Consider the following 60,948-nt stretch of genomic DNA (forward strand, 5'->3'; position numbering starts at 1 on the left):
ATGACATACAAATAGCAGGACTGTGACACCAGAATCCCCAGTTTGTGTCCAGACTTCTGTCTGTGGTAAAGTTTAGGCAACAAAAGCTTGTAAGTTCAGTTAAATGTTAATTTAAAAAAAAAAAAAAGGTAGTAAAAAAAAACAACGCTGTCGTCATTATGAGTGGAGAAAACACATGAAATACTTTGCTAGTGAACATTTTGCTGATATTTTCAGTATCAACATGTTTGCCTTTTGCCAGGTATGTTAATCATGGATGTATAAAGAGAACTGGATGCAGCATTGGAGGCAGGCCCCATTGATTCTGATGAAAGTTACCTAGTGGTGCAAGAAGCCAAGAAAGTTCTACTACCGTAAATAAATTACCCCGATGATTGGCACTGCTATGCTCCCATAGAGCAGGCATACTACAGACTTCCACCGGCCGTGATGCTAACTTCCAGTTTAGTGCTCTGCTAACTTAAACAGGGATAAAATTATTTAATCTTGCAGCTCTTCTAGACTTAAGACAAATTCTGATAGTGAAACAACTCCATCCATTGATTTACTGACATCTTGTTTTACAGTGCAAGTCTATGGGAAAAAGGCTTTTGGTCCAAATGACATCACGTGACCAACTCAGAAGTCATGGCCTCACCTTAAAAAGCAACATTTCTTCAACATCCTTCAAAATGTATTTGCTGTTAAATTAGTTGTATATATACATATTTTTTTTGGAAACAGGGCTGAATGACGGTTAAATAAATTATAAATAAAAAAGTAATCTGACTTACTGAAAGAGAGCCATACCAAGTTAGCTAGGCTAGGCTAGGCTAGGCTAGCTATTGGGCATTGCAGAGCTTCCGAGTTCAAACTAGCTGGTTAGCATGCAAAACATACAATATCGTCTGTATCAACTTTTTAAGCTACGAATGTCCCCTGTCTGACTTGACGCTAACGAATGGTTAATTAATTTAATTCTATATCATGAAGTTGATTTGGTGTTAGAGTCATTTTGGGGCAAATTCCATTGATAAATTGCTGAAATAAACAATTGGAAATGTTTGTTTTTGACTAACAAGTGGAATAAAATGCTGGACAAATAAAGGTACTTCATCACATTCAGTCATGCTCACAACTTAATACAGCCTTAATACAGCCACAGATGTTAAAGGGAAAACATTGTCAGTGGAAACAATATGGCAAAACCAATTTATACAGTCTCATGATACACAAATAATCGCATGACGTGAGTCTTGGACTGCTGTTGGTAAAGGCACAAAACAGAACAGCTAGAACAGTCCGGAAAGTTCAGAAAATGAAATCACTTTACTGTATTGCAGCCAAAACCAGGTAAAGACAACACTTACGATATCCACAATCTAAGACGATATCTGACACAATATCAATACATTGCCCAGCCGAATCATAAACCGTTGAAACAAGCAGATGGAAATGCCTGGTTTGATAACAGAGGTGAATTAAATACCTGAAAAAAATCAAAGTACTTCATCACATTCATACAGAATTCCACTGTTACCACTGGCGGTCATGCTCACAATTTACAACTTTGTCCAAAATGCCTTCACGAAGCCAAAGATTCAGAAGGGAAACTTATCTCAAATGGCAAAACTAACTTCAGCTGTCTCATGATGTATCAACATATTGCCCAAACCTGATTGATATGAGTCTTGGACTGCTGGTCTTGAGGGGCCCCAAAATATTTCACCAGTGGTTGGAATAAGTCGACCACATCGAGGACTTTAGTCACAAAGAACACACTGTGGCCGAGGGCTTTCAGCTCAACCGGTGGCATTATTACTGTGTTTGGAGAGGCTCTGGCTGCGAGAAGTGTTGGAAGTAAAAAAGCAATCTGCCACTCAGACTCACGCCTCTCTCGCTCCCTCACAGTCTGTCTCTCTCCAGCACTGCCACAACCTTTCAGCAATCAAATTAGCTGCACTCGCTTCCCCAGAATATGTGCCAAAGGAATCAGCAGTTGGGCTATAATTGCTACCAACTAATAATGTTAACCTTTCTATGGCATATAGGCCCTACTTTGTTATCACCACAGCACAGGGCAAGGAGATGAGTCTGGCGGTGTCGACAGGCTGCATCCTCTCACATCACTGTAATAAAATGGAAGATCTCCACCTCTGTTACCTTTTTAAACCAATATCTCGAACACAAGGATTACTATTAATAACAAGGCTGTTTAACAAAAGGTATGGCTCATGGCAGAGTGTGATTTCATTTTCATGCCAGCATACAGTACATCTTTCTGTTGGAATAAAAATAGTTTTTTCTTTTGTTCTTACACTGTGGTCTTTCTTGGTTTGGAGGATTCTCAGATCAGTAGTTTCAAGAACTGTTTTTAACCGTGTGCCTTTTTGCAATTGACAAAAACTTTATTCATTAGTCTATTTCAGGGAGGTTTCTAGACTCACTGACTAGTTTAAAAGTAAGAAAACACTCAGCAAACAGGCAAAATGAAGCACAATTCCATCTCTGAGGTTATAAATAAACCGTGTCCAAAAAAATGCATACATCGTTTGAGCCATTTTAAATCATTAATTGCATTTTCTTTTCATAAACAAAACATATTTTAAATGCCGCTGAAATGTGTGGCACTTTGCACTGTGCATTACAAACATTGCACATTGGTCTACGAAACATGACAACGACTCACTAAATGAAAGTTAACAAATAACATCTGCTTAAGATATTATTTAGGGAGCGTGTCTGATTTTTACAGCGCCATTTTCAGAGGGTGAACATAATCACACAAATTAATATTCTTAATAATAGGCTTAACCTGTGCTGACTAGTGAGGGTAGCAACATTTAATCAACTGGTCGACTAGTTACACACATCCCGAGTCTATTTTTGATCATTTAAAGACATTTTTCAAGCAAAAATGCCAGACTTTCCCTGGTTACGGCTTTTTAATTTTTAGGATGTGCTGCTACTTCTTCGTCCAGCCCAACTGCCAGAACAATGTTAGCACTGCACATTTCTGCAAACCAAGATTATGTTATATTTCTACATCATTTTGTGGTGTACACATTGAAACTTCTCAAACACGCTGTGGTGAATGTGTGGTTGGGTTTAGGCAAAAAAATTCTTGATTATGATTGCGAAAATGTTATGTTTTGGCGTTAAACACTCAGGTTAGGTGGCGCAAAAGCTGCTGGACAAGCAGGGAAGGGACTGTGAAAATGCCCCAGGTTCAATGGCCTAAACACTGCTGGGAAACGGCGTGATGTGTCCGTTAAAATCAACTGTTTACAGTTACAGTGATCTGCAGCTTGGCAGATTTCTTGCCTAGGTGTCGCAACACCCACCGTCCCCTCCACCTCCTGATGAGAGGGTCCGCTAATATACTCTCACTTTAGAAAGGTTGATATGAAATGTAAAAGTACAAATGTAACGTATTTGTGGTTTGCAGAAATGTAAATGCCAAAAACAAAATATCCCAAACTCATAAAATAGCCCAGTTTTAATTAAATCAGTGTCAAAACTAACTGCAACATTTGCACGCACTGGACTGTCAACGTTTCAAAGTTTCCCTTTAACGTCTCGCAGCACTTTTGGAAACAAATTCTCCAGCTGATCAGAAGACAAACGTATCTCATGATGTTCCAGTTTCTCACAGTTCCAGAGCCGATTAGCCTTCAAACAAATAAACGTGTCAGACTTCAATCTGAGCGCTGATAGCTGCTGCTGCGCTCGCCCCTAAAACTCGTCACGCATAGCAAACCAATGACTGTCAACAACCAGAAATGAAGAAATAAGCCAAACTAATACACGGCTTGTACACACACACACACACGCACACACTGAGCACCCCATATAAAGCTACAACAAGCTGTAACATCCAACTGTGAGTTCATTATTCTGCTTTGTGGTATTAGCATCCCCTGTGGTATCATTGTGATATAGATTCGAGGTGCACAATAGTGAGCTCACAGTATGTTTATCATGCTTGTGGTATCTCTATTGACTTTGGTATTATTATTATAGTATTTCCATAGGGATTTATAGTCTTACTCAGATATCTGAATAACATCCTTCCCGTGTTTATTACAGCCCTACATGCAGCTCTCTTTCATTACAGGGTAACTACGACCCTCCAAATGTTACACTTTTAAAAAGGGACCAACCCACCATCCTCTGCTGCTTTTAACTCCCACCCAGTGACCCACTAAATCATTAAAACTGCACTAATTAGACTATAAATGAAGGCAAAAGCAGGGCACAAAGCAGGCAGCGCCTTCACTATTAACATGTGAAGACTGAAAATAGGTTAAAGCTCACTTTTGTTGAGTAAAAACATATTTCCCGTGTAATAATCTCAATGAAAAATCCCACCCAAACTGATGTGAGACAAATAAAAAGGATGAAAAGCCTTTTGTTTACACTGCTGATTGTGATTTCTTTAGGCTTTATTCTGGAGGTCAGAGATTAACCAACCATTTAATTTAACACTACATCCCCTCATTAGAAGGTTTTCTTACTAAAAAGCCCCGCTAGCCTGCTCGGGATCAGGCCATGTGAGTTATTATGAAGCGGTCGGATGGGTAAGTAGGTGACAGGTCAACATCTGGACACAGAAGTGCATCCAAAAACAAGCGGAGCCGCAACACCCCGACTCTGCTGCTGCTGCTGCTGCTGCAGCGGAGGTGGTGGTGCTTTATACCGCCGATAAAAGCCAGATTACGAGCCGGGCGGAGAGCCGAGGAAACCCGGAGAGGTTAGGAGATCAGAGGCGAAGAGTGGATGATAATCTTGCCATAACACCGGGATAGGTCGATGTAACCGGATTAAACTGAGCTAATGAAATACACCAGAAATGGAGGATTGGTTGTGGCTGAGGAGGAGGAGGAAGAGGAGGAGGGGTTGGTGAGATGTATGGATGAAAAAAAAATCCAAAATAAAAACCGAGAAAAACTAATGACAAAAGCAGGGAGAGGTCAGCAATTGAATTTCCATCAAGTCTATATAAGAAGACAAAGACTGACACATGTCATGGCCGCTGCTGTTATCTGACCCCGCGTGTCTCAACTGTACTCTCATCATTTAAAATAATCATAAACATGTTTATGCAAACTGAGCCGGACAAATCTGCACCGCAGAGTTCCCCACCGCATCCAGGAGCGCCGTTTCAACAAGTACCAATCCCGGTTTCCATGCGAGCACAGAGGCGTTTCTTCCTGCCGACCCCCCGCCTTTACCTTCCCCCTAAAATACAAAATTATTTCCACTGACATTTCCCCCAATGCAGCAATGCGCGCTCCCAAAAGCTGATTTCCAGGGAAGTGGAGAGGAGGAGGAGGCGGAGAAGGGGGGGTGTCATGTTTGGAGACCGAGAGCGCGCACCGCCCTCCCTCCCCCCACCAAAAACTCAACCCGGGGCGCGCACGCGGACACGAGCCGGCCTATAGCGGGGAAGCCGATTGGCCGAAGCGCAGCTCCATCTGCACACGTGACTTGCCCTGCTCACAATAAATAAACAGCTATAAAATATTGTATAAAAATACCGCCGTGGCTCCAAAGCGCCAACACTTTGAATAAAACAACACTCAGCAGACACACAGGTGACACACACAAAGTGCGCAGGTGAGACACCTGTCAGCACGCGCGACACAAGCCCGAAAACTTAGGGCTGAATATTTTTGGATATGTCCGGTGAGAGGCAGGCGGCGCCAGGCAGCAGCCGTGCGGAACAAAAAATGACAGCTTCATGTAAAGCCTATAGGTTCTCCAGTGGACATTACAGCCGCGGCTCTTTCCACTACAGAAAAACAAACGCAAACACACAGTTACCGGCACCCACGGGCCACCCGGACCGCGCCACACACACTCACACACACAATGGAAAGCGAGCTTACCTACACAGTGAATGAGTTTGTGCCTCCAAGAGTCAAGTTCCTGCCGAAAGCCGCGCCTCTCTACCGTGCATTGCTGCCTTTTGCACAGACTCGCCATTTTCTATCGGCCCCTCCCGTGGGCGCGCACATACTGCTGGGTGCTTCCCTGCGCGCACGTCACCGGTGGTTTTTTATTCTAGGGCTGGGTGGAGTGAGATATGAGGGGGACGGGGCTGCAGCATCCCCCTTTCTATAGCGCTCATTTGTCCCACCCACCAAAAGCGCCCCCTCCTCCCCTCCACCCCTCCCAGCAGCATCTCTGCGCGAGGATGTGCTGTCATTGGTCGCTTAATGGGATGTCTGTCTGTTTTAATGTTGTGTAGGGTACAGCACATGGCGCCTGTGCTCCAAATTTGCCATGGCTTAAAGCTATGTGTGTCAAAGGGCGCGGGTGCGCCGAGGATTTAAAATGCGCATAAAGACACTGCATTGTTTAAATTAACAGACATGTTACAGAGCACCTCTCAGCGCGGTGGCAGTAAATAAACTGGAGCCTGGACTGTAAAGACTGTGTATACACAAAGAAGCTTTATTATCAAAAATCGCCTGAGTGTCCTTTTATTGACAAAACACCCTACAGCTCTTTGGTGTGACTGTAGTGACCCTGTCCAAAAATCCCCATAATGTCCCCGAGAGACTCACAGTGTGTGTACCAGCAAACACTCAATCCAACCAGTTAGGCTACATCACTAATATTCATACAGACTAATATTCCTATTAAGCCAATTAAAGGATTACTACAAGTTCTCTTTTTAAGGGATTATGTTGCATTTCCTGAGTAAATAATCAAATTAATAAACACTCAACTATTCAGCCATGTCCACCCATCCATTCCATCTTGAGTGTGTTTTCCATGGCTGGCGTCCACATAGAATTCACCATAACTGACATTTTTCATAACTCCACATCCAGGGCTGTACCCACAAATACTGAAATCAAGTTCCCACATCAGCCCAGCCCTGAAACTGAAAAGAAAATTGAAGTATTTGAGTTTCATTTCATTGTTAATTTCCTATGTCTTCTGCAAGATTATGGAGCGTTTCTTTCAAAGACATTTTAATTGAAACCAAGAACACCTGCTTATAAATACAACACCACTGTTTTACACCAGCCTTTAGCAGTAGCTAGGCTATGATTTGGAAATTACAGACCTTTACTGTCACTGTTTTGTTCCTCAATATTAAGATCTTAAAGGTTCTGTGGCAGAATATTATATCCTAAGTACATTTTCTTTAGTGTATAATCACCTGAAAATAAGAATTGTTGTGGTTTCCTTACCTTAGAATGAGCAGTTTACATCTACATGGGGAGTGCGTCCTTGTTTACGGAGATTGCCAATTCGCCGCCATGTTCCTACAGTGGACCAGAATGGACAAAGCAAACACTGGCTTCAGATAGGGCTTTTTGTATTTTTGTTTTTGAGTTTTTGCATCAGCCATTGTCGTTAGAAGCCAATCTTTGACAAGCTGCATTGGAAAAACACTGATTTGTAGCATGAAACTGCTTAATTCATCATTTTTACTGGTTTAAACCACCTGGTCCATTTGTTTTGGAGAGGAAGACACCTCTGCGGATAGTTCGGATCACAGCAATAACCTCCTAAACATCTGGATCTTAAGCTTAAGCTAAAAAAGGTGAGCACAAATTAGTAGGTGGTGGGCAAGCCGCCCGTCTACGATGTGCCAAACTGCGTCAGAAAAACCCTGATTTGTGATGTGAACCGTCTTTCTTCACTGTGTTAACCAGTTCAAATCATCTGGGGTCTCATTCATAAGCATTGCATGCACAAAACGAGGCCTGAACGAGACATACTCCACTTCACATGCAAAACAGACTTGAAGGGAGAAACTTTGACCCATGCTTATTAACATTTTGGAGACGAGAAATTGGGGATGCAGATGGTGAGGTGGAAGCCTGATAGTAGAAACTGTTGAGTAATTTTTTGCACATGCCATCTTTGGCTTTTGTCCGTACGTACATTTTTAGTATGGATCCCACACACTGTTTTATAAATGAGACACCTGGTCCATTTGTTTTGGAGAGGAGAAACCTTTGTGGATAATTCGGCTGCCAGTAAAAATCTCCTCAACAGTGAACAGTGTCCCCCTAAATCTTACTCCCTGTTCCTTTAATGCTTCTTCAACGTCTTCTCCATTCTGCTCGGAATAAAATTCTGGTGGGGGAACACTGAATCCCGGTGCAAACTGCTGGGTTTTTAAATTCTGGAATGAAAGAAAAATGAGTTTGTAAACTCCCATTTTGCTAAAACACATGATCTCACTATCCTCAGTTGAAGCATTGGCCCTGCCTATGTCCAAATGCGCAAACGCAGTCAAAATACACTTTTTATGTAATGTTTTTGTTTTTAAAAAGACATTAATATCATAGATCAATGAACTGACTACAGCATACTCATAACTAGCTTGCAATGGCTGTCAGGGATAAAACTTGTGATGGGAAACACATACAAAACAGCACAGAGCTCACACATAAACAATACCATAAAAATGTACTGGAAAGCACCCAAAGTGTTCCCACTGATTTGATATTAGCAAATTTAGTCCATCATAAAAACATAATTTTGTTTCTTAAGAACCATGTCACACCGCCCTTGCATGTATGAGTGATACTTTGTACCTCATCTGCTTTGTGATATTTTAATATTTCTTATGTCAGACTTTAAATGCCTGTCTCCACCTTGATAAAGGTTGGTGCACAGTGAAAAACACCTGGGATAACAAATGGGAATAAATCCAGGACTTAATTGTTTCTTCCTTTTTAAAGTTTAATAGCCTATGTTATATTTTATACATTGATTTGAATGTTTTAATAAACCAACCAGGGGATTCTGTGCATGTATGTGTGCCCTGATTTCATAACATCAGGGACCATGTTGGAAATTAGTGTTTACACCTCACACGGTGCCTCTTTGATTGTTTGTCTACACCAGTGGTTCCAAAATGGTGTGACACACATGCGTGCTGTGGGATTTTGTGATAACCACACATTATAATTGCAATGTTCAACTGGGCCTATACAAAATGTTATGAATGGTATTTTTATTGACTGTATCAAAATGTTGTGCACACCAATTCCCTAATAGAGGCAAACTCTGCCTAAAAAAATATGAACGTAACTAAAAAAAACCTTCACAGGGAACGTACGCACGGGAATTATAACTGTTTGTATATCACACTATTAAATCATTTTGTTAAATATTTCACGAGTAATAATTGGTAGTCAATTGTTATTTGATATTAATAAATAAAAACAAACATATGCGTTGTGATAAGAGTGACAACACACCCCACAGAGGCTGTTATGGCTGTGTATATCCTGTGCTGCTGTCCCTTTTCCCTCCATTGATCTGCCCAGGTGCGCAGCACACCTGGCTAGAGTAGGCGCTTAAAAGCTCCTGTGCCAGCAACAAAGGAGAGAGGTAACTGGCGTGGGGACTGCTGGTCCTGCTGCCTCTCAGCCTGGGATTTTTGTTGTCTTGTTTGCATAGTTACTGTTAATAAATCCCTGTGGATTTGAGTGTTTTAAAGATGTCTTATGTGGTTGTTTTGGGTCAGCAATGGAGTTTTGTCCACCCCTCCCAAGGTTGGGGTGTAACAGAGGTTATTGTGCACTGATATACAGGTGTGCCTTGGTCAGAAAAAGTTTAAAAACCACTGCTGTATAGAATCAATCGAGCAGTCAGTGAAAGAGGAGCAGTGAAATCTTACTGGCTCCCAAACCAACATAAGAATTGCACCATTATATATAATCATAAAAGGCTTGGCACTAATTGTGATAAGGTCTATAATGCCAAATGCATCAAATTTGATACAAACATTTCTGAGACCTATTGCATCCCCTTATGGTAAAAACTTCACTCAAAACCCTCTTGTATCCAATCTGATACTTGTCTTCCACCCCCTGGTGGATACCTTTATCATTACAACAATTCAGACACAGGATATGGGACAATCCAAGATGGCCGCCTTCAGATAGTTCCCAACTCACTGGATCAAGGTAAAGAAAATTGCGATTTTTACGATTTTCCAGTGACATTTTCTATGAAATTTTTAGTAATATTCTAACATGAGCACTTAATCTGTTGAAGCAAGTTAGAATTACTTGCTTTTTAGTATATAGTAAAATTGTGCATAAAATTTGTGTTCAAATTTGATACTACAGGTAAAAAGTGGAATTTGGTAGTAAATCCCTCAATTGTCATTATCTTTTTTTTCTTGGTGCAATATGCATTATATTGATCATCGTGTATCATAAAAATGTTTTGATCAAGCAATTACACAAATTACAGATTGAAATGTGATATTTACAACAAATAATTGCACTCTAAAATTGATAAACCTATATTTCTGTACTTTAGATGGCTAAAAGGTACAGTACTGAAGATGTCCTACGCTTCCTTGATGGCAATTCAAGTGACATAGAGGAGTTAATGTCTGCAGATGAAGTGTTGGATAAAGATTGGATCCCTAATGCAGACTATGATGAAGAGAACTCTAGTACTGGTAGTAGCAATGAGAAAACTCTTGATGATAGGTTTGAAGAGGAAGAGGAGGGTCTAACAACGTCACAGGCAACCAAGCAGCGTGGAAGAAGCAAAGTAAAAAGCAAAGAGAAGAGGAGAAAGGCACATACAGCTGCTGAGATTGATAAAAGTGATGACCAGATTAGCGCAGAAGAAGCAGCAGCAACAGTAACACAGGCCAAAAGAACAAATAAATCTGCAAAGAAAAAAGTGAAAACGAAGGAGTACAGGTGGAGAAAGGCAGAATTTGACCCTCCAGATGTTCCATTTATTGAGAGTGCTGATGAAGGCATCGAAGAAAGGTGTGAGTTTACACCTTACATGTATTTCAAACAGTTTGTCACTGAGGACATGATACAGCTGGTTGCAGATCAAACAAACCTTTTCAGTGTGCAGAAGGAAGGGAAATCAGTCAACACAAATGTCAAAGAAATCGAGCAGGTTCTTGGCATGTACATGTTCATGGGTTTGGTACAGATGCCCAATGTAAGGGCCTATTGGGAAATGGAAACAAAGTACCCCAAAGTTGCCGATGTGATGTCACGTGATCGATTTGAGAAATTGCTGACACTGCTGCACTTTCAAGACAACCTCAGTGTGTCTGAAGATGCAAAGAAGGATAAATTGTGGAAACTGAGGCCATGGCTCGAAAAGCTACGAGAACAATGCCTTCGTATCCCTCCTGAAGAACATCATGCAGTTGATGAGATAATGATTCCATTTCAGGGAAGATCTCATCTGAAAGTTTACATGCCAGCAAAACCCCACAAATGGGGATTCAAAATGTGAGGACGTGCAGGACAGAGTGGTTTCCTGTATGACTTTGATGTTTGTCAAGGGGCAGCAGATCCAGACAAGGAAAGGTCTGAGGTTGGTGTGAGTGGAGATGTTGTTCTCAAATTGACATCAACCCTTCCTGCAGGGAAGAACCACAAAGTGTTCGCAGACAACTATTTTACATCACTCCCACTGTTGGAACACCTGCGGCAGAGAGGTATATACTACCTTGGCACCATCAGGATGAACAGGGTACCCAACTGCAGCATGAAGGATGAAAAAGACCTGAGGAAACAGGGAAGAGGGTCCATGGATTACAGAGTTAACCAAAACAATGTGATAGTTGTAAGGTGGTGTGACAACAAACCCGTCAACCTGGTGTCCTCTTTTGTTGGCATCACTCCCCAAGACCACGTGAAACGCTGGGATCGGAAGACCAAAAAATATGTCATGGTTCCCAGACCATCCATCGTGGAAACCTATAACAGATTCATGGGGGGTGTGGATCTTACGGATATGCTGTCTGCCCTGTACAAATACAGCTTCAAAACCAGAAGATGGTACTTGTATATCTGGTGGCATAGTGTCACAGTGGCACTCATCAATGCTTGGTCCCTGTACCGAAGAGACCTGAAGGCACTGGACCTAGAGAAAAACACCATGCCCCTGAGAAGATTTCAGGCATCAGTTGGCTTTTCCCTGGTAAGCACAGGAAAAGCAAAAGTCAGGGTTGGCAGACCACTCTCCTCTCCACCACACTCCTCACCACCACACTCCTCACCAGCACAATCACCATCATCACCACCACCACAGAGGAGGTGGCGATCGACCAGTGTGCCTCCGGATGTGAGGAGAGATATGGTCAACCACTTCCCATCCCGGGAAAAGCGACAAAGGTGCAAGCACTGCACAGGACACTTTTCCCATGTGTGCTGTGGAAAATGCAACGTCCATCTCTGCCTCAACAAGGACAGGAACTGTTTCCATGATTACCACATGGCATAATAAAAGAAAAAGTCACTGGAAACAGTCAGTTTTAAAAAATGGATAGGCTGATGTTCTTGTTATCGCCGTAACTGCTGTTTTCATGATTACCACTTGTCACAATAAAAGAAAGTTACTGGAAAAGGTAGCAGTTTGAAAAAAATAAGAGGCCAATGTTCTTGTTGTATTGCCTGAACTGCTGTTTTCATGCTTACTACTGTTCATAATACAAGAAAAAGTTACTGGAAAAGGTAGCAGTTTGAAAAAATAAGAGGCCAATGTTCTTGTTGAATAGCCTGAACTGCTGTTTTCATGCTTACCACTGTTCATAATACAAGAGAAAAGAAGAAAGAGGCCTAAAGAGGCTGATGTTCTTGCTGTATCGCCAGAACTGCATGTAATGCCCAATGTATCATTTACGATACAAATGGAAAAACCTATATGCAAATAATTTTTTGTAATTTTTTTTTCAAATTTTGTGAAAGGGCTTAATAAAGGTTCCAGATTCAAGAAATCAGAATTTTCTGTCCATTATTTCTGGGGTCAGGCATTAATAAGCAGGGGGCAACACTGAACCTAATGTTAATCACTGTATATCAATAATAGCAGCTCCTACACTAATTATAAAATGCTTGATTAATAAGCTGTTTGATTAGTGTAGGAGCTGCTATTATTGATATACAATGATTAACGTTAGGTTCAATGTTGGCCCCTGCTTATTAACAGGTCTTATCAAAATTAGTGTGTTGCTTAATCCCCTGGTTTCCTCTTGAGAAACCAAATCAGGGCGGCAGAGTTTTGTTTCATTTGGGTCACCTTGATTCTTTTATTTCCTTCTTAGCTTTTTACTGAATTAAAACCTTATTGGCGTTGAATCCATATCACCTCATTGAACAAACCCTCACCACCTCATGCAGCTGTGTTAGCACATGTGGGAGAACGATAAATCAAGTTCCATAAAACTCGCCAAAACGCGGGTCTAATCACCAAATTGAAACATGAAATGACACCGTGTCATTAAGAGGAGCCTCGCTGCCGCTTTATAATCCTACAGAGACGGTGGGCAGCGCATAAAAGAGGCAAGGGCAAACGCTTTAACGGAGGAGCACTCCGGCTAATTAAGTCGTTGAACCCGTTGCCCTCGACAAAGATGTCTCCCGCGGAGGGCTGGCCAGTGGGGGACAGCAGCCAATGGGAGGACGCGTTGAGTCGAGGTGGAGGAATGGAAGCCAATCAGAGCGCGGCGCCTTGCGGAGACGCTGAGGCAGCTCTGCCAGGGAGCTAGCAGCTACACGGAAAAGGCGAAATAATCGCTGAGAGGAGCAGAAATCCTCCAACTGCCGCGTTGTTTTCAGTGATGTAGAGAGAAAGGACTGAGTTGCGCTTTAATAAAACAGGTAAAGCGTTTCTTTTACTTCTCCAGGCCAGCTCGGTGTGCGTGTGTGTGTGTTTCGGAGGCTGACAGCGTCATGCCGGCAGGATGAAAGAGATTAGGGCGCCGTTACTGTGGCAACATTAGATGGAGGGATACACACTCCTCCTCCCGTCTAATATGACAGCGTGCCTGATGGCATTTGAGCAATTATTCAGCCTAATAAACGGGCCTTAGATGTTTCCTCTCTCTTTGTGAGGAGCCTAAATGTTTCTCTGATGCTGCTGTCGGCGGCAGTTTGTCTGTAACGTCATTTTGAGACAATAGAGAGGAGAGGATAGCCCCCACAGGACCACAGTAAACAGAGCTGGCTGAGATGACAATGGATTTGAGTAAAACTGGAACAAAACAGCAACAATAGACAGGAGACAAATAAGAAGCCTCAGTGGATAAAAACATCTGTGCTGTGTCAGTGTGTTGCTGCCACACCACCACTGGATCCCCAATAGGTCATGCAGGGCACATGGCAAACAGGCGAGGGATCCCAGCACTTTTAAAAGCATATTTTCGTACTCCTTCTGTCCTATTACAGTACGTGCTACTCAGGGGCGTAAATATAGTCAGTGCGGGCTGTGTGGTCACACTGTGGCCCATGGGACAGGGGGCCCTTAGAGAGAGCAGGCCCAGAGAACAGGCTCTTGTAACTTATTCAGATTGCCACCTTAGAAATACACCCATGCTCAAAGAGGATTCATTAGTTTTCTGTAACTGCTTATCCTGTTGGGGGTCGCGGAGGGGATGGAGCCTATCCCAGCTGACACTGGGCGAGAGGTGGGGTATCGCATAGAGACAGACAACCATTCACACTCACATTCACACCTACGGACAATTTAGAGTCACCAGTTAACCTGCATGTCTTTGGACTGTGGGAGGAAGCTGGAGCACCTGGAGGAAACCCAGGAGAACATGCAAACTCCGCACAGAAGAGCTCCCCCACCCAGGGTTCGAATCTGGAACCCTCTTACTGTGAGGCAACAGTGCTAAATGCATTCATGTTTAATTAAAAAAGTGCTGTAGTAAAGGTAAACCCATCTCCATCATGGTTTCTTTTTTTGTTTTTGTAAATAGAGACTCAGTATGAATCTGTTCTACAATAAAATTATATTTTTACTTTACATAAACTATAAAAAATATTTGATTGAATAAGTACCTTCTAACTAGTACTATCTGTTACTCAGTTATTACTTTCTTAGGCAGCACAGTGGTGCAGTGGTTAGCATTGTCGCCTCAGCGCAAGAGAGTGGGGGAGAGTCCAGGTTCTCCCTGTGTCAGCGTGGGTTTCCTCCAGGTGCTCCAGCTTCCTCCCACAGTCCAAAGACATGCAGGTTAATTGGTGACTCTAAATTGTCCGTAGGTGTGAATGTGAGTGTGAATGGTTGTCTGTCTCTATGTGTCAGCCCTGTGATAGTCTGGTGACCTGTCCAGATCTCGCCTAGTGTCAGCTGGGACAGGCTCCAGCCCGATATGGTTATATGTATAAAAAAAAAAAAGGTAACATTATGAATGTTTAATGATAAATTTAAATACGAAATCTAAATCCAATTGTTAAATCTAAATGGGTCGCTGAATGTGAAGCTAAATACTTAGAAAATATTAGGGATAGACCGATATGGATTTTTTAGAGCCGATGCCGATACTGATTTTTTTCCATCACCCTTAGCCGATGACTGATTATGGACTGACGATTTTCTTGAGCCGATATTTGGGGCCGATACTGCTTTTGCTCCCTCAATTTACATCAAAAAAATGACACAATGATAACAAATATTACAGGTCTCAAGTTTAAAATAAGAAACATTTATTGAACAGTAAAAAATACTAAAACAAGATGGAAAGTTGAGGTGGAACAGGTAGAATATTATTATTATTATTATTATTATACATTCAAATGAAAAAAAGAGTTCAGTGCTCTTAAATCTTCCAGTAATGTCTTTATAAAATAAACAAATATTTAAGCTGAAGCATAAATAAAACAACAACTACTCTACACAGTAGGATTCGCTGTATGTGCGCTGCACGACCTTCCGGCAACACAGAGCTGCCCATGGATGCCTGTCTGTAAATCATGCCAGGGAAAAATAAATCTGCGAACCCACGCACGTAACGGCCGATGCCGATACAAGTAAAATACTCAAATATCGGCCCGATATATCAGCCGGCCGATGTATCGGTCTATCCTTAGAAAATATGTTAGTAGCAAAAGCCCAGTCTGCTCTGATTGGTCAGCGTTTCTGAATCTTACATATCTTGGCATTTCTGCACCGTTATTACAGATAAGAAATGTCTGTGATGGAGAATAGCCATAAAAAATGACCAATAAAAGTGATTTAAAAAATCAAACATGTTCCTGCAGGAATGTAATCCGAAATCTTGACAGAAACAAAATAAAACTCACCAAAACTGTCTCAGGGTGCTTTCAAACCTGCCCTGTTTGGTTTGGTTTAATCAAACTCAAGTTCGTTTACGCAGGTGTGAACACAGCAATCACACTCAGGTGCACACCAAAACAACCGGACTGAGACCTTCTTGTAGAGGTGGTCTTGGTCCGGTTACAAACAAACTCTGGTGTGGTTCGTTTGTGGTGAGAAGGTGTTCCGACCTGGATGTGAAGCAACAATATTTACTGTACAGACACAAGAGTGCTACTGATCTTATTCATCTAATACATTTATTTCCCAAAATATTGCACAATTTCCTAGGCTTAGGAAAAGATCATGGTATTGTATTGAAAAAGTCTTTGCTGTCTCGAAGCATAGGCTTTCACACCTGCTCTGTTTGGTTCGGTTCAGTCAAACTCAAGTGCGTTTGCCCCCTCAGTGCGGTTCGTTTGGGCAGGTGTGAACACAGCAATCACACTCAGGTGTGAACACACCAAAACAACCGTACTGAGGCCTTCTTCAAGAAGTGGTCTCAGTCCGGTTCCAAAGGAACTCTGGTGCGGTTGGTTTGTGGTGAGAAGGTGTCCCGACCTGGATGTGAACCACCTGCAGTCACATGACACATTGTTTGGGTTAAACATGAGCATGTTACAGTCCTGGAGGATTATTAATGTGCACCTCCTCCTGTACTGCCTTAATATGCACATTCAGCACATCCAATGCATCAAAACATTGTTTTCTAGTTGGAGCCGCGCCTCGTTTTCAAACTGTATGCTTTGACTAAAATGAACAATGACAGCAATATAGTCCACGATGAGCAGCGCTAAAATCAACCTGCGTAGTTGTCCCTCCATTGTGACATTAGAAAGTGTCACATTTATCTTGCAAGTGTACTCTTCTTCAACGTTTGCTTTACTTCTTAGATTTTTCCCACATGGAAATTCTGACCAATCAGGAGCAGCTTTCTCATACAAGACATTTGATCTGGTCCTCTTGTAAATGCTGCCATGAGAACACGAACCAACTCTAGACAATTATACAACTTTGGAACAAAATAAGTCTCCAAAGGAGACGACTCTAGATCTGAAAGCAGCCTTAGTCTTGTTAGTCACTGGTCCAACAACCACCAGCTCTGGTTTAGTCAAAATAAACCTTTAATTCACTGAGTTACATGTGAAAATATGCTGATGTGCATGCTGTGTATCCCTGTGGTCTTTGCCTGTCAGCTGTCGCTGAGCAGCGGCTCTCCCTTGAGGACAGAATCAAGCAAGTGGGTTCTTTGGACTAAGTGGAGCAGAGAGAGAGAACTGGACCTGGAGCCCATCTGTCTCAAAGGACACACAGCAGAGCTGGTCAGCGTCAGCCTGACTTCAACCCCATCCAACAGCTGATGAGTCGATTGGCAGAAAATTAAAGTCAACAATTTCATAATCGAAACAAAAATGCCAAAAGTTTGCTGCTTCCAGCTTCTCAAATCTGAGGGTTTTCTGATCTACTGTGTTTTAAATCAAAGTAACATTATCTTTTTGGTTTTTAGACTTTTGGTCAAACAAAAACATTTTCAATTTCAGCTTCAACATTTTCTCACTGTGACTGATTTCAACTGTGAGCCAAGCTCTTTTTTTTTTGCCCCATATCAGTGTTGGACCTCACTAATGCTCTTGTGCCTGCACACAAGAAAATCCCTGCAGCCGGGATCCAAAATCATGTGGCAAGCCTGAAACCAGAACAGTGGAGGCTGTCACAGCAGCACATTAATGCTCTTGTTTAGGAATGAGATGTTCTACACTCACACGTTTCTTAAAGTTGGGGTGTCCACACACTTGTAGCCATACAGTGTCTCATGACTTCCCTGGGAGTTAGTGCAGTGAAAAGTAGGGTTGTTGAGGCTTTTGTATGTAGTTTCCGTGACTGGCTGCATAATCTGGGCATGATTAATGCTGCAAACATACAGCCGTGTTCAAAACCTAGCAATTAACCCATGGTGGGCTGAAAGGTTGCCGCAGTATTAGATGAACTCTCGGCTCTGTGCGTGTGTGTCACAGTGTCAGAGCCACAGGTGATCAGCTCCAGGTCCTGATGATGGTTTTTGTGTGTTGTTATCGTGTGTGCCAGCAGGACCCATGACCCTGACACGAGGTTCCTTCAGCTACTCCAATGGCGAGGAGTATCACGGCGAATGGAAAGAAGGCAAGGCTGACCTGCTCGCTCTCATTCATCCATCCTCCATCACGGCCTACATTTGCATGCGCAGCACAAGTGTAGTTATTATGTGATTAACACAACAATGCATGTAAAGCAGCGCCTGTCTAAACACAATATTTGTATTTGCTTCATGTAATAATGCTCTTAAGGGAAGTACGCATAATCACAGTAACATATCTGGAGTGCTCAGAGTTTATTTGCATTAACAGACAACAGCTGGGACATGTATACAGCTTTAAGGGGACCTACAATTCATACTTGTATTTTGGGTTTCTACTACAATGTGTTTACATGGGTCAGTGTTCAAAAAGCACTTCATTTTCCTCATACTGTCAGTGCCAGAACAGCTCTGTCTGAAACACTCCGTTGTAGCGCTTGTCTCTTTAAACCCTCCTGCTACAAAAGCCAAGTCTGCTCTGATTGGTCAGTGTTTACTGGTTTTACATATCTTGGCATTTCTGAACTGTCATAGAGTGTGCCAGGGCTGACGTCAAAACCCGGAAGTTTAGCATCGCGCTGGTTCCCGGAAGAGAAAGTGAATGTGATTTTTGCATTGCGTTTTGGATTATGTCAGAAAATAAGCTCTGTGGCTAACACAAGTTTATGATACTTGCAGGTTTTGTTGAGCGAGATAATCTTCACATATGAACACCTTTCATACCGCATTTGAAGCTTAAATGCAATCGCCAGAAGTAAAAAGCTAATGTTAGGCTTTAACAGACTACATGACTACTCCACGGTTGCATGACTCTTGACGTCACCGCCACTAAGCTTTCAACTGATTTCAGCCGCTTTATTTTAAAAACATTGTATAATGGGGAAATCGGACTGTTTAAGCTAAATAAGAAGCTGTAATGGCGGACTGCCAGCACTCTCGCCTGTTCGGGGGTGATGACGTTTAATGTCCCCGACAGGGTTTGTAGTTGTATTGAGCAACTTGTTAGCAACCGCCTTTTTTACGACACGTAAAAGCTTCAAAATTCACAAGTAGGGTATTTACTGACGTGTTTTATGTCGTAGAACAAAACCTGAAACTCGCTAAAGCTTTTGTTAACCACAGACCTTATTTGAGGCATTTTACCAAAATCCCATTCAAAAAACGTATTGACTTTTAGACAAGAGAACCGGAAGTGCTAAAAGCGCTAACGGAGTTCCGGGTTTACTGGCACACTCTATTACAGATAGGAACTGTCTGTGACAGAGAATAGCAGCACTTTATACCATGAAAAATCACTAATAAAGGCTATTGGAAAAAATCAAACATGTTCCAGCAGGAATATGATCCAAAATCTGGGAGAAAAAATAACAACATCAGCACCGGAGATTACATGTTTCCCAAGCCCGGTCTCACTCCGAAGTCGTCGAAATCCGGCGCTTGGGCAGTGACTTGCGGCATCCTTTAACGTCAGTATGATATGCGGCTGGTTGCCGTTATAGTGTAACGGCGCTCGGAGGTATCGGGGGAAATATGGTGGGACGAGGACAAAAGTTAAGGCGGTGAAATTTCAGCTGGGGCAAGCAGGAGGGGTGGTGAATGGGTCCAACAGAAACGGACTTTCACCCTAGAGAGCAGTGTTCGTGTCCTGTAAAATTCTAAAGCTAAACCCTATTCTTCATTCCTAAACCCAAACACGTGTTTTTGTTGTTGAAGGAAGAAAAACATCAATTTGTGTTGTTGTCCTGACATAGTGTGTTTATTTTGAAAGAGACTGTATGTAAACTGTAAATTTCTTGCTAAATCTGAAGTGTGTTTTGAAAGAAGACAATGCACGTAACAGGCAGACGTTGACACCGTGTCCCAGAACGTCAACAGCCAACGCACCTGGGGTACCTTGCACGTCGTATGTGGACGTGGAAAGCCCATGACCAAACATCAATATATGACGAGGTTGGAGTCACAATGTGTTGGTTTCCCTGACGTTAGCATGTAGCTACATGTAGCAGTGTATGTCAAGTGAATACTTGCAGTAACGTGCCTTGAGCAGATGACCATATCAAATAAAATTCGCCATGCCGAGCTGACGTCAGCTTGTAATCAAAGTAGATAAACCATTAGAAGCAGAGTATTCAGAGCAGTCTGAAGCCTGACGTTTATGCTCACAGAGATTAACTACTTCTACAAACTTTGGTTTGGTTTGAAGTAAGGCTGGATGAGATAACGACTATACGATATACAGACATATTTTCAGGCAAGAATTAAACAATATCGTTTATATCGATATAGGGTCAAGTCGTCTTACATAACGCCTTTCACATCTCTCGCTCCTTCCTTTCCTCAGTATCTCTGGTGATGCTATATGCATAAATAAGATTAATAACCTAAATAAATAAAAATATTTAAATCATTTTCCAGCACTAGAATGATTTGAAACGCCATGGAAAACAACTCTGTAACTTCCCCTACAAAGATATTTAATTGTTTCAGATGACATGGATTTACGGTAGGCCCACTTAATACTTCCATACTCATGTTGTAGTTTTAAACCTCGGTAGTTCCAGCGCTTTGTGCAGAAAGTTAACGTACAGCCCTGCTATTTATTTTATATCATTTTCATTTACATGTTTTTCATTTGTATTTTATTTTGATCACAGTCTGTTTTTATGAAAGTGCATGTGACATCTTAAATGTGGCTTTGACTTGCAGCTGAAAACATGTAGCTCATTTCTTAGAAAATACCGAGGTATATATCATGTATTGCCATTCAGCCTGAAAATACAGAGATAAGAATTTTTGTCTGTATCGCCCAGCCCTATTTTGAAGCCATTTTTAATATTAACATCCGCCACTGTGACATTTTATGTAAGACAGACAATAAGGTCCTCTTTAATGGCATTTCATGATAAGAGGTTACTTTGACTATGTGCTTGGCGCTTTGTATGGATATCTTTCTGGGTTTAAATAAATGTTAGCACTGTCAAGGTGACCCTACCATTTCAACACATTTGGGTCTGTTGAATGATTAAAATAATACTCATGTAAATGGACTGAGTTTGGGCAGTTGTCATGTCATGCTGTTTTTCTATGTACACCTGCACAGTCACAAGTCCAACAAGGACTTATCAGAATCACATCAGTTATCAGTAACAGAGAGGCCAATTCATAGTCTCTGCGTGGTCAAAGGTCACAGCAATTAAGAGCCAGAGGATAAAAAGGGGTCCTTAGGTGCGTCTTAAAAGCATCAACAGACTCAGCCTGCCTAATGCCCTCTGGGAGGCTATTTTGTCAGATATGTAATGATGATTGTTGGGTAATATGTATGTTGATGATGTCCAATGTCAGGTCTCTATTAATGTGAAGACAATACATGCACAACAGTGTGCTCTAGGGCCTATCGTAACTTCCTTACACCACAGGAAGAGCTGCTGTAGAAAAGCCCCATCCCCGGTTTTGCACAAATGGGGCACAGCCAACATGCCACAGTGGGTGAATCCTAGTGATCTGGGTAGTGCTGTAAGGCTATAGGGGCAAGACCTTGGAACAATTCATAGACAATTAAAAGGATTTTTTAATGAACGTTAAAAAATAAGATCGGATATGATAAAGTGCTATGCTGCTAAGTGTGAGTTAATAGTGCATAGGTGCAAGAAAAGCTACATCCCGTGGATGGCAGGCCGACACAGCAGCATGGGTACAGACCCAGCCACTAGGCACCTGCCTGTGAGCTCCCCATAGAGGCTTGGATCCCAAATGGGGCCCTGGTCTACAATATCTAGGCGAGGTCATTCATTCCCAAAGATATCGGTCCACAGCTTTGAATCACTTTTAATCTGGCGCCTCACTGGGGACCAGTTTACCATATGAGGCCTATTTAAGTCTCTTTAGTCACATTAAGGGGTAGAAGTGAAGTCTGTATGGAAAAGGAGTAACAGTTGGTTCCCAAAGAGAAAATTAAGTCATAATCTTAAAACCTCCTTTGCACTTCCACTTAAATTGATATAAACATAACCTGTGGAGTTTTTTTCCGTAGCGCTATGGAGCAGTTTGTTTTATGAGTGGGTCATTGTTATGTTTGTCTAATGTATATGCACTTGGGTGATGTGGTACACAACCCTGCCACATTATTCCACTGATCTACAAGTGATGCTAAAGGAACTGTGTGTAAGATTTAGGAGGATTTAGAGGCGTCTAGTGGTGAAGATTGCAGATTGCAACCAGCTGAAACTTCAGAAGCTGAATTATCTACAGTGGTCTCTTCCTCTCCAAAACAAATAGAACAGGCGATTCAAACCGGTAAAAACGCAGAATAAAGCAGTTTCATGCTATGAATCTATCTTTCTCCAACACTGGCACATTGCAGATGGGCCGCTAGTAGTCTCTATATACAGACTCTACATTCAGTGAATGTAGAGTCTGTAGGCAAACCCCGGAGATCTTGCCTCCGGAAGAAGAGCGGAAGAGCCCTGGTTTCCGGTTGTAGGCTGTTTGTAGTCTGCGTGATATTGACCAATCACGTTTGAGCCGGCTGCAGTTGTTGCCAGGTTAAACGCTCCGTGCGGTGAACTAACAAGGCGGAACATAATTGGCGTCACTGCAAACTCTGAATCCATCGCAATGGTTCAGCATATTTACTTATATATAAACGGAAGTTGGAAACGGAAATTCGCCTCCTCCGCCCAAATCAAACCGGAATGCCAAAAAATCGGGGGTCTGCCCCCAGAGGCTGTATCGCCATCTGCCAGAAGTCAGACGCCGAATACAGCCGATGGGTTTCAAAAATGGGCCGCTAGCACCTGATAATGTAAGATCCAGATTTTATTGGGTAGGGATGCATAATATTGGATGTTTTTTTGCAGATGACCGATTATGCCAATATATAATAACTAATTCGGCCGAGAACCAACACCAATATATCCACTTTTTTCACTTTTTCTTAGTAATCATCAAGTATCTTCTGTCGTGGAATTAACATCATATTATGCATGCATGCTCTTATCGTGACGGCCCACCAGCAGATGCAGACATGAAATACAGCACTTTCCAATATAGGTAATATTCATTCATTGTGCAAAATAAGAAAAAGCACGTTGGGCGATTCTGATGGTTCTTTGTTCAGATTCAGATTCAGAATACTTTATTAATCCCCGGGGGGAAATTGTTTTTGTTCCAATGCTCCGTGCAAAGTAGAAATAGAAATACAGTATGAAAGGAAACAAGAGATAAAGATGAAGATATAAATAAGATACTAAAATAGCCAATGAAATAAATAAAATAAATATTAAAGTAGACATTAAAATAAAATAAAATAAAATAAAATAAAATATTAAAGTAGACATTAACATAAAATAAAATATTAAAGTAGACAATAAAGTGAAATAAATAATAAAAATAGTAAAGTAGACAATCTGAATATATACAATACACAATGAAAAGGTTGTAGCGTTATAAATGAAATAAGAATGAGTAATTATATTGTGTGTTTTGTTTTATAAATAGCCAAATGAGTCCGATAATCGTTGTAATAATAAAGCCACCTAGTAATTGATACTTTTAATAATTAATAATTGTAAAGCCGATATTGGGTGGTACCAGTGACAGACCGATATTATCAGCATGTTAGCTAATCTCGGCTGATACCGAGGACAAGCTGATATTATTGTGCATCCCTATTTTGGGATTTTAGTTATCGACAAAAGTCTCTTCAGAGCGCTCTTCCTCTCCAGAACAAACTGACCCAGTGATTTAAAGCAGTAAAATAACTAATACACTTAATAAAGCAGTTTCACATTTAAAAAAAAAAAAAAGTGTTTTTCCGATGCTGCTCATTGCGGAGGGGCTGCTAACTACGTTGGCCAACACAAAAAACATGAACGTCCCTATCTAGAGCCAGGGTTTGGTTTATCTGTTCTGGGCTACTGTAGAAACATGGGGGTGCAGCATGGCGATCTCTGTAGATGAGGACGTGCTTCCTATGTAGATATAAATCACAACGACTCTTATTTTCAGGTGATTATACTGTTCATTAAAGGAAACACATATTCCATTTCTGCCGATATATTCCTGGACCTTTAATGCACCTTTGACATGCAGCAGTGACATGGAAGAATAAGAATGCTAGTGAGGTAACATGGATGTAAACAATGCAGGATTCAAAATCAGCTTTGCACATGTTTTATCAGGCAGGCAGCACATCCATCATGCTTGCAGCAGTATATGTTCAGAGACTGTGTCTCCAGTCTACATTCCTGACGTTGTAGGATGTTATCAATATGATAACGATGGGACTAGTCTTAACACAGCTCCCTGCATAGTTTTGATGAAGGGCTGATTTTAGTTTTAGTCCCCCCTCACGGATAACCATCAAGATAAAATGGTGATGTCAGAAAATATGATAAAAAATGTTCTAAAAGAAAGTTATCTCCCACAGCTTTTGAGGAACGACCAGAGGGGTTTCATGTCAGAAGAAAAGTGGGTGTTCTGTAAGTGAGTCACAACAGCAAAACTAGGTGGCTTTAAATGAACCTGCACTCGCACAGCTTGCATCTAATAGGCAAAAAAAAAAGCAGAGAGGGGTGTCAAACTGAAGTCAGTAACTACAGGAAAATGTTCACATGCTTACACACACACACACACACACACACACACACACACACACACACACACACACACACACACACAGACCATCTGGTGCCAGTGTGCCTGCTGAGACAGGATATCACACTACCAAAACCAGTATTTGCAGTTTGACAAAAACACTCAGACAACCTTTAGGGCAAGGTTAAACAAAGAACAAAAGTTTGGCACCAGAGCGGGCGTGAGGCAGCGGGGAGAAACATATGGTCTCAGCATGGTTAGCAAAAAACTGTTAAACTGGTTTTGCTGTGATGCTGTGATAGGCTCAGGTTTTAGTGCACAGCAGTGGGGGTTTTTTTTAGCACAGTTGTTTCGAAGTCAAGAGAAATTAGTCCACTGGTGCAGCTCTGTAGTTGGCCTTATATCTTACATATTCAGTATAAAAATTTAAAAAATGCAGTCATTGCTCTGGAACTTGTGATCACATGAGCTTCATCATCATCAGATGGAGTTTGACCTGATGTTGCTGTAGATGTAGAATTGTAATTGTACATGTTTAAATTTTCTTTTCTTTGTGAGCTCTTTTGGGACTTTTCGTCCATACTGTCGTAAAAACTGAGGTTGAAATATTGACATCAGTGACACTGACATTGGAAAATTGTTGTTCTGGAGCTTTTGATCATTTCACATGATCTTCGTCAGAAGCTTCAATCCCACCTTGAAAAAAAAATGTCGCTCAAGTGCACACAGAGAAGCGTGAAATTTGCAATAGTTGCAACCATGTACCTGTACGCACATGTAACCATGCGTTTCCCCTTTAAGCCTATTTGCATGAACACACACCTGCACTTGACCTCCATGTGCTAAATTTCAGCTTGTAGTGCAAACACTGTGGCTGAAAAAATTATTAATGGACCTACCAACCAAGCGAGTTATAGAGCTGCTGATACAGTTCCATGGGAGGCTGTCAAACTTCATCTGCTGACAAAAATTTTGGGCCCTGTCTTATAACCGGCGCAGAGTGGCACACAGCGCAGTGCAGCTTTAATTGCTGGTTTCACACTGACACATCATGTTGTGTAAATAGCAAATGTACTTGCGCCCATCTGTGCACCCATGGGCGTGTAGGTCTTAAAATGAGGTTTGGTCAGGTGCATTGCTGATGGATTGCCATTCTGAGGCAGCAGAAAGCGACTGCATCATTGACTGATGAAAACCTGGTCTAAAGTCAGAATGGCGAAGTAGTTCCATTTATTTAAAGGATGCATTAAACACACAGGGACGCGTAGATTGGTTGCAGATGGGTGAAATAAAATGTGAATGTAGCAGAGCTGCTGCCCATCTCCCCATTAAGAGAGACGCTGTGCACATTTATGCACAATGAGCAGCGTGATTATTTCAGAAGATACAGGTTTAGTTCTGTTCCCTCTGTCAAGTTTATGACTACACGTTTTAGTTTTACTGCTTAAACACCCATGATATTTTCTGCAGGGACATTACGGCTCTTACTGCATTCCTCTCAGCAGAAAACCGCTTCTCGCCTCTACAATTTGCTGAATCCACTATGCAGATATTAGTCAGGTTCAAGTGCAGCTAACTTTAAAGGGAATGGATAATGATCATGTTACGGCCAAAACAAACTGATTCATAATTTAGGGACTAAATACAACCCCTTAGTACCCTGGAAATCCAGAGTGAGAGCACAATTTAAATTTGCTCAGTGAGTCACTCTGGCAATCAGTAATGATGCTCATTACCCATGCTGCTGGAGCCGAGCTGCACCAATCACATGGGTGTATCTGATATAGGCGGGCCAGAGGCGAGCTAAACAGATGACGACACCGCTGCGACGACGAAGTCCGGAATCAGTCAGTTAACATTGCAAGATGGCTGCGGATGAACACCAGTTGTTTGAAACGGCTTTGGCCGCTACAGTGAACGAGTTAGACTTGGCTTTTTCTCTGAAAGAGGAACAGAAGACGGCGCTCGAGTCTTTCCTTTGCAAGAAGGACGTTTTTGCTGTTTTGCCGACCGGATACAGCAAGAGTCTAATCTACCAGTTAGCTCCGCTGGTAGCTAAGCTCTGGATACGTCTCCCTGTGTATTGTTCTGATTGGTCGTAGTGTTATCCAATTGCGTGCAGTGATATTTTCAAATGCATGCTTGGTGCCGCCCCTCGAGTTGGGCCATTTGCATTACTCATAGCCAGACCCTAAATCTTTCTAGATTTGGGTCTGGATTTCCAGGCTAACCCCTTAGCCCCTTGTGCCTTACTTTGTGCCCAGATTATGCCCCGTATAATTAGCAGAAGTGGTCACACACGCCCTAAATGCACCTGCGACAGGTAAATAGGGCCATTACTGATATGAAATATCTGTGATAAAATGTCCTAAAGTCAAAGTCAGCTTACAAGTTTTTTCATCCCAAAGCTTTTGGCTCTATCTCTCTTCTTGAACTTCGAGATGTAGCTTCTGGATTGTTGAAATAGTGACTTTTTACCATGAGAATTATTAATTTGACCATATCTGGACATGAATTCCGTTTAGATGGCTGTTGTTAGTAACATTTTAATTAATCTTCTCTCCCCACCTTGTATAATTTCATGTGTAAACACCGCTAAAGCACTCCAGGGAATATCTGTTGCAGCACTTAACATACCTTTTCTTGATATTTTCTGGCATTTTCAAATATGTGTTCACACATTTTTGTCATTTTAACACTACAAGTTTAATTAAGACTGCTGACTCTGTAATATGTGTGTGTGTGTGTGTGTGTGTGTGTCTAGAGGTGTTGTCATGAACACAGATTGATGTGTGTGGTGCGTCGCGTCTCGGAGTCCATGCATGCAAAGTCACTGTTTGCACACAAACATGTAGTGGTGTGTTGGACAGAGGTCTACGGTGTCACATGAATAATTCAGCGGCACGCTGGTTGAAGACAGGCCCGGGGGCTATCAGGTTACAGGAAGCAGGTTGGGTACATCCACAACAGCCGAGGCACAGCCAGAAGCCATTTGCTACTGTACTTCGCCCATGCAGTCATTTAACATCTGTGCATTACCGCTATTGATTGACATAAAAGCTGGACAAATTCAGCTAAACCGTAATTAGCCAGAGACCCTGACCCGACACGAGATTGAGGGGAGGCGTTACAAAGGAGCTGAGTGACAGATTAGAGTCTGGTGAGATCAAATCCAAAGAGACGGAGAGGAAATTACTGTCCCTGAATGCAGCAGTCCACTGATAATCTGTCCCCTCAGTATAAAGTAAACTCTCTTAGTGGTCTGTAAAGCGCTTTCACTTTTGCCAATTGATTTCATTATATTCACTGAACACCATTCATACTTTAATGCTGCTCTAATGCTCGATGGAAGACAATGCGCTTGGCGCTTGTGGCCAGACGACCGTGGCCTCTCTGACACCCCACAGATTGTTATATTTCAGCGGGTAGTCCGTGAAATTTCTGCCTCGGGCTCTCAGTTGCTTGTCAGGGTTCCCGCAGACTCAAGACTTGGATTTAAGCCCCTGTTGGCCCTCTTCTATATATACTTAATCGAGTCCGGCTTGTGCACACACACACACACACACACACACACACACACACACACATCTGCACATATGGATGCAGGATTTTTCAGAGGAGGTTGGACTTGTGGAAAATGGAATGCAGAGCTCCAGATTTAGTTTCTGCCTTCTCCAAATCTCTTCTCCAAATCTCCCGTGAAAACCCTACTGAGATTAGGCAGAGAGCAGCACATTAAGCAGCCCTGACAGATGGACTGCCTAATTTACTTTGCCATTAGCTGGGAGCAAGGGACAACACTCACTAGGCTCACCCTTGCCTCACCCCCCGCCAAGCAGCCTGCCTCCCCTCCTGCAAATCCCAATCCGCTGCGACGGATCCCCCCCACCAGATCTTCTTCTCGTCTCTCCTCTCCACCAGTTTCATGCCACTTGGCAAGCTCACAGTAAATCCTATTCCTCGCTTACAGCTGCTACGAGGAACCCAGGACCTCCTCAGCCTGCGTCCAACTGTGCCTCACATCCAGTTATTCTCCTAAATCCCGCTGGGCCTGCTAATAGACATTGGCAAGGAGAAATGCTCACTTCTTTCCCTCCCTGTCTCCTCCGTATGCCTTCCCTCTTGGTCCTGGAAATAAGTCGTAGAATTAGAGGAGGAAAATTAGTTCTCACCTCAGTGGGAACATATTAAAGAGGCAAAAAATGAAAAAAAGCAGCTCACCTTTTTTCTCTTAGCACCAATTATAAATCTTGTGAAGTGCTAGCTCAAAATTTTGAGAATAATAATCATAATGCACCTGCCTTCTAACATGTTTTTTTCCTGCATTCCCAAGAACAACGCCACACATCCTCCAGTAGGGATCTGCAAATCTTTAATGTGGTATTCATGCTGAGATGAAACCTCCAGTTTGCCTGAACCTTACTGGATGTTTATCTTCACACTAACCAAGTGCATCACAAGCTGTAGAAAAACACGGACGTAGCATCTGTGATATCACCCACATATTTCCGAAGGGACTTTTTGAAGCCTGTTGTTTGGGTGTACTTTCATTTGTCTCAAGGGAGGAAGTTTGTACAACAGGGAGGGGCCGAACCAGCATTAACAGCCACAGCTGCCTGTGATAGGCTGAGAAACCTGTCAAACAAGCCAAGTTTTCCCGTTTAACCTCCTCTTAGCCTCCCACTGCAAAAAAATGACAAGTTCCGATACATTTGTGCTGTGAAGCATGTTATTCAGGAGAGATATCACGCCATGCTCCATCTGGGCCTGTCACGAGAACTACTTTTGTTGGACGATACGTTGTATGTAAATAACTTAAGACTTTATACAAAATTCAGCCAACAAAGATGAAACCAAGTGATGCCTCCTGGAACTAATAGACAAGCTCAGTGAAGCTCAGGGGTAACACGCAGTGACCTTCATAATCTGGCCGGCGTGTTGCAGTCGGCTCCTGGGATGGACGGCCTGGGAGCTGGGCTGTTTATTGGGCATAAAGTCAGGCATGTAGTCGCGCTGGTACTGGTAGCGCAGTCTCCAAAAATCGCCGCACTCAGGAGCTCTGAACATAGTTGATGGTATGATGTTAGTATGAGGCATTAACCTCAACAATTGTCATGTGTTCAAGGATAGAAGCAAGGATGCTTTGGAAATACTGATGGACTGTGACTTCTCACAAGATTGTTTTGGTTTTCAGTTTATTGTCTGTCCTGGTCCAAGTGCAGGACACAAAAATGTATGTGGGGGTTTTTTCTTCATGTCGGCATGTTAAGCTTGTATTTTCGGTCTCTGGAGACACTCCAATAAATATGCCTATATAGTATTGTACCAATTGGCCTTTGTTTTACTGTGTTTCATACACTGGACACCTTGGTTATCTTCTAGAAATGAGCTTGTAATTAATTATTTTCTTTATTTTCTGTGAAGTTAAACACACGACTAATGATAATTAAATGTCCGCTCGCTGTCCGTGGTGCTGAAATATGCGCCGAAATAGGTCCGATGTTTTCACTGCTCTCACCAAGTCGTGCATTACATGCAGACATGAGGTATTATGAATGTGAGAAACAGCTTCATGTCCTTTGAAACAGTTTTCAATAGCATAGTATGTACTCTGACAGGTCAAAGACCAAAGTGAAGTTTTATATAAGTTCATATTTTTGAAACTCTATCATCAGTAGCTCTGTGACGTCTTGTCATATTGCCATACCTTAGCTTTTGCTGAAACAGCCCCTGCTGTGGACCACAGAAGTGTTTGTTATACAGAGAGCAGTATATTTAATTTTCTAATTTATCATGTATCCTTGAGAGACTTGGTCTAAAGCGATGTCTGTAATAAGGAAACATATTTTCAAATACATCCATTCATGAACAAACTAGAGGATCTTAGAAGGCCAAATAGACTCGTGTATTATCAGAGTTCATGTTTCTGTTCAGTTATTTTTACTTGATAAGTGCTTAACCTTCTTCTGGAAGTTTCAACACACTACCTTCAACGCACATGGGTAAAATATGATAATTGAGATTAATGTTGTGTTGCTAATTAATAACCATACATAAACACATAAAATGAAAAAGCACAAAAACTACAATTGTATAAAAAACTAATATAAACTAATATGAAAACTAAAACTGGCGGAACGCATGTCAGTGATAGATTGACTAACATTATATTGACCAATATTCCTTCTTAAGTGTAATCACAGTTGCATTTTTGTCAAGAATCCCAAGGTTATTATTTTGCAGGATATTTTATAGTTAAATCTTAAACTTTATTATGAGAGCTGAGTTATGAACCTTAGTGGAAATGATGTTAAAGGGACATTGTGTAGCGTTTTCAGTTGTTTATTGGCAAAAATCGATGTCTGCATTCATAAATATGTCATCACTGGTGTACTATTACCTCCAACAATAATCCGACTTATTCTCGTAAAAGGAGAATTTCGGATTTGTTTGTATATTGTGCGGGTAAGTCGTCTGGGGGGTTCCATAACGTTCCGCCATCTTGAAAATACATCTGCCAGCAAGGGACATACGGCCCTGCCTTCAGCGTTTTCGTTGAAAGCTAATGCAGGATCATGCATATGCAGCATCAGACGGACAGAGACGGAATCCTCGTCGCCAAGAAAGCGCAAAAGGGAATCAAAAAGGCAACGTGACCGGCGAATTCAAAAATCGGTGTAGCCTTTCCCAGGTGGAGAGAGCTGCTGAAGGAGAAAGGGTTTAAAAAGGGACGCTGTGATGGGCCTGCTTGTTTTTTCCCAACAGGCAGGCCAGGCTAATGCAATCACAGGCCAGTTCCGCTGTCAGCAGCGCAGTGATGCGAGGAGAGGGATGAGGTGTGTGAGGTTGAGCCACTTGTCAGTTGTTAAAAGATAAGACGTGATTGGTTTGTTTCGATTTACACCCGCCCCAACAGTCCTACGTTTTAAACACAGCCAGCATAGATGACTTCAACGCAACGTCGCTCACTGCCGTAACAACGTCCACGCCCCCTTTTGGGTGAAAGTTTTCAACTCGACCCGGGAGAGACGCTAGTCGCGGCTAGGAGTTCATCATGCCGAAAAGTTGCTTCGTTGTTCCCTGCACAGCAAACAATAAAAGAAAAAACAGAATTGTGATCTTTGCTCCTGTATAGAGTGAAGAATGGGGGAAGAAGAAATATGTGGCTCACAGCCATCAAACGGCAGGGTAAAGATGGAAAGCTGTGGGATCACTACACCTAACATTACGTCTGTGGCAGGCACTTCATCACGGGTTAGTTGGCTAACGTTAGCTAGCTAGCTAAAGTCAGTTGATCTCAACAATAACACGAGATGTTCAAAGCCAAGAAGTTAATTCTAATGAATGTTAATTAATGAATCAGCAGGACATGAATTGAATGAATAAATCGACAGGGTCTTTCGTCCACACAGAGGCTGGCAGCTGAAAAGGGCACACACCTCCTATCATTTCCACTTTCCCGTCATACCGAAGTAAACTCTCTCCGTAGCATGTAGCCTGACTGGCCATTTCATCCGAAGGGGAAAGATTGATTTGTTTTTTATTTACACTTTGTGTTTGATGAGCTCTGCCGCCAATCAAAATCCCATGTTTCTATCACCTATGACATCACCGGCGCGCGACCTGTTGTAGTTCGTTGTAGTCCAGTTGAAGTCATGTATGGTGAGGAGGGGGTTTGTGTACTCGTGTCGCGTGTGTCTGTGTAGGAGCCTGAATGAATACTCCATGTAGTATCGGATGACATGGTTTCATCAGTGTTATCATAGCTTTTTGGTACACACCAGCTACCGTTGTTGCAATACGCGTTTGAAACAGTGAGGCGCTAGAGTGCACCATCTGTTTGAATGCAATATATGATTTCAACGTTAGATGGGAGAAATTCCTACACACTGTGGCTTTAAGAATAAATAAAACATGTAAACAAGAAAACTTGATTTAAGGTAAGGGACAGATAACCATATTAATGAAACCAAGAAAACATGAATCTACTGTAAACTGTCTCCCGTGTGCACACAATATAAAGCCATACTCTGTAGTATTGCAACATTTGCAGTCATTTGAATACAGGTGGATGTTTTTTGCAGAACTTTGTGTCATACTTTGTGGTTTACAAACATTCTCAGTTAAACATAATAGTTCTGTATTTCTCTGTGATTTAAAATATTTGCTCTTAATGTGACAAATTTACTTTACAATGTCAAAACAAAACATTTACCTTAAGTCTAATGACAGTGTTCTCACACAAGACAACCGCTCACTCTTTATTTTTGTATTTCTTCCTGACATTATTTTAATTCAAATCGTCATCAGCAGCTCCTGTTTCATTTTTTTTGCCGGTTGTTTTTGTTTTGGAATTTCAGACTGCTTCTCAGCAAGTTTGTGTTTCTTTTTGCTTTTATCTCTCTGGCACTGTTAAGAAGATTTTACGAGTCCCATGGGGTTTCCATATCACACTGATGGAGTTTAAATCCAAGCAGAGGAAGCTGATTTCAAGAACCTAACTCAGATGTGTGTGTTTTGCCGCTGCAGGTCTGCGTCATGGCCTGGGTCAGCTGACCTTCAGCGATGGGACGTGCTACACCGGACAGTTTGAGAACGGCCTCTTCAATGGCTGCGGGGTGCTGGTCTTCCCCGACGGCTCCAGGTCTGTACTTCGCTTCCTGATAACCTGACCTTTGACCTTTAGAATCAAATCAAGTTTTAAATGATCAGAGAACTTGAGCTTTTGTTACAGTATACCTCCTCTGCTTTAAAAGAAAACAAAGAACCTCAGTAACCAAAGTAAGGACAAAAACATTAAGTACCTCTGACTCCATCTTAACCGCAACATGGTTGACCGCCATATGGATTTGTACTAAACTTGGTAGATATGTAGAACAGGACGCCTCAAGGTGACTGGAGAAATTTAACTCTAATTGGCAACTGGGTGGCGCTATAACAACAGAAAAATGCTTAAAAATGGCTAAAATGCGACCGATCGCTGTGGCTCCCCCTGTGGACCAATGTTGGTGTTGTTTCTAATGTTTGGTATGACTAAGTCATGGTATGGTATGCTGTACATAATCACGGAAACTGTCAGTGTGTCATTCTGTCAGTCAATCATTCTGTCTGTGCCTACTCACTGACGTGGTCAATCTATGTGAAACTGCACATAGGCATTGAGGATTGGCATAGGTAGAAGGTGACAAAGCTTGGCTGTGGACTAGTAATGAATGAATTAATGAACTGTCTGCAGAGGTCCCATCGCCAAAACAAACGGACCCAGTGATTTAAATCTGGAAAAAAAAAAAACACTGAATAAAGCATTTTCATGATTTAAAAAAATAGTGTTTTCCAACGCTGCTCATCACAGAGGGGCTGTGAACAGGGGCTGACATGAAAACATAAAAATGTGGTTCTCTCCAGAGCCAGTGTTTGGTTCGTCTGCCCTGGTCACCTTGGACAAGAACTGGCTCCCTATGTAGATATAATGAGCTCACTCTAACATCATGAAAACACAACAATTCTTATTTTCAGGTGATTATACATGAAAAAGAAATATACATATTATATTCCATTTCTGCCAGTTTATCCCCCTAAATCCTACACACTGCACCTTCAACAGCTCCAGAAAAGTTACAAGTATTAAGACAGAGATGGCGAGGGAAAGAAACTTACCACGATCTTTGACCCTTGATCCTACAGTGTGTATCTCAAGAAAGCGTCTCTAACTTCTGAATTGTTTGAAAGCTTTAATTACCTGAACATTCTGAATGTATTTTTGAAGTAGTTCTCGTTTGCTGTGTTATTGGCTGTGGATCATTCCAGAGCAGACTGAAACATCTGCTACTTTTCTTCATTTAATTATGAAAAAAAAAACAAGTCATTAAAGGATGTGGCACCGTGACCCCAACAGATACAGAACACATTCCTCCCCAATTCAGGTTCTGTTACTTTAGAGTTTTTCATTCTTTGTTTAGCAGAGGTGCACTGTGCAGCTGAGGACATTTCAGTGTAGCCTGTTCAGGGCCATCTGTTGTGTTATTATGTGGGGAAAATTCTTCTAGGGCTTTGGAAACACTAAAACATGTTTTTTAAAAAGGTGTTAAATGAATATTCAGCAGAAAACCTGTCCTTTGAATATCAAATAGGTTACTGTCCTTAGGCTTGAAAGAGGGCTCTGAAAGAGGACAGCAGCAACAATGGATTCGGGTTAAGACTCATTTGAGAAAGGAGAGACTCTCTTGTTGAACTGTTGGTGTTTTGGGCACGAAATCAAAATTCCTTTATATCTAGGGAAAGGAGGTCAGAAGCAGGTGGTGGTTTTGCTATATGCCTTACCCAAACCTATCAAGTAATTCATTATTATTATGAAGCAGAAACATTCTGCTGATGTTTGAACTGTTTCACTGCTCTCTGGCAATTCACACTTTTGTCACGTTGAGGCTGTTTGACATTGAAGTAATTGAATCTTGTATTCCTGCTGTGTGTATTTAAAAAAAGGCAGATTTCTCACAGTTCTTCCTCGGGTGTCTGTTAAACTGTGAAACTGAACGTTCTTTTTGTCAGCCTTGTTGCCAGAAGAAAATGTTGGCTCTGGACATTTTTGCAAACCACAGATACTTTACATTTTTTACATTTTATATGTATCATATCAACATTTCTAAAGTGACACAGAACATGAGTTGACTTTAGCTCCTTTTGAAAAGGCAGTGTCTATTCAAGGCGAGAATTTCACGCCTCACTGTTTAGTATAAAACTTACAGTTGTGGAATGGAGGCACAGAGTTGTCTCACCTCTGAGCTGGAAAGAGAGGTAGTAACAGCGCCAAAATGGAGTCTGTTAAACAGGACAGCAAGCAAGACGGGATCATGGGCGGCAAGGGTGTGATGTTCTGACAACGTGCCAGGGCTTGCACAGTTTTTTGCGCCCTCAAATTCATTGTTTAATGTAGACGTGTGACAGGTGCGTTCAAACGTCAGAGTGATGCCATAGCAGCACGCACAGGTTCCCGAGAGCCTAATTTTCAGGCCTTAATGGCTGTGCCCTGAGATAAATCTTTCCCCTCATCTGCAAATATCAGTCTGTGGTAAATATGGAGAAGAAGTTGATCGTTTTAGTGCAGGGCTGCCAGAGCTTTACATCAGTCCCACGGACAATAGGCCTACACACAAACACCACCTGGAAGAAGATCAGCTCTGCACCTCAGATATCAGGTAAATAGGCTATGGAATGGTGCTTGTTACGGTTGTGTAGCAACCTCAGACGCAACCTGCCGCCGCACTCTTGAAAGCTGCTTCTGTGATGCCTGGATGCTGTCTAACATCAGACACTGGAATGGATTGATGCCGCCGTCATTTTGTAAAATTGTGTAAAAATGCAAAGGCAGTGTGAAGAATGGACTTCGTAGTGGCTCTACAGCGCCATGTCTGTGTAAAAGGGCTTTTGTCATCGGGAGGTGGAGGGGACGGTGGACCACTGTTTGAGACTTACATCAAACCAGTTGTATTTTAGCGAGTCATACCTGTGTTTGCAGCCAATTTTTAGCCACCTAACATGGGTGTTTTTTACCGACACCTTGCTGTTTTTCCACCGGGCATAGAGCTGCAAAAAGCAGTTCTTTTTCACCAAGCTGTGCCACCAAAATCATGTTTTTCAAGCCCAAACATGATCTTTTTCCAACTATAACCAAGTGGGTTTTGTGCCTAAATCTAACCATTTTAATCAGAGTTGTTGAAACATAGTAGGGCTGCTCGATTATGGAAAAAATAATAATCACAATTATTTTGGTCAAAATTTAAATCACGATTATGCAAACGATTATGCGGCGCACGTGATGACTTATATTGTTTACATGATGGCATGTCATTTCTGTCTCTACATGCGCGTTTAAAATTCTCCTCTGCTCTCTGTATCGCGCACGGTGGAGTTCGGCCCCGATGCGTGCTACAGAGAGCAGAGGAGAATTTTAAACGCGCATGTAGAGACAGAATTGACATGCCATCGTATAACACACACACACACACACACACACACACAGACCAGCCTCTCTCACTCTCCCTCTGCCATTTTCCGCACGCTGTTTTTGAAATCTTCTGTGATCACCTGCCCCTAGCATTACTCGTAGTTCACCTACATGACTGGCTCGTGGCGTGAAAAGAGGAGAGGAGGGGAGGGGGAGGTATTTCGCATGCGCTGCTTCCGGGTGCAATTGATTTGCAACACAAGACAACGAGAGTAAACTGACAAGAAGCGCATAATAGTTTTATGTCGATTATATTGTTTTCATAATCGTTGAAAGTCCAAAACGTAACCTAGATTAAAATTCAATTAATCCAGCAGCCTTAAAACATATCTGCTACATCCTGGGTCTTACTACACAACATTAAGTTTACCAATAAATCCCTGTAAATTTGTGTTAGCTAGCTAGCTCTAAATCAAAGTAGTTAGATAACATTTACATACTATTGAAACAAATCGGAAACTAAGCTGTGTTGTTATTCCAAGTGTTCGGACATTCTTGCGAGCCACAATGAATTGCTTCGTAACGTTTTCGAGCAAGAGACTCTGACACACTGTCAGAAACCTCTGTCGAAAAGGAAGCTAAAGCACCTAGCCATGCTACAACTGCTGCTGACTTAGCAGCTATAGGCAATTACAAACAAAAGAAGATATGAAAATTTTCTGAGAATTATCTTATGTGCAATTCACTTTTGTAAAGCATATGTAGAAGGGGGTCCCTGCTGCATCTCTTCTCCTCAAACGTTGAAGAATTCTGTACTACATAATAATGTACAGATGTAACGTGGTTTGCAGAAACAACAATGCCAACATTTCTTCTGTCAGTTAGCAGGAGAATATTGTTATGTCACAAACATGCACGGTGTTGTGCTGCATCACATACATTATTGCCTGTGTTGTGATGTTGTTATCACTGTATTGTGTCTTGAGTTAGTTGCACTTTAATTTCACATCCACCTCCCTTTCTTTCTCTCAACTACAATTTACAGTTTCTAAACTTTATGCACGTGGTTCCGATGATGCACTATAAGAAACTAAAAGAACAAACAAACAAACAAAAAACAAACAAGAAGTCTTTTTTTTTAGATTTCAGTTTTGTTTCCCATCTCTCTGCTGCTGTTCCCAGTTTTAATGATTTGAGGAAAGCTTTGAAACCTCGGTGCACTTTAAACAACAGTCACAAATAGTTTTTGTCATCTTCCAATGTCATACCTCAAATTCCAAACATTCAAAGCCAATAGTGCTACAGTGAAGCTGTCAAACCTCCATTATTAATGTCAGTGTAAAAGCATTCCTGTTGCTTTTGAAAAATGTCACTCCTCGTCCCCCTCTCAGCTCTTTACTTTCATTCTTAAATTTCTGAAAATAACTGTAAGTATGCTCTATTGTAGCAATCCTAGGAATTTAAGATTTTTATTCCTCGTATAAATGTGTTATTATGTGAATGTTTTTTAGGTATGAAGGTGAATTTGTGCAGGGCAAATTTCAAGGCGCCGGCGTGTTTACTCGCTTTGATGGGATGAGATTCGAGGGCGAGTTTAAAAGCGGATGTGTGGACGGCTACGGTAAGACTTCACTACTCAACTCAGTCTTCTCAGAGGAGTCATTTTAAAGATACTCTGCACTGTTTTAATAGCTGTGTTGGAACATAACCTTGTCTTCTACCTAATTTTGAGGCACTTGTACTTTACTTGAGCATTTCCTTTTTCTGTCACTATGTCTACTTCACATTTCAGAAGCAAATATTGTACTTTTTACTCCACTGACCATCCATCTGACCATATTAGGTTACTTTAGAGAGTAGGATTATTAATACAATATAATCATGAAATAAATTATGATGTGTTATTATGGATCAAGATAAAACTTTATTGATCCTCAGGGAAATTCACAAGATACCCAACAGCATATAAAAGGTGGGGCTTATTTTAATTAAAGTACATGAATGGGCCCTTCAGCATCATGAGCTCTTTTACTTTACTTTTTTTTTACTTTATTAGGTGTCTGAACTAGGTGTTGAGACTCAATTAATCGAATATTAATCACAGTCACGATTTTTGGCTCCCATCGATAAATGAACATAATGCAGTGTTGATGTTTAAAATGCGTGCTGTGCTCATAGAAAACTCTCAAGCACTTCTTAATCTAACAGCAGCCTGTTAAAAAAAGCTGCCATGCTGTCACACACACACCCTGCAGCGGCAGCCTGTGAAGAACTTTCCTGATGGCTGTGACTGCAGACAAGCAAACTGAAAACCAGCTATTATCAACCATCCTCATCTGTTGTTTGGAAGTATTTCAGATTTTGAAGAGAACAAATTATCTGCAAAGAGTGCATGAGACTTGTGTCTGAACCGCAAAGCAACACAACTAACTTTTAAACCACCAAAAAAAACAACAACCCCAAACTCCAGTACGATGAATTCATAAAGGCTGAGAATAACGTCACTAACTTCACCTCTGAATGCTGCAACGCTGCAGGGCATCACCGTGACTGCTGTAAGAAACAATAATCAAATAAATAAATAAAAAATACAGCGGTGTATCTGTAGGAGATGCCTGGAATTTAGGTAAAGAAGAACCCTATTTTAAGTCCTGTTTTGATGCAAAGATTAGTGGTGACATTAGCAGGAATGTAGCACAACATGGAAGTAAAAGCAGTGCTCTGTTAATGTAAATGTGAAAGTGCAATAAAAATATTTTATCCCCTAAAACAATGAATAATTGAGATCGAAATACTGATCGAAATAATCGAGACTACCTTTGGGGTTATAATCTTGCAGCCCTACTCGGCCATCAACATTCCCTACCACCTGTGAATGACAGAGTCAACTTAAAAGCTACATCATTTTAGAAACATTTATCCACCTTATTCCTGTGAGAAAGCAGAAGTAGCAGTAAGCTAGTTCGTCCCACAGACTGTCTGCGGTGAGTCCCAGTGGCTACTCTTGGTGGTTAACCGTCAATGCTGGTTCTTATCGAAAGTATTTTGCCTTCAGTTTAGCAAACACTGATTTATTTTTTGACAAATATTTAACTAACGTTGACTCAGCATTTTCTAAAATGTCTTTGCGGAGTTCTGGTACCTGTTGCACTGTCTGTGTCTGTAACGACTTACAACCAGTCTAAGCTAAATTTTTGTCTTCAGCAACTGTGTGTTGAACATGTGACCAGAACAAAATGGGATTGCTCCTGTTGCCAAAGGTACCGTTGATATGAGAAATAAAACCACAAGAGTTTCACGAGACATAGAGGAAAAGTATTCATCAGAATTTGCAGAAGAGAATGACACGTGGACTGACAGGTCTGTCACTCAATGTCAGTACATGATGTCCCTGTCTTTCCCCGTCTGACTTCATTCTCAACCTACATTAGAAAATAAACACAGTAACATACCGTGAAATAATTATTTAGACATTAGGGCTGTGAATGTGTTACTGATTTACCGTACTTCCTTTATATCATACAAAAAAAAACCTACTTTGACTTTATATTACAGTTACTGAAGTCTGCTGCTAAATTCAGCATCACGTTTCGCTCAGAACAGTTTGAATAAATCAGAGGTTAAAAAAACGTGAACTGCGTCATTAACACAGGTGAGCGGAGGATTAGCAGGGAAACATCACATTTATTCACTTTACATGGAGCTACAGTTAATACTGAATTATGTGTCAGTATCTCTCAATAAGTCATCAGAAATCATAAATTATCTTTAGTAGGAGCAGATGTTTACCTTAAGCTAGCTCGGGCCATGTTAAAGTTAACAATACTTTACCAGAGAAAGGCAAGCTAATTGCTAGCGTGCTAGGTTGAAATGGAAAAAAGAAAACAATGCTTTGAGATGGCTGTCAGAGATGGCAGAGGTATGATCACATAATGCTGTCTGAGCTATAACAGGTGGTGTGTTCCACATTTTATTTCCCAATTGCTCTTGGAAAGAAGAAAAGAGAACTGTAAACAAACTGTTACCATTGGAAATTAGTTACGGCTAGCGCCGGAAGTTGCACCCATACTTCACGCAAGGTATCATGGGGGCTAGGAATAAGGTGGATATAATGCGTATTAAACATGCAAATGTAATGTACGCATGGTTTGCAGAAACGTACAGTGCCAACATTTTCTTCCGGCAACTGTGCTGATCTTCCACCATTATATTATAGTCAATTTTGAGTGCAGTAATGCAGGTAATTATCCAATCATGTACAGTAAAAATGTTTAAGTTATAAACGGCTTGTAGCAGAAAGATGATGCGGATTGAGGGTTATTTCTGTATCTTAATTTGGCACCTTTGATTTAGTAACTTGCTTTAATTTAATGTTTTGTTCAGTTTTATGCTTCTTTTAACTGCTTCAAGTTTGCTACTTCTCACAAATGAAGGGAATACTTCATATCTGAGTTTTGAGACAGAGTTTTCAGTCTCACATCTTTACAGCATCTCTCACTCTCTTTGTTCTGATTCCAAATGTTTTAAATACTTTTTAATTATATTGAACAGTGAAACGTGTTAATTGTCTGAACTGGAGCCCCCCCGCCCCGTGTGCGTCTAGGCTCTGAGTCTCGGGAGGTAATCAACACATCTTTATTTGTGTCACCGTGGCAACTGGTTCATTTTTGTGCTTGTAGAAATAGAGATGGAACATATAGATTCCTTCGGGTTCCTGAGATCTAACAACCTGAAATCAGAGCCAGGCCAAGTGGTTGTTTTTAAAGGAAGGGCTCCATTCCTAAATGTTTTTTTATGCAGTTTTTAGTTGAACATTAACAAAAGTTCAGCCAACAGTTAACCCTTACCCATTATATGAAGGAAGCAATAAGTCAAACAGAAGACAGAAGATTAAGGTGATGAAACACAAACGAGAGTCTGAGTTTGAGTCTCAGCTTAGTTAATAATACAATATATTTTCAAACAAGGGAATTAACAAAGGATGGGGAGAGAGTTCACACAGCGGTGAGTGTTTACAGCATCAAGAAGGATTAATACATTACACCAAAACCTCTCTGAAGTTTGTAGAAATGATTCCTCTCTGCACAAATAAATATATATTAATAAAATCTTACTGCACACTTGATTGCCACAACTTAGTCTTTATATTTTCATTACTGAGGAAGATGGATGCAAAACATTCTGTTTACACCAAGAAAATATTTTCAATCATGAGCACAATTCTGTGTTACTGTTGTGAATGTTTCTAAATCTGACCTGACCTGTCACCTGGGTCACTTTTTTAATCTGCAGAATGTTCACTGTCAACATATGTAATGCGTTTTCTTTTATAGTATATATAGTTTTATAGTTATGTTAAGGTAACTCAAAGAACTTGTGTAAAGTAAGGAAACAATCATGGTCTTTGTTCAGTGTGGAAAAAGTTTTTGTATCCTGTCTTAGGCTGCTTTCAGACCTCGAGTTGTGTTGCTTTGGTCTGAATCAGGGACTCATGTTGTTCCAAAGTCGTATAATTGTCTAGAGTTGGTTCGTGTTCTCACGGCAGCATTTACAAGAGGACCAGATCAAATGCCTTGTGTGAGAAAGCTGCTCTTGATTGGTCAGAATTTCCATGTGGGAAAAATCCAGGAAGTAAAGCAAACGTTGAAGAAGAGTACACTTGCAAGATAAATGTGACACTTTCTAATGTCACAATGGAGGGACAACTACGCAGGTTGATTTCAGCGCTGCTCATCGTGGACTATATTGCTGTCATTGTTCATTTTAGTCAAACCATACAGTTTGAAAACGAGGCGTGGCTCCAACTAGAAAACAATGTGTTGATGCATTGGATGTGCTGAATGTGCATATTAAGGCAGTACAGGAGGAGGTGCACATTAATAATCCTCCAGGACTGTAACATGCTCATGTTTAACCCAAACAATGTGTCATGTGACCGCAGTTGCTTCACATCCAGGTCGGAACACCTTTTCACCACAAACCAACCGCACCAGTGTTCCTTTGGAACCGGACTGACACCACCTCTTCAAGAAGGTCTTGGTCTGGTTGTTTTGGTGTGTTCACACCTGCCCAAACGAACCGCACTGAGGGTGCAAACACACTTGTGTTTGACTGAACCAAACCAAACAGAGCAGGTGTGAAAGCCTATGCTTCGAGATAGCAAAGACTTTTTCAATACAATACCATGATCTTTTCCTAAGCCTAGGAAATTGTGCAATATTTTGGGAAATAAATGTATTAGATGAATAAGATCAGTAGCACTCTTGTGTCTGTACAGTAAATATTACATAAAAAATAGTTGACACTGAGAGCAACTGACGCAGCATACAAAACAAGAAAGTCTGCACAGGGTGGGAGGAAGGGTTTAAAAAAACTAGACTTATCCAGTTGGTGTCACACATGTAACCAACAGACACCGCTGTTTTAAAGTAATGTTACGTAACTGACCTATGGTTGTCACACTGACATGACTTATGTGACGTATTTATGTTACGAAACAAATGTTCTTTTTACCCCAAATCATTATCTTGGTAGTTTTGTTACCTAAATGAACCACAATGTGTTTCAGCTGTGCGTCACATAGATTCGCTAAATGGTGCCCTGTGTGTTGATATCAGATGCAGAGGGGCGCAACAAAGCATCAGTATTTGACAACCTGGGAATGAGAAGGGGTTGGCACAGGGCTGTTACTTACACAGCCTTTAGAGTTTGTCTTATGTCCTGTGTGCTCTGATGAAATAAGTCACAAGGGGTCTGTCTGGTCCAGGAGTGCTGACGTTTTCGGACGGAGGCCCCGGTGGCGGCGGTGGCAGCCATGAGGGTCTGTTTGAGACCAGCCAGTTGATGAGGAGGGAGAACAGCCAGGGAGCCGTGCAGAGAGCGCAGGCAGCAGCCGCCAAGGCCCGAGCTCTGGCCATGTGACCTGGACTACATCACCCACAGTGCCCCACTACCAAGATAATCTTCCCCATCATCATCCTCTTGGTTTGAATAGCTGATAATGTTATTTATTAAGAGATTTCATTCTTTTCTACAGTTTTTTCTCATTCACTTTATTTGACTGCTGTAATTTAGCATGCAGTGGATTATTTTTTAAGATTTTGTATATTTTATTTTTCATTTCTGAAACGTGCAGTATTCCCTGGAGCAACATGAGTGACTCCAGTCAGCTGATATGTGTTCACTGGAGATAATTCTCTTTTATTGCGTCCCATTTGAAAGCCACTGATTTAGGATCAGCTAAGCCAAACACAGATCAACTGCTCAATCAACACACTGGTGCTAAATCTGCTTCAGGCTCAGCTAACCTGACAAAACACAACTCTGGATTCAAAAATGCATACAGACGTTTTCCAGTAAACACTGATTTGGTGATTTAAAAAAATCTGGGTTTAAACCTGAATACATGTGGTTAATTTAAGTTTAAAGCAGTTTAGGGGTTTGATTGCATTTTTACATCACCAGTTTGTATCTCTGTATTTTTAAATCTGTTCATCAGATCTGAATCCTTTCATATCCCCGACTGAATCCCTTATTGATTCTAATTAGGTTCAGCTTTTAACATGTTCAAGTAATTAAAGGTAAAAATAACTAAAACTCAAACAATCATTCAAGATCTGTAATTATCTTTTGTTACGTGAGAAGGAAGTTGGTTTTTTTCTAGCAGTCTTATTAATGTTTACAACCTATAGATACAACCTGAAAATGAGATGAGCTGCAGAAAATGTTGATTAAAGGTGTCTGAAATAACAGCTGTAGCTTACCCTTTTAGTGCGCCTTATTAACAAGCTCCATGCAGCAACTTGTGTAGGTCCCAAAGTTAATAATCTTAACATATTGATATGACACACAAAAGAAGTAAAAACAAATATGACTACTTAAATTGGAGTGACAATATGCGTGAGATTTAATTTAATTTAATTTGTAGTGAATTTTGGACTCTTTCTGTCTGTGAGGGACAAATAGACTCAGCTAAATTTACTTTCACTTCTAATCAAAACATATTTTAAAGGATCAGTGTGAAGGATTTAGTGGCGTCTAGTGGTGAGGATTGCAGACTGCAGCCAGCTGAAACTTCAGCCATGTGCCAAGTTTGAACTCAAGATTAGCGTTCATTGTTCAGGAGGTTTTACTGGGACCTGAATTATCCGCAGAGGTCTCTTCCTCTCCAAAACAAACAGACCTGGTGATGTAAACTGGTAAAAACACTAAAGCCCCGTCTACATGTACACAGATATTTGTAAAAAATTTATATTTTCCTCTACATTTTGGCCTCTTGTCCACACGCAAACAAAGTTTAGGTGTGTATCTGTATGGACATGTAAAACAGAGCATTAAGGACACAATTATGTCATTATTTTAATTCGTATTTGGTCCACCTCAGCATCTGCGTTTAATTTATACTCCCTTTACGTACGAAAATAGATACGTCCGTTTCAAATGCTGTAAACATCATTGCCCTGAAACTTCCATATGTCCTTTATGATGCCATAGATACAGCCAATAGGTGGCACTAGAGGGCAGAGTCAAAAGTTTCAGACAACAGCAAATGCGGAGACAGTGGAAGAGGTCGTAATGTTGTACCTTTAAACAGAGGCAGTGTTGTAGATGGCAGAGGTTTGTGCAGCCATGTGACGTTACATCCCGACATGTGGACGGAGAATTCTTTCAGAACGAAATGAAGAAAGAGTACGGAAAGAAGACTTCGTATGTCTCTGTCTCCATATCTAATGCTGAGCATGTATGAGCCCTTAAAGAAACAACAGTTTTGGGATAGGATCAGTCGGAGCAGATGGTGGGACACTAGAGTGGGATTATTGTTGATAAGGAGTGGAAGGAAAACTTTTGCATGTCCAGAGCATCACACGTATCTTTTGAGTAAACGGTAATGAGATCTCCAGTTTTGAAAAAGGCAACGTTAGCCTGTTTAGTGTCAGGATACACTGCTGAAGACAGCTAACGCCAGCGAGTGTTTGGAGTCGTTTTTGCGTTGTAGTATGGACAGAGATAATTTGTAAAGAAGTCTGTGTGGACAGAATTATTTTTTCAAGCGTGTGGGGGAAATATCAGTTTTAAAAATATAGAAATACATGCCTACAGGCCTAGATAAGGCAGTTTTATGTTAAAAATCAGAGTTTTCCCAACACTGTTCAGCTTGTCGCGCAGGGGCTGCTAACTACAGTGGCCTATCCAGAGCCAGTTTCAGTTTTGTCCACTCTGGGCTACTGTAGAAACATGGTGGTGCAATATGGCAGATTCCGCGAACAAGGACCCGCTCCCTATGTAGAAACGAATAGCTCATTTTTAGGGAACAAAAGATGGTTGTTATTTTCAGGTGATTATACACACCACCTCTGTCAATATATTCCCCTAAATCCCACACACTTGACCTTTAACCTTCGAATTGCCAAATCAGTGTTTACTGGGTTTCCTGCCTTCCTCTTTAAAAAAAGCATGTGTTCTGACATCTGACCTTATTGGTGCTCTACTGCAGAATTAAATACAAACTGTTTAACATAAGTTTGTGGAATGTCAGAGGGGTGTAGATCTTGGCTAAAGTAAATGTGAGCAGTGTCTTTTGTTGTTTTCTTTCACTCAGTGCCGTTACAGCTCAGTCTGATCACAGATCAGCGGGAACATCCCCCTCAGTGCCAACCACACAGTGCCAACAGGCCGCAGCTGGTCCAGAATCAGTGGCTCGTCATAAGCTGAACAGCGGAGGGTAATGGGAAGCGTGACAGGCTGCAGTAATGTGTGCAATTTCTGTTCTGGAGGTGCAATTTGATAATAACGTGCAATTTGAGGCTGAAAGCAAGATTCCCCCTTCCAGCGGGTTTTACATTCAGAGATGAGAAGCCGGCTGCTTTGTCTGCAGGAAAGGCTTTGTGGGTCAGAGAGAGGCATGTCTGATGTGACAAATGACTCTCTGAACTGGAAGGGTTTCATTCCAAAAATTCATGCATTATTCTCCACATGAAATGTGATATTTTGCAAAAACACTTCCGTCTTGTAGGCAAAAGTATAAACGTCATTTGTAATTGATATCAGGAATATATGATGTGCTTTACCTAAATGTCAGGATTTACCAAAACAAGACTTAATGATTATTTTGGATGGTTTTGTGTGTGTGTGTGTGTGTGTGTGTGTGTGTGTGTTTGAAATGAAACTCTCGCCTGCTTTATGCAGCTTTTTTTTTTTTTTTTTTTAAATGTATTTTCACATCTTTGAGTAATGATGTCACTTTGGGTGTCAAGTGTTTGTGTTTGTGTATAAATCACCAAAAATCCCCCCACCGTCCTCAGAGGAGGAAAAAAAGAAGATGTGGAAGCTTCACTGTTGTGAACTTCACGAAGCTTGTGATAAGCTCTAACTAACACATATTTCATGCGTGTGCCATGCCTGCTGGGGATCAATGTCTGTCGGTGTAATAAGACTGGTGTGTAGACGTGCCATATGTGTGTGTGAGTGTGTGTCGTCGTACTGTGGGTTGGTGGGTGGGTGGGATATTAAATGGGAAATGGAGTTAATTGTCGGCTATGTGATTATCTCCGAGTGCGATTAATTTAGGATGTGGTTTGGGGGGCTGATGTCTTCCCCGCTGACTGATTTGACAGCGACATTGAAAACTGAACTGATGGAGGCATCTCACACCTTTTAATTGGCTCTGGGACCCGAACAGAGACACTGTTAAATGGAGCTGACTGTTGCCTTTAGCTGAGGTGGCTTTCAGACTGGGGGGGTGGGGAGGTTGGGGTGCAACACGCACTTCAGTAATCTGTCAGTCTTGGACACTGTGTCAGTACCAGGAAAAAACCTTGTGACTTTGTTTCATGTGATTGTTTTTTATAATATTGTTCTTTATTGAACAGAATGATCCCATGTTCCTTCACAGTTAAGGGATCATAAAACCCTTTAAACACACACCTTAAAATCTCAACTTGAAAAGTTGCCGTTTGATATTAACATAAAAGGTTTTCACTCAACAGCAGCCGTCGTCATGAGTAACACTGTTTGATTTCATGTTTCACTGTGATGTGAGGAGGGTGCAGTCGAAATCCACACTAAAACAGAATTCACTCATTTCCTTCCACCTCAGTCAGTTCATCAAAACACTTAATCAATCAGCAACCCCAGGAGACAACCATCAAAAAGCCTCAAATTTAAATTTATACTAAAAGTGTCTTAGCAATGTTACACAACAGACCTGGGCTGTCTTCACACAAGTGTCCACTGTTGGCCAAATCATCAAAGATAATTGGAATAACTTATGAAATATCCTCAACTCGACCAATGTGAGCTTAAAGGAACAGTTACAGATTTTGGGCAACACGTTTAGAGTTACCACGCTCATGAATACACAGGAAATGTGAAGCTGCAGCCAGCAGGCGATGAGCTCAGCTTAGCATGAAGACTGACAACACGGGGAATCAAGTAGCCTAGCTCTTCATGCTAAGCTAAGCTGACGTCATCATCTACAGGCCTGAGTGACATTGATCTTCTAATCTAGCTCTTAGCAAATGAGCAAATGAGTGTATTTCCCCAAATGTTGAACTACCCCTTAAGGCATTGGTTCCCAACGGGTCCAGCCACAGTGTCCAGATTTCTCCTTAGTCATGAGTTCAAGGTCCACAAAGCCTAATATATTAAGCGTCATACTTGCGTTTGGCCATGTCGTCGAGCTAGTTTGTGGTCTCTGTTAAGTAGCTGTCTGTTTTCACTCACTCTACAACAGGAAACGACACTTCACAAAAAAAAGTTTGGGCTGGAAATTCACTGTACTTCAAAAATAAAATGTGTTGGGTTTTTTTTTTACAAACTTAACACATTCTTGAGTCACTTGCGGTCCGTGCAGAATGGACCCATGACCCACTTTTGGACCGCAACCCACCAGTTGGGAACCACTGCTTTAAGGGAACAGTCTTGTTGTCTTGCCCCACGTCAGATCAAAAGACGGATCAGTTTTATTTTGGTGGAAAGCTGAACTTTAAAAAAAAAAAAAAAAAAAAAAAAAAACCAGTTACACTAGCAGTTTCCTCCTGTTTCCAGGTTTTGTGGTAAGCTAACGCTGGCCTTACACCAAGAAACTTTTCAAGCGATTTCACTGTCACGGACAAACTTCCAGTGACACTACATTGCAAGAGCACCGTCACTGCATCCTTGGCTCAGTGCTGCCTGTAGCAGAAAGATAATCAGTGATCCAAGACTATTCTCGAGCGCTGACATAGCGCCTTGGAGATAGCTCTTGCTACGCAAGTCTAGCTGTAAGGTGGTCATAAGGCTCTGTCCAAGCTGTCTTAACTCAGTCTGTTTCTCGTTGAACGTTTGATCAAATCAATCATCTTTATTAAAATCTGAAGTTCTTAGTCTTGGCTCATGCAAATACTGAAGTTCAAAGATGTGAACATTGTCAACAACCAACAGCTGCGCTCTCTCCAGCACCAAACAGGAAACCAGGTAGACAGTAAACATGGAGAGCCTGGGAGGTGTGAGAACGTTAAAAAAGGGCCTGTCCCAATACCCCCCCCTAGCCCTACCCCTTGGCCCTACACCTAGATTTGCATCTTCCCACAAAGGGTAGGGGTGTCCCAATTCCTTTTTGCGTGTAGGGGTAGGGGGCATAACGAGGGGTAGTGGGTATGAAACTAGCCCTTCGGAGCGAGGGATTTCAGATGCTGACTTGACGGCAAGGGGTAGACGTCACCATGGCTACCACCGAGAAAGAGACTGGGAAAAAAGTTCATACATAGTTAATTTTACCGTCGTCAGGTTGCTTGTTAGCTAGCTAGCACGCACTATCTGGCATTTGTAATCTGTCCTGTTCTGCAAAATTGTTGAATTTTCACATTACAATAACACGCCAGCTAGTATAACTACGCTGCCTCGTAATGTTAGCTGGTTAGCTAGCTAGCAGAAGTCGTCTGTCGTTCATCAAACGAAGCATGATGAATATAGCAAACGCAATCGGTAGGACTAACTCAACCAAAGACTCCACTGTAGATACTGGTTGGAAATGTAGATGGCTCACGGCTTCCTGTTAAAAATAGTTACGCATGCGTGAATGTGACCGACGAAGTGACGTAGTGACTGGTGTCCCAATTCCTTGAGAAAGATTTCAACCCCTACTCCACGTTGCTTCATTTCAAGGGCCAAGGGGTAGTGGGCCAAGTGCTATGGGGTAGTTGGCCATTGGGAGTATTGGGAGTATTGGGAGTGGGCCAAAGTCTCGGTTCTCTTGGACCGGTGGCGTTGTGGAGTGAACAAGAGTCGGTTTTTAATTCTGTGTGTATCTGATCCACCACCAACCCTTTGAAATCGGTCGTCTCCCATTCCAACAGTCTCCTCCCACTAGAATAGCATAGCTAACCAACACAAGCTAGTAGCTAGTTGAGGTGACAAGTTTGTACACCAGTACAGTTTATTTTTATGGATTTTATTGATGCCAAATTGACAAGAATACTGTCGACATACTGTATGACACCTTTAATTTTGTATTTCTAGAGTTTGTGTTTCCAAGACACAAAAGGAATTTTTAATATGTCTTATGTCTTAAAGGGAGTTTGGTGTAAAATTTTCCACCAGGAGCAGGATGGGACATAATCTCAAAAGGAATCTTGTTGTAGTCTTGCAAATAGTGACACTGCAAGGTCCCCAGTCTTTGCAAAATCTTATAGTGTGACTAAAAACTCCCTTTGTCTTTAGATTTGAGAAGGTGTCAGTCTTTCAAAGCCTTCAAATGTATGGTAGACATAAGCTAGGCACCTCTTGGACCTATAAAATTGGTGTCAATCTTTGTATCTGACTCAGGGTAAAACAACAGTAAAGACTGTTCCTTTGAGTTTAAACAAATGTACATAACTGTACAGAAAGCATGGTACATACGGACAGTATTTGGCTCCTATTTGGATCACCCAACATAAATATTTTAAAAAAGATAAAATTCAGGAGGTAATTATTTGCTTAAAAAAATTTAAAACTCTTTTCGTGAATATTCTGTTTTAGAGGTGATTTCAAACAATCCGAGGAGACTTGATGCCTTTTAAATGGGATATTTTAACAAAACAAATCCTGATTTTTCTTCTTCGTTGAGGCTATGACTGTTTATTCTGCACCCGAACTCTGTTGTTGTTGATGTTGTTGTTTTTCTCTAACAGTCTTAATCTTTTGAATGTAAAATTAGATTTTTTTCCCTCCGTGTTTTTCAAGAGGCAAAGAGAAAATGTTTACTTGTGTCACTTATTCTACACATGTGAGGACTGCAGATGTAATCAGTGTCGTTATTTCCATTCGTTCCGCAGTGTTCACCTCTCACACACTCTTTCACACACAAACACACACACACACACACACACACACACTCGAGCCTGTACCAGCCTGATGTTTGGCACAAACAAAACCAAACCCATTACTATAATCACCACTATAATGAGAAAATAAGGAAAGAGCATTCCATGTCTCTGTAATTGTTGTTCAACAAGTGAGAGAATCGAGACTGGAAATGGAAAAAAAAAAAAAAAAAATGAACGACACAGAGGTAGTTTAACAAGTGCCTGAACAAAAACCTTCTTCTACTGTGCTTTGAATACATTGAATACTGTTTTATTGACTTTTTCTTGAGTGTCACAGTTTTTTGTTTTTTTTTTTAAGCTGTTGTGTTTTCTCTGCTTGATGAAGTCTGAGAGGCAGTGTGGGGGCGGAGGCCAGCGGTTGATCAGTGTACGTATCCCACTCAGATTGAGATTATAGCCTGATGACTAATGACACGACCGACTCACTGCCTTCGTCTGCTTTGGGTTCAGTTTTTGGCAGAAAAGCTGAATGCAAATATCTGGAACACGGAAAGTAAAACACTAGATGTAACAACATTTACATTGAAGCTTTTAAGACATTAAAATTATTCAGGAAATATAGAAGGATAAGAAATGGTTCAGGTCCCACATTATCCGGCTGTTGCAGTTTTATTTTAAATGCACCGTGACTCCCAAATTAAAAGAAAACAAAAAGTGAGACAGCGTAGAGCCTTTGGAGGCCTGTGCTACAAACTGTGAATATAGGGTTTGGACCAGGCAGGGAGGGTCTACTGAATGACACTATTGCATTATGGGAACTGTAGGATCCTAACATGGAGGCTAACTCGTGCTACAGACTAAAAGTCAGGATATTCTGCTGTATTAATTTTGACCATAAGTTTTAAATCTGTCTCTTGGCCTGTCCTCCATCTGTACAGAAGTGCAAACCTGAATTAAAAGGGTTTAAACCGGTTTAAAAGGGATAGTGGTGAAGCCATTAAAAGACTGATTAAGTGCCGCACAGTACTGAACTCTGATTGGCTGACAGAAGCAGCTCTGCAAGCTCAACTGAGGCAAACCCAACATGTCCTTTAACCCGTACGACCACAGAAGATGTTTGTTCCTACTCCTCCTAACGTCAGAGCACTAGGAGCGCTGTGAGCCCCCTGCTGCATCACCGCATGTCGCCATATCTTAACCAAAAAGTTAAACACAAACACACCAAACTGACAGCAAACAAGCGTGTATGTTCCGTGCCTGCGTGAGAGGACATACCCCTCTATACCAGCAGATGGCAGTAGTCTGTGACCATCATTCACAAAGGGAAACTGTAATGGTACGTTCGTTTTGTACTTGGAGGTCGGAAATTCCCAGTTCCCAGTCGGAAGTTTAAACTCGAATGTACCCTGAGATTGGATTTCCAACTCGGAAAGTCAGAGCAACCACATCAACCCCGACTTACGAATTCAAGATGGCTGCCGGTCACATACATAGTGAGTAAACGCTCTGCTAAAGTACTGTTTATAGCAATTTTATCTTATTTGTTTTACAGTAGGTCAGCCTCATCTGCGACGTTCATCAGTTGGAGTGCATGATGGTTTTGAAGCTGTCTATACTCCGAAAGTGCACGGGCAACAAAGGCTTTCTTGCGGGCGTCCATGTTTTTTTCTGACTTGTCCACTGTTGTCAACTAGAATGCAAAAACGGTTGTCAGCTCAGAGGTGACGTCATTCCCACTTCTGACTTCCGACCTCCGAGTACAAAACGCACCATAAGGCCATCTTAATGCTAGTTAGCCCGTTAGCACATTAACAACACTAATCAATGTTGAGAGAACAGAACATATTTACCGTGCGGCAGCGCAAATACAGCGCAATGCGTTGCCATCAGCTGGTTTTGCTAACGATGGCTAACCTGGCTAGAAGTGGTATTGGGAACAACTGACTTGTTGTACTGGAATGCGGTCAACTCAGGTGTGCAGCCATTCACAGCTCCAACCTCTGACTTCAGAGGTAATTGGAATGAAGAATAAAAATTTGGGATCGTTTTTTGGAGGACAGTCTCAGCAAATCTGGTGTGTGAAGTTTTTCTGGTTTAGCTAAATGGGTATATCAGTAATTGTTGGTTGAAGGGACCCAAACAGGACCAAAGCTACTGATGCTACCTTAACCTGAGCTACTGGGAACAAGGGATTCATTCTTGAAATTCAAATTTTTAAATCTAAATTGGTTAGAAGAAAGTTAAGCGCTAACACTTACTCCTGCCCTCGGACCTGAGACAGAGTTTGCTCAGTTGAAACAGACATTAAGCTTTTTTTAAAATCTTATTTAACATCAACTAAAATAATTTCCTAACACAGAGCACCTTCAATTGTGACTTTAAGTTCACAATATGATAAAGACAATCTAAGATCAAAGGTCCACTTATGAGTTTTCAAACACATCTCACAGTCTTCACTCAGCGAATGGATCTGGCTCAGGTGTCATTAATGATCTACACGCAGACATTTCAAAGCTCTTATCAGAGTAAAGGCCATAGTCAAGTTCCAAAACTTGAAACTGGCTTGAAACAGTCATATTAACACAAGTGATTGTTCACCTTCTGTTGAAGATGTAGAGAAAGTCTACAGCTGATCCTACTTACACCAGAACTTATCCTGTAAAATATTCTGGTAAATAAAATCTAGATAATGTGGGACCTTATGAACGAACCGTCTGACACACGTGCTGTATGTTTCACACGAGGCTTTGTCCCTGTTTCTGCACCTTTAAACACTGAAACGCATCTGAACACTGAAACCTGAGGCCTGTTGTTGTCACAAAGCCATAATGTCACTTTTGTCGTTTCTGATGAATTTGTTGCAAGATGATGATGTCATGAAAAAAAAAAAAAAAAAAAAGCATTTGGGCTTTTAAATGGGAATGAATCCACAGAGGAACAATAAAGAAAAAATGCATGAAATTCAACTGGATTACGAGCTTCTTTTTTTGTGTTTTTACTGAGCAAAGGTGTGTGAGAGGCCGCAGGGAGACGTGAAACACTGAAAACGGCAGAACAATAAAAAGGTACACACTCACATGTCAGCACACACACACACGGAGGGATTTTGAACTCTGATCACACATCTTGGCAGGTCTAGCGATTATTTGTGGAGCTCGGCTGTCAGAAACCCCCCTCCCCCCGCGCCGTCCTCCCCTCCCCCCACCCACTCTGCTCTGCTGTCACTAAAATAGCTTTAAGGTGTGTTTAGGTTGGACTTTAACCCCTCCGCCTATTTCGTCTCCTTGGCAACCATCCAGAGTTCCCTTAATTTGTATCATCTCAGTCCCAAGTGCTGCAGCAGTTTTGCCTGTTTGCCCCTAATCATAGAGCCTGTTGCCATGGCAAAGTATTTAAATATGCTCTGCAGATCATCTTCACCTAACACACCAGAAGTGGCAGCTGTGTGTTTGTATTCTTTTGTTCCTTCACTAAAAAATGAATTCCTTACTGCCCTAACCTCACGCTTCATATCTGACTCTCGTTCTTCAAATTCATTTTCCAAACATATGATTTCTCATCGCTCTTCTGCTGCTATTCTTTCCATCTAATCCCACAGGGAGGGATCTCCTATTTTCTATTTCATGCTTTCCTTAAAGAGAGAAGGCTTTGTCTGTTATCTTATCAGTGAAGCTTCACGGCTCCCAAAAGCTTTGGCCATGTTTAGAGAGGAAGTGCACACGGCATACTGATAAGAGAGGCCTGGCACTGCGGGGAAACACTGTCACTGCACATGCAACTGCAAGAAATAAAAACTGGCAGTATCACGAAAAAAAACACACACCCAGCGCAGATTTTACCTGGTTTTAATTGCCCTGGGTTCCCAGCGCTCACAACAGCACATTTGGGAGTTTGTATGTGTGTGTGTGTCTTTGAATGTAAACATGCATGCATGAGCGCACTGGGGGAGGTATATAATAGGTATATTCATCTGCTAAATAAAAATTTCAGCAGCTCTTACTCTGCTGCAGCTCAAGGATGAGAGGAGGGTGAGATGGATACATCAGACCGATGTTGGCCTCCTCTTATTAAAAATCATACATCAGCTGCTTCTGAGAGCTGATAACCTTTAAAGAAAACAGTCTGGTTTCAGTGGAGAGGTTTAGTGTCTGATGATTTTTTTCTGATTCATAGCTTAAAAATTTAAGATACAGATTATTGAATGGTATTTTGGATCAAAAAATACTATTTCTGGAATATCTAGTGGCCTACCGGTTCAGACACATATAGTTTGTGGTGTTTGGGGACCTTCTAGTGCAGGCTTAATGCCCTCCCCCCTGAAAAAAAGAATAACCCTAAGAACCGCAGTGAGGTGCAGATCATAATGTACCATAACATCCATTCTGTTAGCACAAGTAACACAAGTACATCACAATAAAGTAGATAAATAGGCTGCTGTTCACGAACAAGCTGTTTTTCCATGAACAGTTACTGTAGTTACATTGCCTTCATGGGCTGTCATTTAAAAAACATGAATAAGTCATGAAATAATCAAAAAATAATCCTATATACGCTGGTGGCTTAGTGGTAGAGCAGGCGCCCCATGTACAAGGCTGTTGCTGCAGCGGCCTGGGTTCGACTCCAGCCTGTGGCCCTTTGCTGCATGCCCCCCCCCCTCCTTTTACGCTTGTCTGTCCATTAAAGGCTAAAAAAAAGCCCCAAAAATATCTTAAAAAAAAAAAAAAAGATTAGTTGTAAAACATTCTCAGGAACATTTGCTCATTTTCTATGATTTCGAACTGAATATATTTAGGTTACTGACTGTTGGTTGGACAAAATAAGTCATTTCAAGATGTTATTTGGGCTCTCAGAACTTATATGACATGCTTTTGTTTTTGGTCTAAAAGGTCCAGTGTGTAGGGTTTAGGGGGATATATTGGCAGAAATGGTATATAATACACATAACCATGTTTTCATTAGTGTATAATCACCTGAAAATAAGAATCATTGTGTTTCGTTACCTTAGAATAGACCGTTTTTCTCTCTACATAAGGAGCAGGTCCTCTTTCAAGGAGTCCGCCATGTTGTTCTACAGAGGCCCAGAACAGACAAACCAAACACTGGCTCTAGACAAAAAGTAATGCACCAAAATTCGTACATATCTACGTAATCATGAGCCAGTCATGTGTGCACCCTTTTGGAATCAAGTGACTAATGTGTTGACGGGAGTAATAAAGGAAGCAGTCCCAAGCGGTTCAGTAAGGGACTGTCTGTTACTTAAGAGGAGGGTGGGGATGGTGAAAAAGGGGGGACACGTGAAATAATTTGTTTACATACACATTTAAATGGCTGTATTTTGTATTTATTTTAGTGCCGTTTTTGTAAACATGCAGGCAGGCTGTGGAAGGTATGTTCTTGGGAGGCATGTTTTATATAAAAAAAAAAAAGCCAAAATTACACCATTTATCATAGCCAGAAGCTATAAAATCAGAAATTATAGTTGGACTTTCAAATTTCCAATGGTCCTTCGACACATCACGTGCGACAAACATTACCAAATTACAAATCTGAGCTTAAAATAGTGATTTTTTTTTTTTTTTATTAAAATCACTTTATTCTATGTCTCATTTAAAATTTGGCCAAAAATAAAGTGTTTGCCAAAACTAACCTGCATGCACAACAAAAAAGCGAAAAACTGGAGTGTTTTTTTTTTTTTTTAAATTACGTCTTCATTTTTTATCTTTCAAACATCAAAGGGTAAATTTTAAAAATCTAATAACTTATTTATGTTGGAGGGAAGTTGGGTTGTAATTTTGGGAAGGGTCAAAATAACAATAATAATAATAAAAAACAAAGTCACACTCCAGCCACCCCCTCCTCTGGTAAGTAAAGAACAGTCCCTAAGGAGGCAGGTTGGGGCAGTGGATGGGTCACAAAACACAGGACTTTCCCTCAGGAGACCAATATTCAGACTGTGTGAAATTTGATTCTTTTTAAGGTACGTCCTCATCATTTTTCTTTTCCTAAACATAACCACAGTAACTTTACTTGCCTAAACTTAACCTCCGTAACTGCGTTAACTACGTAACTTAACATTAAGGACGTAACGTAATTCATTGGGCACAAATTTGCAGGATGTCGTACCAGCTGTGTACTTATGCAGATTTTCACAGTTTACAGTGGTCACCATAGTTCTCGTACACGCCAAAACCTTCACACTGGACCTTTAGGTACAACTACACTTAAAAAACATAACCTCCTTGGCGGAGGTAAAAATGTTTTACAAAGTAAAACATTTAGCATCTCTGCAGTTTTGTAGTTTTGTCCAGTTATAATGATGATTCAGTTATGGATAATTGATTATTGCCATGCATTGTGAGATAATCTGAGAGCTGAATGCCACCACGCTCTGCACATAAAGTGGAAAAAAGGCAAATTCAGACGACTAAGAGACGAAAGGAATGGCCGCAGTAGTGTTTGGATTGTGCACAGAATTCCTTACCTAGTGTGTACTGAAGAGTTAATGGTTTAAGACAGCATTAATCCATCAATAGTTATGGGAATAAACATATTGTGCCGGAGAATGATTGTGCAACTATTTGATTTTGTAATAAAAATCCTCGAAATTCAACCGAGTCAGACACTGATCCACACGTTCATTTTACTCTCGACACGACCAAGTCATCTCTATTACAGCTCTCCCTTGGGCAAGTCATCAAAGCACATCTTGATTTTAAGACCAAGACACATTAATTTTATGGTTATATTTTAACATTTAAACATGCCACCGCCTTCTCCCTGCAGGTGCTTCAGGCACAGAAGGAAAAAAAGAAGAGTAGCACATGAGCAGATTGAAGGAGGGCGAGAGGGATGGAGTCGCATGTGTTAATGTTGGAGAGGAGGAATAACACTTGAGCTCAGCTAACAGACCCGAGGAGAGGAGGAGGGAGGGGGAGGGATGGGAGTGTACCGAGGGATGTGAAGACATGATCTACATATTCAACATTTTGATTCCCATCAAGGAAAAATCCTCACTTTGATGCATCTCATCCATCTGCAGGGTTCAGTGTTTCCCAGCTCATATTTTGAGAGACATGTTAGACATTTTGCTCTTCAGCTCAAAGGTGTTTGAACTTCAGCATACAGCCTCTGGTTACAGTGGAGCTGCAATGTGTGACGGTGACAGTAGAGTCAAAGGTCTGTAGTTCAGAAGTGAGAAATTGCTGCTGATTTGAATTCAAATCAATTGAGGATTTGTACCTGTGTGATTTTTGGAAACTGGTGCAAAATGGCAGCTCTAAAATGAAGGCAATTCTCTCTCATCCCTTTGCAACCACAACAAGTTTTCCGGAAACCTTCACTGGAACTTTACCTGCAGTTCCACAGAACCACAGTTTAACTTAAGTTTCTGGGCTATAGTTTCAGCACACCTGAAATCACCTTTTTGCAGGCAAATACTTAAACAACTGATTTGAACCAGGAACCGAACACACAACCAAATTGCTACATAAGCTTTGTATGTTTCTGCAAACCATGGATATGTAACATATATAAAAACCACCAAGGTTTGGTGGCACAATCACCGCTGGAAATGCTACGATAAGTTGCTAAATAATACCCAGGTTTGGTGGAAAAATCGCTGCTGGAAACACAGTGATGTGTTGCTACACAACATCCAGGTTTGGTGGCAAACTGCCTGTGGGAACACCGCAGTGTGTCACAGAAAAACACTACAATTTGGGGGCACAATCGCTGCCAAAAATGCCATGTGTCATTAAAAAACACACCCAGGTTCTGTGGCAAAATCATCACTGGAAAAACACCATGGTTTAATGGCACAATCACTGCAGGAAACAGCAATGTGATACTAAAAAACACCCAGGTTTGGTGTCCAAATCGCCACTGGAAATGCCACAATATGTTACCAAAAAACACCAAGGTTTAATGATACAATCACTGCTGGAAATGCAGTGATGTGTTGCTACAAAACACCCAGGTTTGGTGGCAAATCACAGCTGGAAACACTGCAGCGTGTCACCAAAAATCACCAAGGTTTGGGGGCACAATCACAGCTGGAAACTTCCCAATTAATTGCCAAAATAAAAACAGGTTTGGTGGCACAGTTGCCACTAAAAATGCCACAATGTGTCTTCAAAAAACATCAAGGTTTGGTGGCAAAATTGCAGAGGGAAACATCGCAATGTATCAGTAAAAACATACCAAAGTGTTGTGGTACAATCGCTGCTGCACATGCCACAATGTGTCTTCAAAAAACATCAAGGTTTGGTGGCAAAATTGCAGAGGGAAACATTGCAATGTATCAGTAAAAACATACCAAAGTGTTGTGGTACAATCGCTGCTGCACATGCCACAATGTGTCATCAAAAAACACCAAGGTTTGGTGGCACAATCATGCTGGAAACGCTGTGATGAGATCCTCCATTAAAAAAAAAAACAAAAAAAAACATTAAAAACACTCCTTTCTGTGAAGTTTTGGAGCTCCTTCAGCATGATACTGAAAGATTAGGCACTGTTGTGAAGAAAAAGGTGGTGTTTGGAACAAGCTGAACACAAGATTGAGAAGTTTCTTTAGACATTTCTCATAGATGTCCTCCATGAAGTAATAATTCAGAGCCACCTCTCAGACCAAGTCTACATGAGGAAGTATTTACTCTAAAAGGGAGGAAAAAATGCCACACTATTCCTGCCTTTGCTATTTAGAGAGGGCAGTCATTCTTCATTATCATCAGGTAAATTAAAACACATGTTGTTTGAACAATCAATTCTAATTTTTCTCTGCAGAGGACAGTTTCCATTTGAGTCAAGAAATAGGTCATGCAGCTGCTCAATCATGCTTAATTTTAGATCTACAACGCCCAGTTTAACTAGCACTTAATCAGGTTGTCGCTAAGTTCTGTTGCTCACTGCTTCCTGTTGCTCTCAGATTGGACCGGCAACCAGCTGCCAAGCTCAAGTCTGATGTCTTACTGTGAAAACTCAGCCTTCCAGACTGTGAAAGACATTTTGTTTTCTACATTTAACTGGCCCATAAGTGCAGTCCATCAACTATAAATGTTTCCTGTTTCTTTTTAACTGCCACATCCACCATCGCTTCTCAGTCTGATTTGCTCGCAGCCTTTTGTTGAAAACTGTTTTTATTTGACCTGCACAGAGGCCTAGTTGATTTCCTTACATCTTGCACATGATTTTTCATCACCTATACACCTATCCGTTTCCCTCTTTGCTCTGCTCCCTCGTCCCTGAGTGTCTCAGGTACAGTGAGTGACAGAGTGGTGAGCTGGATTAGATGTGGCACTGAGCTTGCTAAATCTGATACGTAAAAATGTATTCATGGTGGTGGCGTCAGGGTTTTATGGTAAAAAATCTTCAGTAAAGTCCATGAAAAGACCAAGACCAGGAATGCATTAGGCTCTCAGCTTTAAGTTTATTCGTTCCGTCAGAAGATGTAAATATTTAAAACTGGGCCCCAGATCTTTTTCTTTTCTTTTTCAGAGGCTACAACCGTAGAGTTTAGTGCATTTGTTGGGGACTATTTTCAGCAGCGGATTAATCCACATTTGGTGCTCTTGTGAGTATTAGTGGCAGCAGGGTGGTGTTTGTGGTATTGAGTCAAAACAAACATGAATGTGTGTGTTCATGGTAATGAAGGAACATGTTACCCAGTGCAACTGTGTGGCTCTGTGATGTGTTTTTAAATAGTTTTTGGAGCCCTACAGCATAGAGGAAGAAGATAAATCAGGATTTGGATACACAAACAGTACTCATTGGCAGATACATTCATTGTTGGTTTTGGTTTTTTCATGGGTTTTGTTGACAGTAAGAAAATTACAGATAAGATCTCTAGACTAATCCTTTAAACCTCTGCTCAGCACCCTCCTGCTCCCTCTCATCACAGATGCTGTTTCAGAGACAAACTTAGTCATATTTTTTAGTTTCACAAAAGCAGCGATTTGATCACA

General features: G+C 41.3%; 2 protein-coding genes across 3 annotated transcripts in view; one reads left to right on the forward strand and one right to left on the reverse strand.

Annotated features, from left to right (window-relative positions):
* lcor (ligand dependent nuclear receptor corepressor) overlaps positions 1-6,043 on the reverse strand; it is a 120,233-nt gene extending 114,190 nt beyond the window's left edge. Inside the window, exon 1 of the mRNA XM_049570795.1 lies at positions 5,871-6,043. Coding sequence (XP_049426752.1) covers positions 5,871-5,967 — 97 coding nt within the window. The 5' untranslated portion in view covers positions 5,968-6,043. The remainder of the gene's footprint in view (positions 1-5,870) is intronic.
* Positions 6,044-13,486: 7,443 nt separating this feature from the next.
* On the forward strand, positions 13,487-54,019 carry LOC125885376 (MORN repeat-containing protein 4-like). 2 transcript variants are annotated; one of them, XM_049570870.1, is made up of 5 exons: positions 13,487-13,610; positions 18,139-18,213; positions 33,290-33,404; positions 38,216-38,325; positions 43,471-54,019. In XM_049570870.1, the coding sequence occupies exons 2-5, from the start codon at positions 18,147-18,149 to the stop codon at positions 43,623-43,625; spliced, it is 447 nt and encodes a 148-aa protein (XP_049426827.1). In that variant the 5' UTR covers positions 13,487-13,610; positions 18,139-18,146; the 3' UTR covers positions 43,626-54,019. The 2 variants fall into 2 exon arrangements, with proteins under 2 accessions (XP_049426827.1, XP_049426825.1); XM_049570868.1 differs by having other exon boundaries at positions 18,142-18,213.
* Positions 54,020-60,948: the final 6,929 nt, after the last annotated feature.

Source organism: Epinephelus fuscoguttatus, linkage group LG3 (genome assembly GCF_011397635.1).
Source record: "Epinephelus fuscoguttatus linkage group LG3, E.fuscoguttatus.final_Chr_v1".
Classification (NCBI taxonomy): Eukaryota; Metazoa; Chordata; class Actinopteri; order Perciformes; family Serranidae; genus Epinephelus; species Epinephelus fuscoguttatus.

Coding starts and splice junctions, on each gene's coding strand:
- LOC125885376 (XM_049570870.1), top strand. CDS start 18,147: ATGACCCTGACACGAGGTTCCTTCAGCTACTCCAATGGCGAGGAGTAT. Junction 33,405..38,215: donor GTCTTCCCCGACGGCTCCAG/GTCTGTACTTCG, acceptor AATGTTTTTTAG/GTATGAAGGTGAATTTGTGC. Junction 38,326..43,470: donor CGGATGTGTGGACGGCTACG/GTAAGACTTCAC, acceptor TGTCTGGTCCAG/GAGTGCTGACGTTTTCGGAC.